Source organism: Ovis aries, chromosome 3, assembly GCF_016772045.2.
Source record: "Ovis aries strain OAR_USU_Benz2616 breed Rambouillet chromosome 3, ARS-UI_Ramb_v3.0, whole genome shotgun sequence".
NCBI classification, from domain to species: Eukaryota; Metazoa; Chordata; class Mammalia; order Artiodactyla; family Bovidae; genus Ovis; species Ovis aries.
In genome coordinates this window covers 140128955-140180938 of record NC_056056.1, presented here as the reverse complement: position 1 = coordinate 140180938, position 51984 = coordinate 140128955, and the positions used below count along the sequence as shown (strand labels likewise).

General features: G+C 41.3%; 1 protein-coding gene across 2 annotated transcripts; it reads right to left on the bottom strand.

Moving 5' to 3' along the window:
* Positions 1 to 30303: 30303 nt before the first annotated feature.
* On the bottom strand, positions 30304 to 44663 carry SLC38A2 (solute carrier family 38 member 2). 2 transcript variants are annotated; one of them, XM_004006421.5, is made up of 16 exons: positions 44390 to 44663; positions 43051 to 43248; positions 42683 to 42764; positions 42419 to 42534; positions 39417 to 39490; positions 39235 to 39327; positions 39023 to 39104; positions 37544 to 37626; positions 37096 to 37154; positions 36837 to 37004; positions 36388 to 36467; positions 36173 to 36273; positions 35470 to 35594; positions 34968 to 35112; positions 34760 to 34857; positions 30304 to 33307 (listed from the first exon to the last, which is right to left on the bottom strand). In XM_004006421.5, the coding sequence occupies exons 2-16, from the start codon at positions 43164 to 43166 to the stop codon at positions 33209 to 33211; spliced, it is 1521 nt and encodes a 506-aa protein (XP_004006470.3). In that variant the 5' UTR covers positions 43167 to 43248; positions 44390 to 44663; the 3' UTR covers positions 30304 to 33208. The 2 variants fall into 2 exon arrangements, with proteins under 2 accessions (XP_004006470.3, XP_014950203.3); XM_015094717.4 differs by lacking the exons at positions 42419 to 42534; positions 44390 to 44663 and having other exon boundaries at positions 43051 to 43118.
* Between the last annotated feature and the right edge of the window lie 7321 nt (positions 44664 to 51984).

The following is a 51984-nucleotide window of genomic DNA, read 5'->3' as shown; positions in this document are numbered from 1 at the left end:
TTTTTCTCACCACCATATGGACCAGTCATGGGATGCAGACTGCCCTGGGAAGGGACTTCGGACAAATCAGCTTGCTTTCGCCAGATTCTTCCACAAGGGGGCAGATAAGTGAGGGTTTCCGTCAGCTGCAATCTTGAAGGGGGAAGGGACAGTGTCCTACGGTGTGCTCTGTGGCATAAACTTAAAAGTAGACCTCATCATTTCCTTGTTGTGAGTCAATCATCAGTGCCTACTCAGTAAGATTTGTAAAAGTAGAAAACAAATCTTGAGAGAAGTATTTTTTAAAAACACCCAGCCTAGTACACTCCATGTTATAAATGGATAAGAACTAGATAAGAAAGCGTCCTGAAGTCCTCATTGTTGTGTCTTGTCTGACTCGTCCGCACGCAAAACCAGAACGGAAGAATTTCCATTCCTTTTTTTTCTTCTCATTCCCCTCTTTAGTGAAGTAGCAAAATATAAAGAAGCCAGGAAGAAATAGGAGCAGATCAACGTACACATACATTCTTGGTCAGGGAATGTTAAGAATTGTCTGTCCATATTAACACAGAGCACTCAGTTTTATGGCCTTTCTGAAGTGGGGTTGGGGGATGGGGGGACAGGTAGAAGGGGAGAATGGAGGGCATTGCAGAGGTGGCAGCTGAGGACCAGTGCGGAGGAGGAAACGGAAAGAAAATGACCAAACCCCTACCAGTGCCCACTTTCAGGTCACCTGCTTGTGTGTTGCCTGTTGTGCCTTCACAACAGCCTCTAAGGTAGACGCTGGTACTGCTCAGTCACTCAGTTCTGTTAGAGTCTTTGAGACCCCAAGGACTGTAGCCTGCCAGGCTGCTCTGTCCATGAAATTTTCCAGGCAAGAAATACTGGAGTGGGTTGCCATTTCCTATTCCCAAGGTAGACACTATTGTGCCCAATTTTCAGAGGGAAATGTGAAAGGCAGAGAGGTACTGTAACTTAGTCGAGATTTCATAGGCAGCAGCTGAGCTGGAATTAGAACTCCCATCTGTTGGCCTTCTGCACCTGTGTTTCTTTCTGTTATATGCTGTAAATATGAGGGATAGAATAGAAGAAAACAATTAGAAGTCATCCTGCCATTCTAGTATCATTCACCTTTATCATCCATGTGGTTTAATGAATATTTATTGAGTGATTATCAGGCCCTTTAATATTTGTTGGGATTAAAAAGAGATGAGTAATATACAATTTTAGTCATAAGATGTACTGAGTTTATCAATTACTAGCATGTTGGTTGTGCTATTTTGTTCCCTATCAGTGGCAAAGTAACAAAAATGATTATCCAATTAATTTCTTCTTTAGCTTGCCTGAGTTACCAAGCTGCCTGACAAGCTAGCATTCGAAAGACATTACAAAAATAAGGTATGCCCTGACAGGTTTCCCAGGTGGTGGAGTGGTAAAGAACTGGTCTGCCAATGCAGGAGACACAGGATAAGCAGGTTGAATCCCTGGGTCAGGAAGATCCCCTGGAATAGGAAATGACAACCGACGCTAGTATTCTTGCCTGGGAAATTCCATGGGCAGAGAAGCCTTTCAGGCTACAGACCATGGGGTCTCAGAGTTGGACGCAACTGAGACTGAGGATGCACATACCTTGACACAGATTTTTGGAGATGAAAGAAGCTGCTGGCATGGACAGGGGACTCATCTTTCCAATGGAGGCAAAGTAAAAGATGTGATGTAGGGACCTCCCTGGTGGTCCAGCGGCTAAGATTCTGCACTCCCAAGACAGGGGGTCTGGGACTGATTCCTAGTCAAGGAACTAGATCCTGTGTGCCACAACTAACACCCAGTGCAGCCAAATAAATAAATATTTTTTAAAAAGAATGTGATGTAAAGGAGTGGAAAATGAGAGATGAGGAGGACATTCTTAATTGTTTGTTGGCTTCATTGAGGAACCTAAAAGAGTAAGTTAATACTGTTCATTCTTTCTCTTGGTATGGAGTCCTGGTTACAAGCAAAGGCTTTGTTACTAAATATACCCAAGTTTCCATCTGGTCCACATGCAAGATGCATATGTGGGCAAGTGACTTAACTTCCGTTACCTTGAGCGTCTCTGTACTTCTAAAACAAAGAATATTCATAGTACCCATCTCGTAGACTTGTCGTGTGGGTTACCTGAGATACAAGCTTAGATAGAGTCTGACGCTTAATGCTTTCTACTTATTAGCTCTGATTAAGAATTACTATGCTTTACTTGAACATTTATTTAACTCTGTTTTATATTTAATGTGGGAGACAGTTGGTTTAAAAAGTGGTCTCTGAAACTGGACAGCCTGAGTTCAAGCCCAAGCTCTGCCTTGTACTGACTGCACGTGTGACCTTGAGCGAGTTACTTACTCGCACTGTGCCTCAGTTCTCTTGCCTGCAAAGTGGGGATTATAACAGATCTTTCTTCAATGTTGCGAAGATCGTGAGTTCATGTACGTAAAGCCTCTAGAACAAGACCATCTTGAAGACCTATGTTTTTATAGTTACCTGCATACGTGCATGTATACGTACTCCTAAAATAAAATATTCCAAGTTCTTGATTTCAGGTGTAACATGTCCAAAATTGAATTCATCCTGTTTTTCCCAACCCAAACCCTCCATTCCTCCCATAGACCCCATCTTGGGAAACCTTCCCACTGTGGGCACAGTAGTTGAGGACACACAAGCCTTGAGACATACACACACACTGGAATGTATGCACACACACACTGGATGTACGCACACACACACACACACACATACACCAGCTCCAAATAGTCCATGTCACTACAGTCCCTTCTCTGTGCTGAATTTCCCTGGGAAAGGGACCTGACTTTTGTCCTAGAATCTAAGGGCAAGATAAGATGGCAGGAATGTGCAGCCTGTGGCACAGTGAGCCCAAGTCGGAGGCTCACCCCAGTGCCCTCTGAACCTGCCTTATCAGCCCGCTTTCCTTCCTTCCGTCATTCCCACCCACCAGTGCTCCCCTGGGGCCTCTTCCTGTGCCCAGTCCCTGGTTTCAGCCAATTTCAACAATGCGCCTTCACAAAATATGAACTCTAATTAAAGTGTTTGCTGATAACTTCAGGTAGGAAAACTCCCCGGGGGCCTTTTCATTTTTTACAAGGAGGAAAAGGCAATGCCTCCTTCACAGCTTCTGCCCCTCCAGCCCTTCCCCTTCATCCTTAATATCTGTCTGGCTTGGGAAACGCCCACAGCGGGTGGAGCAGAGGCCTATGTGGTTTTGTTCTCGGGGCTGCTCCTCTGGGGGTGCTGGGTTACAGGGCAGGGTTTGCCAGGACACAACCAACATCAGCTCTATTACTCCCTTCCCAGATGAGGGGGCAAAGCAAGGGTCCTAGTTTTGGTTTAGAAACTGTTACTACCATTACCTAGTCAGGTTCTTTGACTATCCCCCCACCCCACCGCCCCCGCCCAACCCGAGACACTTTCACATTCTTAGTTGGGAAAAAAAGGGAGACAGGGGTCATATTAAAAAGAGGAAGGAGACATAGGTTTAGGTGAGGGCCTTGACAAGTTTTCTGAATAGACTAGATGTGCCTTGGATATACCAGTGGCTAAATAAGTGCCCCACTGGATCTTGAAAGCATAATAGAAACGTAGCATTTCAAGCTGGGATGCTGGAGTTTCCTCCACAGCATCCCTGATAAGGGGCTTCTAGCCCCCTAGGACTGTTTATTTCATTTTCAGGTTATCCTCTCTCTGTCCTTCACTACCCATTCCTCTCCTCTCCTCTGTCCCATGACAAGAACTCCAGATATTCAACAAGAGCTATAGGTAGCACTACCCTCCCCCGGGGCCAGCGACGCCCCAATCTGCCTTGCCTTCTCTTTCCCAGCATAAGCACTTTTGAAATTTCAAGTATGTGATCTGTGCCCACTTTTGTTATCTGCTGTCAAACCATGTGTCCCAGATTTTGTTTGGAGAAGTTGTTACTCTAGACTCCTAGGCTACTCCAATTTCTCTCATTCTGACCCCCTGATCTTGCTATCTTTCTTTCCCTTCGACCCATTACAACTTCTTAAATGTTTCACACAGGTACTTGTAAAATCTGCTGACTTCCAAAGAACTCTAACCATGATTCTAAAGTACTGATGGACATGAAATACAGGGGTGACCAGAACATATGAGGAGAGGGTACAAATAATAACTCTCACATGATATACGGGCACAAGAGGGGAAGACAGAATGAGAGTCTAAACTTAATACAAAAGAGGAAAAGTGCATCCAATTCAGTTTATACCTGAAATCCCTTAAAACTTTGGATCATTATTTTCCTAGATCAGTATTTGTCTTTTGTAGATTATACTTGCTTCCCTATCTCTTTACAAGTTAATTTTTTCTATGGTCCTCAATTAATTGTTCAACTTTTTCCTTAAGAATATCTACTCAACCTTTAGTACTCAAAATACCAGTACCACCTGGAGAACCAATACCATCACATGGGAGCCTGTTAGAAAGGCAGAATCTCAGACCATACATTTTAAACAGATACTCAAGTGATTCCTGTGCCCACTGAAGTCTCAGAGGCACTCTATTAACCTTCACTGCTGTTGCTAAGTCACTTCAGTCGTGTCCAACTCTGTGCGAATCCATAGACGGCAGCCCACCAGGCTTCCCCGTCCCTGGGATTCTCCAGGCAAGAACACTGAAGTGGGTTGCCATTGCCTTCTCCAATGCATGAAAGTGAAAAGTGAAAGTGAAGTCGCTCAGTCATGTCTGACTCTTAGTGACCCCGTGGACTGCAGCCCACCAGGCTCCTCCGGCCATGGGATCTTCCAGGCAAGAGCACTGGAGTGGGGTGCCATTGCACCTGCAAATACTCCATGCTTCCTTGGTAGGGGCTGGAAAAATCTTAAAATTGTGTTCCAAAATTGCAGCAACACACCCTAGTCATTTATCCTTGACTGTGTGCATTGATTTTCCTCTCAAATGTGGCTATAGTTAAATTTGCTTCCCTGGTGGCTTAGATGGTCAAGAATCTGCCTGCAGTGCAGAAGATCCAGGTTCGATCCCTGGATCAAGAAGATCCCCTGGAGAAGGAAGTGGCAACCCACTCCAGTATTCTTGCCTGGAGAAGTCTATGGACAGAGGAGCCCGGTAGGCTACAGTCCATGGGGTTGCAAAGAGTCAGACATGACTGAGTGACTAACATAAAAGAATAGTTAAATTCAGGGAAATTCAAGATATGGGTGACATAAATACTCCAAGAACTAGAGATAGGGTACTTTACTGTACTTCTAGAAGAAGAAGGAGATTTAAATCATTGTCTTAGGATAAATATGGTGATGGGGAAAGAAAGAAACATGAGCAGAATCTAAAGTAATCTCAGGACTGAAGCTGAAAGGGCAGAAGATGGACTTGCAATGGCCATATTGGGTGGTAGTGAGAATGAATTTCCAGCCACTAACCCAATCCCCCCGGTTGGAAAGCGGAAGCAATGTAGGGGCAGTTAAGAGACTATCTTGTAGATACTTAGCAAAGAAATACTGTGTATAAAAAGGATGCTGTAATGTCTTAAAGAGGTTGTGAAAGGTGGACTGCGGAACTTCCCTGAGCCTCAGTTTTCGCATTTGTCAAATGGAAGGTCATTTCCAGTGTGAAGATTGTAATAAAGAATAAAAGCAAACCATGAGAAGCGTGTAGGCCAGGGTTGGCACATAAAAACGCACTGAATGGGCACAGAGGTAGCTGGAGTTATTCTGTTACCACTCTTCAGAGACTGAAAGCAGAGAACACATCTAGGAAGCTCTTCTAGTAGTAATAATAAAAACAACAGTGAAGAAATGCTCACTGTGAGCTGGGCGCTTTTCTAAAACTGCCTTACAGAAAGTAGTGGATTACTCCTGACCGCAGTCCTCTGAGACAGGTACTGTTAGCCCCATTTGTCGGTTGAAAACTGAAGGACAGGGAGGCTAGTGATTTTCATAAATTGCCACAGACAGAATTCAGATGTACGGTGTGACTTCAGATCCAGCATTCTTCACCACCAGCTATTCCAGTGTTCTACCAGCTACATGTGTTCCAGTAAAGACAAAGAAGAGAGGTTTGGAGGGGGATATAGAAAAGAAAGGGAGGAGCAAAAACCTACCAGGGAGGAAGAGATGGCAGTGAGTGAGCAAACAGCCCTGGATAAATAGCCAGAATCCAAAATAATCCTGAGCTGATGAGCAAAGCTGGGAGGAAAATGGAACTCTTGCCAGGGATGGAGGCTTGTTCGGGTTTTGGCTTGTCATGCTTGGAATGTTTAAGGTTTGAGCGAAATCTCTGGGATCATTTTAAAGCCATAAAGAATTATTTTTTAAAAATAAGATTGCTTTTGCTTTTTTGAACAAAGGACACTCAGAACCAACCATTCACCTGAAGCCTGTGTGTTTAGTGATTAGTTCTGTACACAGGTGAGCATTTCTCAAGTAGCACATATTTAAAGAGCATAAGTGGCTTTTTTTCACACCCCATTTAATTTACACTGGTTTTACCTTCCTGCACAGATGGCCTGCTTTTCCTCTTCCTGTGCTTAATTCTCACTGAGCCAGAGAATGTTAAATGCCCATGAGGATTCTAGTGGAGTGAACAGAATACAGGAAGAGGAGTCAGATGGTGCTGATATTACAACAAATCTGCAAGGAATGGTTTCTAAAGTTATGATACTATGTACAAAGCATTAAAAAGATATTTTGCTGCATCATTAAGAAGAAGATGCAAGTAATACTAACTGAAAATAAAGAAGGAAACTATATAGTATGCCCAGTATGATTCTTTCAAATGGTGAAAGCAAAATGTGTATAAATATATGTTTTTATTTATCACATATTCTTCAAAGGCCAGGAATTTATTAAAAATGTAATAGTTGTTATTTCTAGGTGATAAGATTTAAGGTGATTTTATTCATTAAATTCATTTTTATTTTTCTACACTGAGTAGTTATTTTATAATCAGAAAACTTCCATGCTTTAAAAAAAGAAAAGCAACATTTAGAGTCTCTGTTTTTCCTGTTAGGTGTTTAAATCTGAAGGAAAGCGGTAGTTTCTGCTGAATATTTTGCCTAGTGGGGGCAGTATTAGTCCCCAAGATCTCTGCAGTTGCCCTGTTATTGGGCTGTTTGGGAGAGCCTTAAGTTCAGGGAAGAAGTGAGGAGCTTGTCATCACCAGCTGTTGATTGTTTAGCGACATGAAGTAGAACTGCTCTTCCTATGAGGTGGAAAAGTCAGCCAAGAGGGACAGAAAGAGGGGGTGGAAGGAAGGAAGAACCTTCAGAAGAGCCTTCCTCTTCAGCATTTTTCAGTGATGATTACAGGGGCTCTGCCAGCTGCAGCCTGCAGCTGTGTCTCCAGCTGTGCGTGGATGGGGCTGGGTGATGCACCCGTCAAGTGCCTGCTGGTCCTTCTCCAGGGCATGGAGACTCGTCAGTGCACCAGTGGGGCTGGGGCTGCCCTGATACTCTAGGAGCAGGGCTTTCTGGACAGCCTTCAGAACACTGAAGTTCTCAGAAAGATCAAGTGAGTCCATGTACATAAAACTGAAACCTACAAAGCATTATATTGATGCATTTGTTTAGATGATTTCGGTCCTTAAGCTCTACAACTTCAATCACAGTGACTTTCATAAACGCAGCAGACAAAAATTTTTATTGTTTAACATATTTTAAAATTCTGAAAATAACATTACAGTGACCATAAAGAATGCTGTAGAGCAAGAAAATTATGATCCATCACTCAAGAACCAAATTACTTCCATTTGGGGGACTTTAAAGTGTTTATACTCATAGTATAAGAAAGTCAAATTGCATTACAGAAATTCTGAAGAAAAAAAAGTATCATCCCTCTAAAATTCCATGACCCTAGGACAACTGTCATTAATTATGTATATTATCTTATAAGTGTTTTTCTAGAGGCAACATCTTTAAACCCTGAGTTGTAGTGGATATACTAAAGTTGTAATCTGATTTCCTTTTGTTTTTCTGTTTAACACCATATTAGGTAGGAGTCAGTTTAGGATAATGATTAAAAATCCCATGCTCTGCAGTCAGGTAGGAGATTCTTTAAGGAGTTCTCCTTCCATTAAGTGGAAAAGGGAAGTCACTGAAAGAGATCATTGAAAAAGGGCAGGGGAAAAATGAAGAAGCATATTCAAAAGAGACTTCCAAGGGGGTAATACCCATTTCATAGAATTACTGTGAGACAGCTATGAAGTAATATCCGCAACATTGCAAATTTATGGCCTAGAATATAGAAAGCATATGGTACTTATTGTATCATATGTTGTTATATAGACTTTATATTAATTATTTTAATATCAATATAAAATTCCATAGATAAATATACTATAATAGCTCTATTATTGACTATTTTCTTAAAATTTTTTAGTGTTAAGTAATGCAGGACATTCCTTTTCTTACATTTTAGATGATCTCTTCTTGAGACCATACACAATTTTATGGAATTACTGTGTCAATGAATATTTTCTTGGTTCTGGATACATTTTGCTATATTTATTTCCAAACTTGTTCCAATTTACAATGCCATTATCAATATTTGAAAGCAGTAGTCTTCCTGCACCATTGCCAGGATTGAATATTAAAGTTAGCTTGTGTGTAGGCACGTGCACACACTTGTGTGCTTGTGTGTGCTCACTAATTTGGTAAAAAGCTAATGATGATGTATGAGGATTTTTGCTAAGTCAGGGCAAAGCCTCCAATAGGCTGGCATGTGGAATTAGGAAGCAATGCTCCCTAGAGGTATTCTTATGGTCTGGGCAGACTAACTTTTCTGATTATGGCAGAAAGTTCTAGGAATTTAACTCCAGTGGTATGTGCAGGACAGATGCCCAAGTGTGCCTCCTTACTTACATTGGTCCAGAAACTCAGTGGAAATTAATTAGTCTTCAGTTCATGAATGGGGGTCAGCAGGTGTAAAAAGTTTTAATGGTAAAATACAGAACCTCCAATGAAGAAAGAAAAAGGAGAAAGGAAAGAAGGAAGGAAGGAAGAAAAACTAAGATTCAGGAAGAGGCAACTGAGCTTTAGAGTAAAAATTCTCTTTGAATAAAGGCATGTTCTAATACAGGCAGGATCTGACTGCTGAAAGGAACTGGTGCTCTTCTGAGCACTTAGAAAGAGAACATGATAATAAGAAAAAGGAAAAATGTATCTCCTGGGGTACAACATCTCTGCTGTGGCAAATCTTTCTCGGAAACAACTAGCCAGGAAATGCGGACATTTCCACCCCGCCGGAGAGCGAGAAAAGTCCTCGAGTGGGCGGGCCAGGCTGTAGTCTGGGCAGCAGAGCATTAGCACCGGTGGGGCAGGGATGGCCAACATGATGGACACTGAGGCAGGGACAACTCTGCTCTGGGCACCATTCTGATAACATGTGAGGCAGAGGGCCTGCCTGTAGCTGCTTGCCATCCTCTTTCTGAATTTCTGCTTTTGATCTAGTGTCTTGGACACTAGATATCCAGTCTTATCAGAATCATCAGTGAAATAACAGTAAAAAGTCCTGGGGAGATATCAGAGTAGGAAGTACCAGAAATGTCACCCCACCTAGAAAAAAAAATTGCACTGGCAGAATCTGATTAACCTTCTCAGAATTTAGGAAATTGTCAAAGGCTTGAAACTTATAGAGGAGGGTGTGGCTGTTAAATTGCAGTTAATTTTAGTTAATTCAGCTCACTGCACAGCAGCAGCTACCCAGTACCCACTCCCCAGACCCTTGGTAGGCAGCCAGCCATGCACACATTCCAGGAGAAGCTTGTATGTAGCTTGTAAGAGTCAGAGGGGGCAATAAGGATCCTCTATTAGGCATACCCCAGATCTGTGCTCTGATTACTGCTTCTGAGCATAGAAGTACAAAGAAGTGGGTGGCAACTTTTGTTGCACTTTTCCTCTTTGTTGCAAGATCCTTCTCTTCCTGAAGTTACTTCCAGGGGATTTAAGTGCCAGTGCCCTTCTTCACAGTAAGTTTTCTTTTTCCTTCCCTTCTGAGAGCCAGATATTAAAGACTAAGACTTCAAAAGATACTGAAAAATAGGGGAGATTAGAAAGTTACTGTACATGCCCAGGGAAAGGCACAGGCTTAGGAGAGACCTGAGAAGATCTTAAGTTTACTCCTTGGCACAGAGACAGTCCACTATAATAAAAAATAAATAAATAAAGACACACAAAAAAATAAAGGAAAACAAAAACAAAACCCATCAACCCTAGGGAAGGGGAAGAATCTGACCTCCAAAGTTTCTATGTTATCAGATTCAAACGTCCAGTTTTCACCACCACCAACAAAAATCACAGGGCATACAAAAAATAGGAAAGTCAGGCTCATTCAACAGAAAAAATCAGCAAGTGAAACTGTTTCTGAAAAAGACTTTATGGCAGATCTGCTAGATAGTCTTTGAAACAAATGTCTTCAAGATGCTCAAAGCACAGCACTAAAGTACAGTAAAAGTAACGTGGATGAAAAAAAAGAAAATTAACTAAGGAAAAAGACTTCCGAAGCTGGAAAGGACAATAACAAAAATTTAAAATTCACCCAAAACGATTCAAAGTAGAATTGAACAGAGCAAGAATCGCTGAATTTGCAGATAAGACAATGGAAATGATCAAGTTCGAGGAACAGAAAGGAAAAGATTGAAGAAAAGTGAGCAGAGAAAGCCTAAAGGACTTGGAATACACTGCTGAGCAGACCAACATACACATGATGGAGTCAAGGAAGAAGAGGAGGAGGAGAGAGAATATGTAAAGAAATAATAGTAAAAATCTTTCCAAATTTGAAGGCATGACTACAAACATCAGAGAAACTCAACTGCTCCAAGTAGAATAAACTCAGTGACCCACAGCAAGATACATTTTAGTTAAACTATCAAAAGACAGACAGAATCTCGAAAGCAGCTTGAGAGAAGTGACTTGTCACAGATGAGGGATCCTCAATAAAATAATCACCAACTTTCTCATCAGAAACTTCAAAGGTTAGAAGGCAGTGGGTAGATATATTTAAAGTGCTAAAAGGAGAAAAAAAAAATCAAGAATCTTATATCCGGCAGAACTATTTGTCAAAAATGAAGGGGAAATTAAATCATTTCCAGATACACAAAATCTGAGGGAACTTGTTATTACTAGACCTGTCCTACAAAAAATACTAAAGTAAGTACTGCAGGTTGAAATAAAAGGATAATAAACAGCAACTGAAAGTTGTATGAAAAAATAAAGAGCTCAATAAAGGTAAATATATGGGCAATTATAAAATCTAGTACTATTGTAAAAGTGCTTTGTAACTCCACTTTTTGATTTCTACATGAGTTAAGAAACATACTTTTTTAGAAAAAGAATGATTGTTGTAGCTTTGGTCTATAACTCTACATCTTGCTTTCTGCATAATCCAAAAGGCTAATTTATGTTTTGAACACACAATATTTTAAAATGTAATTTTATGATAACAACTGATGAAACGGAGCAGAGATTTTGTATGTTATTATGGTTAACTGGTACATGTCCAAATTAAAGTGTTATAACTTTAGGATGTTAAAAGTAATCCCCATGGTAACCACAAAGGAAAGAACAATCCAATTCAAAAATGGGCAAATGACTTGAACAGGCATTTTTCCAACATGGCCGAGAAGCATATGAAAAGATGCTCAACATAATTAATCACTAGGGAAATGCAAATCAAAATCACAATGAGCTATTAACTCACAGTCATTAAGATGCTGTGGTTGTTCAGTCTCTAAGTCATGTCCAACTCTTTGCGACCCCATGGACTGCAACACGCCAAATTTCCCTGTCCTTCACCATCTCGCTGAGTTTGCCCAAGTTTATGTCATGAACAGTACATGTATTTAAAAAGTATGGCTACTATTTAAAAAAAACAACAACAGAAAATAGCGAGCAAACAATTGGAAAATTCGTGCACTGTTGGTGAGAATGTGAAGCAATACAGCTGATGTGGGAAATACTATGGCAGCTCCTCAAAAAATTAAAATACAATTTGAGTATGATCCAGCAAACCCCATTTCTGGGTACATACACAAAATGGAAAGCAAGATCTTGGAGAGATGTTTCTACATCCATGTTCGTAGCAGCAGTATTCACAATAGCTACAACATGGAAGCAAATCGGGGTCCATTGACAGATGAATGGAAAGGCAGAATGTGATACTACATACACCGGAATGTTACTTAGCCTTAGAAAGGAAAGAAATTCTCCAACACGTCACAACATGGAGCTAGTCACAAAAAGACAAATAATGTATGACTCCACTTACATGAGGCACTTAGAGCTGTCAAATCACGGAAGTAGAAAGTAGAATGGTTGGTGCCAGAGGTTGGGGGATAGAGGTAATGGGGCATTATGGTTTAGTAGGGATAGTGTTTCAGTCTTGTAAGATCAAAATAGTTCTGGAGATGGATGGTAGTAATGGTTACACAAAAATATGAAGGTACTAACTAGCACCAAACTTAAATGGTTAAGGCGGTAAATTTCATGTATCTCATTATGTATATTTTAACACAATTAAAAAGTCTTGGAGAGAGAACCCGAGGGATTATCCTATAAGCAGTGTGCATATATTTTAGTGTATAGGGTTTATAAAATCTGTTTTGATCACATATTGGTCCTTTTAGTTTCTTTCCCACTCTTAGCTCTGTTCTATTCAAAGAAGTTTGTCTAACAGCTGAGTTCTAAACAGGTGAGGTCCTTTGATAAGTGTTTTTATAGATTTATTTGCCCTCATCCAGGTTTATAACATATAAAGGCACTACAAAGGAGTGGATAAAAATGTAATAGACTGGAATTTAAAAAAAGTCAGAAAGACCTGGGATTAAATCTGAGCTCCAGAAGTAACTACCTATGTGACCTTGGGTAGTTATGCACCCTACATGCATATGAAATGATACGATGATGCTGCCTGGCACCAATAAGAGTTGGTGCTTGTTGACATTATACTCAGAAGCCCCAGCAGGAGCTAAGAGCATTCACTCTTTCTCATTCTGCTTGGTGTTGAGATGAATATGTCAGTGTAACACAGCCAGTTCACTTTGCCGTGAGAATTACATGCAGAGCATTGCTTAATGGACAATCAGATGACATCAACAAAATGAGGATTTGTAATGGATTTTGTAAAATATATATACGATTTTTTTCAATTAAATTTAGAAACTAGTCAAGCAGGGAAAAAAACCCTTATTTTACCTGAATTTACCTGATAATCACAAACCTGGCCTGAGTAAGCATATAGCTTCTTAGAATAAGTCTTTCAAGACCTAGTTGTGCAAACCTGGATTTCCCTAAAAGACCAGAGCTTTGACTATACTGACAAAGGTCCATTGAGTCAAAACTATGGTTTTTCCAGTAGTCATGTATGGATGTAAGAGTTGGACCATAAAGAAAGCTGAGCGCTGAAGAATTGGTGCTTTTGAACTGTGGTGTTGGAGAAGACTCTTGACAGTCCCTTGGACAGCAAGGAGATCAGTCAGTCCTAAAGGAAATTAGTCCTGAATATTCATTGAAAGGACTGATTCTGAGGCTGAAGCTCCAATAATTTGATGTGAAGAACTGAATCACTGGAAAAGACCCTGGTGCTGGGAAAGACTGAAGGCAGGAGGAGAAGGGGATGACAGAGGATGAGATGGTTGGATGCCATCACTGACTCGATGGACATGAATTTGAGCAAGCTCTGGGAGTTGGTGATGGACAGGGAAGCCTGGTGTGCTGCAGTCCATGGGGCTGCAAAGAGTCGGATATGACTGAGTGACTGAACAGAACTCAAAAGACCTGGAGATCAGATATTCAAAAGAGATACTTTTTAAAACAATGCTAATATTTGCATTTGAGACTCACCTTTCTTAATTACTTTAAAAAAGTTATTTACTTGTTTTGTTTATTTGTGTATTTATTTTGGCTGTGCTGGATCTCCATTGCTGCAGATGAGGCTATCTCCAGTTGCAGTGAGCGGAGGCTGCTTTCTAGTTGCGGTGCACGGGCTTCTCATTGCGGTGGATTCTCTTGTTGTGAAGCACAGACTCCAGGCGCATGGGCTCAGAAGCTGCGGCTCACAGGCTTAGTTGCCCTGCAGCAAGTGATATCTTTCTGCACCAGGGATCAAACCCATGTTCCCTGTATTGGTAGGTAGATTTTTAACCACTGGACCACCAGGGAAGCCTCTCAATTATTTTTTATTTTGTAAAGGCTCTGGATGAAGCCTTTACACACACACCACACAAATATACATTGATAAGCTTATGCATATGTGTAAGTGTGTGTGTGTGTGTGTATGTTTATTCTCAGTTTGCTTACTTAGTTTTTTTCACATGAAAAAGAAAAACACACACTTGGAAGATAACTATGGTGAACTTCCCACTTCATTTTGTATCAAGAAAAGAGTGTTTGGGGCTCTTGGTGACTCTCCCCTTACTTTCTCTCTTTTTGATTTAGGCTTCAGGAAAGAAAGTATGAGCGTAAATGAGCATAAGGAAAAAGCACATCAATAACCAATACAAATGTGTAGTTAAAGCATGACTGGAATTGACAATATGTGTCCAAAGACTTGTACATGAATGCTGACAGCAGTATTATTCATAATAGCCATACTGACAGGCCTAAATGTCCATCCCTTGATGAAAAGATAAGCAAAATGTATTTATGCATACAGTAGAATTAATTTATATTTCTATATAAATACATGCATATTGTATTTGGTGTATTTAACTCTATGAATATACTTAAAAGTCACAGAGATGTATACTTGCAAAGAGTGAATTCTATAATATGAATTTAATAGTATGTGAATTACGTTTCAATAAAGCTGCTTTTTAAAAAAGAAAAGTGTCAACTAGGTTCTGATGGAACTATTGTAATTTTCTTTTTATCACATCTATACATAGTTTCACCCTACAAGTTATAGCATTTTCATAAGCTGTCTGAAGGTTATTTATACAAAACCAGCTTTTTCTGAAAACATCTTCACCTTAGAAATAGAAGAGTTTTCCGGGAAAAGCAGGGAACATTAACAGCAAATTTGCTCAAACTTCTTGGAGGATTATGGAAATGTTTGCATTCTCTATTCACACTCACCAGTTGAAGCTTCTGAGGCAATGTTTGTTTTCGGAACACTGAAAGCTTCCTGGAGAGATTGAAGAATTCTTATTATTAAGAGTAATGCCAAAACAGTATTACGCATTTGACATGAAGAATTAAAGAGAATGACTAATGAAGCTCTAGCAAAGCTCCTTCTAAATTCTACCTCTGTTCTCTTCCAGTGTGTATGAGTCTTGTTTTCCTATGTCCAATTCACTTAAGCAATGAATTCTTCCAGAAATTGAGAGACTAGCAAGCAACAACAAAGTCCACTCTAAAAACAAATCTGAGCTTTTGATCGCGCTTCCATTTGATCTTCTTTAAAAATTAAAACCAACAATGCCATCAATATGCTAAAGGAAGGAATTAGTTTAAAATAATATTACAGATGTTTAAGTTATGCAATGCTTTTAATCTTATAGGTATGAAAGTGGAAGTGAAGTCGCTCAGCATGTCTGACTCTTTGAGACCCCATGGACTGTAGCCTACTAGGCTCCTCTGTCTATGGGGTTTTCCAGGCAAGAATACTGGAGTGGGTTGCCAATTCCTTCTCTGCGAGATCTTCCCAATCCAGGGATTGAACCCCTATCTCCCGCATTGTAAGCAGATGCTTTACCATCTAAGCCATCAGGGAAGTCTGGCAACTGATATTTTGGGGGCTGGGGTCACTTTTTAGTTATCTATAGGAAAATTTCTACACAGAAAAAATTACATCATGAGATTAGATTCAGAGCTTATTTGGATCATGCATTTAATTATACTTATTGAGAAAAAATAAATTTTAATCCTAATAAATTCTAAAACAGATTAGAAAAAATAACACAAATCTCCTTAGCCTGCCAACCAGTATTATTATGTTATTATCAGAAATTAGCTATAATATTCAATGAGCTAATTCACTGCTAACTCTTTAAAGAACATAGCCTTCAGAATAAAGCAAAAATAAATTAAAAGATAGAGACAGTCAGTCCTTTGCAATCTCTTTAAAGTCAAATGAGATGATTCCTTCCTGGGTCCAAATAGCCTTCTCTGCAGCTGATATCACCAAGGAATTCCCCATCCAGTGAGCCTGAAGGCTATGGTGGAAGTGAAGGGCAAAAAGATCCTTATTTCCAGGGACAGCTGCCTGTCTTTCCTAGCTAGAGACATCTGAACCCAGAACTGCCCCCCAACAAGCCTTTGGGGCACATTGGAAAACTTCAGAAGCCACTTTCGGTGGCCCCCCTCTTGACATGACCCAGTGACTAGGCAGCCACGGCATCTGGTCATTGTAGACCATGTAGAGACTATCGCACCCACTTTGGATACCTTGAGACTCACTACATTAGATTTCATTTCTCACCAGTGCCTCTCCCAAACCATTCTAACATCTACAGTTCACCAAAGTGATGCACTATTCTTCTACATAGCAACCCTATTTACTTTTATTCTCACTTTCTCTACTTTGCTTGCCAAGGCATACTTTTTCTCTTCACAGACTCAATCTCTCCAATACACATTTTGCTTATCAATTTTGGAAAAAAAAGTTCAAATCTCTCCACTAACCCACCCACCATCTGGGACTGATGGAGCATATTAACCTGGGCCTAGGAGAGTAGATCAACCTGTTGCCACACATCCTACAGACAGCTGGGCTAGCCTGAGATTGAACCACTGTGGTGTTTGTGAACAGGACACCACTTCTCCCATGGTGCATCCAGTTCCAGATCATTTTTTTCTTTCTTTTGTCTGCTATGATTTCTCTGAACTTCTCAGCATCACAATTTCTTTACTACTGGGTATTGTCTAGAAGAACCATGGATATCTCATGAGGACTTTCAGAAGAACTTCCAGTAGTCCAAACAGTACAAAGAAATGAACAACTGACTGAAAATATCCAAATGGGAGACACCACTAGATGCTGCTTCCAACACATGTATCCCCTGCTTATACCCCAAATCGGAAGACCCAAGTATAGAAGTAATCAGATTCATCACCCTCTTAAGTCAACTACTCCATTCCAGCGACCCTGACTCTAACCCCTCTGATACATTTACCCCATGAAGACACTCTCTTCATGTCATATCTCAGAGCCTGACTCTATGATATGATCATAGAAAACCAAGTACCTTATCAAAAAGATACTAGAAGAATGGTGATCATCAAAAACATGGATAACACAAAGCCTTGTTGAGGATATGGAGACATTTGAACTGTGCTACTGGAAACGTAAAATGGTGTAGCCACTTTGGAAAACAGCTTAGTGCTTCCTCAAAGAGTAAAAAATAGAATTGCCATATAACCTGACAATTCCACTTCCAGATATATACTCCAAAGAACTGAAAACATATGGCCCAACAAAAACTTTTTTACAGCAGCATTATTCTCAATAGCCAAAAGCTGGAAACAACTCAGATGTCCATCAGCTGGTGAATGGATGAACAAAATATGATATAACCCATACAATGGGATATTATTCAGTCACCAAAACGAATGAAGGACCAAGGTAAACTACACTGTGGATGGACTTTGAAAGCATTATGTTAAGTGAAAGAATCCAGTCACAAAAGATCATATATTGTAGGGTTCCATTTATATGAAATACCTAGAACAGGCAAATTCGTAGAGACAAGAACTATGTCAGTAACTCCCCAGGACTGGGGCTGGCAGGGGAGGGAGGAATGACAAGTGACTGAGGATGAACTTGGAGTTTCTTGGCTCTGAATAGGCTTTACATTTCCCTCCCTTTGCCTTTCCAGACAAGCAGTGGTAATGGCTCTGTGCTATTGCTTGTCCCAGGTTCTTTATCTTCCCTTGTTATTTCCTTTAATCTTCTCCACATCCGTTTCTTGTTGGGACAATGGCTGATATCTGCCCCCTTTCTCTATGTATGTCAGAGCTTCTAACTCTGAGGCTTCTTGCTGCAACTCCAAATATCCACTTCCTTATTCTCTAGGGTTAACCACATTGATGGATCAGGAGTAGAGAAAGGACTACATTACAACTCTTCCTTTCTCTTTTATTCTATACATACTATTGAGAGGTGTCAGCTATCCAGGACACAGTGCAGTGCTGGCCTCTAGCTAGGCTGTTAGGGTCTAGGGTGTTAGACAGAAACGGGCTCAGTGGCAACCTTGCTGTGCTCCCATGGAATTTTAAGAGACAGCTTGGTACCCAAGTTGCCCTGAAGCTTTAGGATTTTAGCTATTGTTATTTGTAAACCCCATTGTTTTTGTGAGTGAGGGCTTGTGTTATACAGACTAACTGGCTCCATTTTTCCAGGAAAGGCCTAACTCATTCTCAGAAGACTTAGATAGTTTAGGGTCAAGGCAGAGCCAGACAAGAACCTATATTTATTTCATTATACAAAATACAAATCTTCCATTGTTAAATGTTTACAATGAGTTGAATGCCCTGTCAGCCCAATCAACCCCACACCGCTGAAAATAAACCCCTTATTAGGCAAAATCAAATTTATTGGCCCATGGCTATGAAAGAGATCACAAATCAGAGAAACTGTGGAGCGTCTCACTAACCAAAGCAAAAGGTAAAACTAGGATAGAAAGAATTCTGGGTAAATGCTATGGCTAGGGTTAATAAAATTTAAATAAATTAGTGTTTTTATAGTTTCCCTGGGCTCAATCTCTGGGTCAGGAAGATCTGCTGGAGAAGGGAATGGCAACTCACTCCAGTGTTCTTGCCTGGAGAATTCCATGGACAGAAGAGCCTGGCAGGCTGCTGTCCCTAGAATCGCAGTCAGACTCAACTGAGTGACTAACACTTTCACTTCATTTTCACAAGCAAAGTAAGGCAGTGTAAAATGGTCAACCTCATATTCAGAGTGCAAAGGAGAACCAGGGTCTCATTTCCTTGATAAGAAGAAAGCTAACATAGATGTGGAATAGAAACTCTTCATCTGAAGCTCTGCACCTGCTCTGTCAATCCAGACTGCTTCTCTGCATCAAAGCAACTCAGACCACTCCCCTCCCCAGACAAGAGTGCATTGTTCTTCTCTTACTGATAACAATTTAAATCAAATTACTTACATTTCTTTTTAAAATTTTTTTTAATTCAAAAGTATATTGTTTCATTTTATGCATTGGCTCCAATGTTAAAACATTATTTTCTTGAAATTGGCCACGATGGCCATATTTACACCACAGAAATAATCAAACTCTACAGATGGGGTGTTTATCCCCAAAGAACTGGTTTATCAACCCCCTACTACCTCTCTCCTAGTCCTTCAGTTCCCCTCCTGGTCAGTGACCCATTGTTATCAAATTTTTTATACCCTTCTAGAACTATTCTATGCACATATTTCACACTGAAACACACACATGCACCTTTCTTATTACCAACATTAGCATACCGTACACATCATTCTCATTTTTGTCACACTATGTTTTGGAGAATGTTTCACATTGACAAATACACATTCGCCTCAATCTTTTCAACAGGTGCATAGTATTCTGTGTATGGATGTGTCAACTTGTATTTAACCAGTGACATAAACATGAGTTAGAGAAGGAAATGGCAACCCACTGGAGTATTGTCTGAAAAATCCCAAGGACAGAGGAGCCTGGCAGGCTACAGTCCATGGGGTTGCAAAGAGTCAGACAGGACTGAGTGACTAAATAATATAAAAGGTTTTAGGTTGTTCCCATCCTTTGTCACAGCAGATAAAACCATAATGAATAATATCATATCCACTGTGCACAGAATGTTCATTTTAGTTTAACAGACAAGTTTCTGCTCTAGCAAAGGTATTGAACATTGGAGAGTAGCACATCAATCTTCCTCTGAAGCTTCCTTGAAACATCAATTTGCTTATACTTTTGACAGTCTCTGATTTCAGAGAATAGTTTCCAAGTGAGGAAGAAAGCAGTCACTTAAAGGAGAGAGGTGGTATGTCCAACTCTCAGTGCACTGTGTCCTTGGGGGAAATACTGTTTCTTGTTAACTTTGCAGCTGGCTTTATCTTTTATTCCAGTCTAAAGAATGGCAGGACAGATCTTTACAGTCCAAGCTATTTTCACCTTCTCATTGCCTTGGTGAACTGCGTTGAGTATGTAGCAATAAGCAAGAACTAAATTTCCCTAAGATTAAACTGCTGAGATTCTGGGGGTTTTGTTTTGTTGTTTTACCAGAGCATCACCTAACCTAGCCTGGATGCCATAGATTGTTCTGTTTTAATTAAATCTCCACAAAATGAGGTACTAGCTTTGGGGCTGGTAGCAGGGGACAGAAAACTATTATTGGAGGATGCATGGATGTATATCCGCATTGTCATGTTAAGTTGTTTCAGTCGTGTCCAGTTCTTTGCGACCCTAATGACTGTAGACTGCCAGGCTCCTCTGTCCGTGGGATTCTCCAGGCAAGGATACTGGAGTGGGTTGCCATGCCCTCCTCCAGGGGCTTTTCCCAACCCAGAGACTGAACCCATGTCTCATACACCTCCTGCAATGGCAGGCTGGTTCTTTAGCACTAGTGCTATCTGGGAAACCCATACCCATATTATACACTGGAAAACTTTTGGTAAAATTTTCATCTGAGGTAATTTGGAAGGCATATCAAGTTCCTAATAACTTGTAGCCTTAGAAGAAGAGATTGGCCAGTATTGGTTGTTAATGACCGATTTTGGCAAGGTATCATAAGAAACAGATGAGCTCAGAAAACAATTGAAAACAATTGGCCAGTGTGTGAGCAGTGAAGGGAACAGAGAGTATCTATACATTTGGGAAATTATAGGGTTGCAAGAGGACTCAAACAGTAAAAAGTAGCAGTGAGCAATTCTCTGATAACAAAGTCTGATTAGAATAGTCCTGGAGCAAAAATCAAATCAAGATAAAACCGTTGGGCATATTGTGAAAATTTGTGTGGGCTAATCTGGCACCAAAAGATGCTTACTCCTTGGAAGAAAAGTTATGACCAACCTAGATAGCATATTGCTGACTAAGGTCCGTCTAGTCAAGGCTATGGTTTTCCTGTGGTCACGTATGGATGTGAGAGTTGGACTGTGAAGAAAGCTGAGTGCCGAAGAACTGATGCTTTTCAACTGTGGTGTTGAAGACTCTTGAGAGTCCCTTGGACTGCAAGGAGATCCAATCAATCCATTCTGAAGGAGATCAGCCCTGGGATTTCTTTGGAAGGAACGATGCTAAAGCTGAAACTCCAGTACTTTGGCCTCCTCATGCGAAGAATTGACTCATTGGAAAAGACTCTGATGCTGGGAGGGATTGGGGGCAGGAGGAGAAGGGGACGACAGAGGATGAGATGTCTGGATGGCATCACTGACTCAATGGACGTGAGTCTGAGTGAACTCCGGGAGTTGGTGATGGACAGGGAGGCCTGGTATGCTGTAATTTATGGGGTCACAAAGAGTCGGACACGACTGAGCGACTGAACTGAACTGAATCTGGCACCTGCTATGTCTTTTCAACAGGACAAAATAGGGTTAATGAACTAAAAGTGCGGCTTTCCCACCAAAGATAGGCCCAAAGTAATTGCAATTGAGAGAGAAAGAGATAGAGAGCAATAAAGCAAAGACATAGAAAATTCAAGATGTATGAGTAAAGAAAAATCAAAACTATGTCCTTTCAAAAAGCTTGTGCATAAATGTATAAAGCAGCATTATTCATAATAGCCAAAATATGGAAATAATTCAAATGTCTATTGCTTGATGGATAAATTTAATATATCCACACAAAGAAATACTATTTATCAGCAAAAATTAAGTACAGATACATGCCACAATGTGGATGAACCTTGGAAATATTATGTTAAGGGAAAGACACCAAGCACAAAAAAACATATATTATATGATCCATTTTATACAAAATGTCCAAAATAGGCAAATCCATAGCTTCAGAAAGTAGATTTTGCCCATTGCTCAAAGAGCTTGGGTGGGAGAAAGTGGGGGAAATAATGCATGACTGCTAATTGGTATGGGGTTTCTTTTTGAGATGATGAAAATGTTCTGTAATTACTGGCAATGATTGCATAATTTGGTGAAGATACTAAGAAGCTGTGGAATCTTACATGTTAAATGGGTGAATTGTATGATATATTAATTTTATCTCAAAATAAGCTTGGATTTAAAAAAGTATATCTCACAAAGAACTGTGGGTTTGGCTATTGGTATATGAAATTGATTAAAATCAGATGAGAAAAGGACAAAATTTTTGAGAGGGTTAAAAATGCTAAAGGGACCACTAGCCTAGAAAGGAGAGATTGACTGCTTCAGATTTAAAACAGCCCTTCATCCCAACCTTCGATGAGTAGAAAATGGGCTAGAAAAATTGCCTCACACTTAAGGAAGAGCTATTCAGTAATTCCCACTAAAAGCTAAATAGGATATCATAAAGGAGAGACTCTTACAGAGGGTTCATTCAAGGGCTATGAAGACAGGAGAATTTAAGAGTTCCTTGTGAAGGTAGAATTGGAGCCTAGTTAAAAACTTATCTCATCTCAGGTGAGGAAGCCCTCCCCAGGTTGGTTCAGCAATATTTTAGAATTGCTACAGACCTGGACTTCCAGGAGTATTTGGTGCACTGACCTTACCCATGGAACAACAGACTGGTTCCAAATAGGAAAAGGAGTATGTCAAGGCTGTATATTGTCACCCTGCTTATTTAACTTATATGCAGAGTACATCATGAGAAACGCTGGACTGGAAGAAACACAAGCTGGAATCAAGATTGCCGGGAGAAACATCAATAACCTCAGATATGCAGATGACACCACCCTTATGGCAGAAAGTGAAGAGGAGCTAAAAAGCCTCTTGATGAAAGTGAAAGAGGAGAGCGAAAAAGTTGGCTTAAAGCTCAACATTCAGAAAACGAAGATCATGGCATCCGGTCCCATCACTTCATGGGAAATAGATGGGAAACAGTAGAAACAGTGTCAGACTTTATTTTGGGGGGCTCCAGAATCACTGCAGATGGTGATTGCAGCCATGAAATTAAAAGACGCTTACTCCTTGGAAGAAAAGTTATGACCAACCTAGATAGTATATTCCAAAGCAGAGACATTACTTTGCCGACTAAGGTCCGTCTAGTCAAGGCTATGGTTTTCCAGTGGTCATGTATGGATGTGAGAGTTGGACTGTGAAGAAAGCTGAGCGCCGAAGAATTGATGCTTTTGAACTGTGGTGTTGGAGAAGACTCTTGAGAGTCCCTTGGACTGCAAGGAGATCCAACCAGTCCATTCTGAAGGAGGTCAACCCTGGGATTTCTTTGGAAGGACTGATGCTAAAGCTGAAGCTCCAGTACTTTGGCCACCTCATGCGAAGAGTTGACCCATTAGAAAAGACTCTGATGCTGGGAGGGATTGGGGTCAGGAGGAGAACGGGACGACCGAGGATGAGATGGCTGGATGGCATCACTGACTCGATGGACGTGAGTCTGAGTGAACTCCGGGAGTTGGTGATGGACAGGGAGGCCTGGCGTGCTGCGATTCATGGGGTTGCAAAGAGTCGGACACGGCTGAGTGACTGAACTGAACTGAACAGACCTGGACTTCCAGGAGTATTTGGTGCACTGACCTTACCTATGATCCTTAGTGTATAGTGTATTGAGGGGCTGATATCTTTTTAGTTCCTAGGAATTTCAGCAAGAAGAATCACATCTAGACCTAATATAGACACAATAAGGTAGCAGCCCAATGAAGGGAATGCTATTCTTCGCCCAGAAGTCCTGGACTTGAAGGTTGATGCTGTGGATGACTTTTGCCTCAACTCCCTCAGGACCGCCTGTAGGATTCCCCTCAGCACAGTAGCTGGCATGTGCTAAGCACTAACTGATGGCGATTATGCTAAACTGTATTAGAAAGGAAGCCAGCTGGGTCATGGACATACATAACCTTAAGGAACTTGCTGGAGATCACACAGCTAGTAATGACAAATCAGATCTTGAACAAGTTTTGCAAAACCACAAGGTCCTGCTTTTCCCCCAGACTTCCCATAAACCGTGGCAGAGTGACGATTAGCTGGAAAGATTCCTGGCATTGCTGATTATTCAGTTTTCTTCAACAAGTATTGTGAAATTTGCGGTGCCCTTTTAATTTAATTATTGCTTACATGTAATGTGTGTGTGTGTGTGTGTGTGTGTGTGTGTCTGTGTGTGTGTGTGTGTGAAGAGTCTTGTTTCAATAGCTTCTACTCCATTAGTAAGAAGAAATGTTCACTTGCTTGCTTCGCTGCCTCCAATGCAGGCAGTAAGTACTAAATATTTCTTTTTGGAGCAGTTTATGAGAGAAGAATGTTTTCAAATTTATGAGGCTTTCGTGCATTTTCAGAAGAGATTCTCATATTTCACATATTTCCTTCTTTGGATCTTTCTATTTAGAGATCAGTTTAAAAATACAACCCATCTATCTGGAGCAGAAGGGTTGTGAACCATGAGTTCCACATCTCTGGAGACTTTGAGTCACTTTAAAGGCAAAATATGAAGAAAGTAAAAGGAAATTAAAAAGATATATAGCTTAGTTTTGGCCTAGAATGCAGCATGATTCCATGATAGGTTACAGTAGATTGGAGATACTGAAAGAAAATGCATCATTTACCAAAACCTGAGGGATATTTTTCCCCCCAAGAGAAACAAACAGCTGCTTGTTAGAATTGTGTCCTTATAGTAGGCATCCTCAATATATCTGGTTCCTTTCCTGCCTATTTAGACCAGATACTTTACTCTTAAAAATTATACTGTTGTATGATTTTGCCACATTTTCGGTAAGCATGTATAACTTTGGGAGTTTAAAGTTATACACTTAGGACCTAGGATTATTTCCCCAAATCTTTAAGAAGCAGATGGTTCAGAAGATCAGTTTATGATCACTTGTCCTTTGAAAAGTAAAGGCCTCCAGAACTAAATCTAAGTGATGGTCACCACGATTTTAAGGTTTCTTGCCCTACCTATTCGGAAAGGCTACAATTTCAGCAACCTGAAGGCAGCATTTGGCAATGGCGCTGTTGTTGAGTAGGGAAAGGAGATGGGTTATTTGACATTATGTCTCTTTTCCACTTTGATTTCTTCACTTCTCCACCTTAGATATATCTGGAAGGACTTGCTTATCTCCTCAGCAACACATTCACCATCAAGGAGACTTGACCTCTGTGTGAACTTCGTGTTCATCTTGAGGCTATTGGGTTGTATTGAGGTAAAGAAGACTGAATTGTAGACAGGAAGCCAAGGCCACCATTCTGCCAGTAAGGCAAGAAACAGGGGACGCGGCAGCTGAGCTTCTGGCTGGCAGGATTCTTGTTACCTTGGGGTCTCATTCTCCTGAAGGAACTTCAAGCCATGTGTTTCAAACCCCATTGCATAGAGCCCTAGGTTAAGGCTGCACCTTATGAACCATTGTGGCGGGATGAAGCAGGTGCAAAAAATTGGGAGGCTGAGTCCTTAGAATCTAGACTTCACCTCTGACAGTTTCAATCAGCACAGCTCTGTTTTTATCTACTGTACAGGTTGGGCCCTACCTCACATTAAATAATAATAATAATAATCAGATGAAAAAGTTGAACTTACCAGAACTCCTTTCAGGGAAAGTACTGTAAGTGGTTAGAAGGAATACTAAGGTCAGACATTTAGGAAGGGTGGGAGCAGAAGTGATATCTTTAAGAGCAGAGTGGAAATAAAAAGATATGACAAGTAAACTGCCATCTCAGGAGAGTGGGTACTGATGACGCCAAGCTTTTGTTTTTCCTGAGATGAATTGGCTGATTTGAGGACAGAGTTGAACTATTCATGAGAAGAGGGGACATGGTGTGCAAGGAAGGGTGGACAGAGAAAATCTCCAGTTTATAGGACAGCCAGGCTGACCTGGGGGAAGAATATATCAAGTGGGATTTTATGAAACTGCACACAGTGGCATGTGCAAGGTAAACAGTCCCTTTACTATGTAATCCTCTGACATCCACACCCAGGTAATACTTAGTAAAACTTGCTTTGGGTCTTTCAGCCAGAGAAGGCAAATAATGCTGAAGTTTGCAGCTTGATGGTTTAGAGAAAAAAAGACACTGTAAGTGTTTCATTTGGTGATTCACTAGAAGGACTCGTAAGACTCAGTAGCAGGTATTACTCACTGCTAAGGCCTTCCTTGGTGGCTCAGATGGTAAAGAATCTGCCTGCAATGCAGGAGACCCAGGTCAATCTCTGGGTCAGGAAGATCCCCTGGAATGGCTACCCACGCCAGTATTCTTGCTTGGAGAATTCCATGGACAAAGGAGCCTGGGGGGCTGCAGTCCACGGGGTCGAAAAAAGTTGGACGTGACTTAGCAACTAACACACACACAAGGGTTGTTACCAGAAAGGATATAGAGCAAATGCAACAGGAAAGAGAGACACAGCAGGGGATACCAGCGAGGCCTGTCGTGGGCTTCCAAGACCTTTTTTGTCCAAGGTCACACAAGAATGCTTTTTGTTGTTGTTAGCACTTAACTCTAGGGGCGTGTGTGGAATGTCTGTCTGGGGAAGTCTGAATGAGCCTCAAGTTCCAAGGATTTTATGGAGGCTAGTCACATAGGCCTACCCTGCTCTGCAACCAGGCCCAGCTATCAAAACTCAGAATTCCAATAATGATATCAGGCACACGTCATAAATCTTGGTGTTTATAATGCAACCTGAAAAGCCAATGTAGGATGATCTGTTGCTTCAAGGGTTTGTAACAAAATCATCGATCATCACATAAAGAACATTCTGAGGGTAGCATTCCCAGGAGTTGGCCAAGGGTCACTCAGGGTTCCCTCGAATCAGGCTTGCTTCGTGAATGTTTTCTTCACAACACGTTGGGGACAACCAAATTTGACTAGGATTTGGAAAAGGATGTCATAGCCAGACTCACGTTGTAGAGGTTAAAGATGGCTTCTGCCACCCGGAGGCAGATCATAGACTAGGCAAGAAAGCCTTCCAATTGGAGGCCTCTTGTGTGTTTTTTTTATGTTTATTTTTAAATTTTTAAAAAGCTTTTATCAGAATTTAGTTGCTTTACCATGTTTTTGTTTCTGATGTACAGCAAAATGAATCAGCTTTATATATACATATATCCCCTCCCTCCCACCCTCATCCCACTCCCCTAGGTCATCACAGAGCCTGGAGCTGAGCAACCTGTGCTATCTAGCAGCTTCCTGCTAGCTAGCTATTTTAGATACGGTAGGGTATATATGGAGACCTCTTGTTAAAGATGACTGAACTCTATTTTTTAAGTCTAAGTGTTTAATTTCATGATACTAGCTATATTTATTTGGCAAGCATTTAGTAAAATTTTGAGCCTCACCTCAACTATGCTGCACAGGGCATATTTATTCATTCAACAATTATTTTCAGAATGTGTGTACTATTTGCTAGACATTGTTGTATGGGGGTAAATTAGTGAAAACTCAGATGTCTGTTTTTATGAAGTGTACAAGTCTTGTGGGGGGAAATCAGAACAGATGTGATTTGAGGAAGCTATAATCTACTGAGTTTGGAGAAAAGTCATAAGAGAAGGCAGGTGTACTACCTGGAAGTCTAGAAAACAGAAATCCAAAGAAACTGGCTATTGGTGTCTGTTGGCTATTTTACTAGATCAGCCATTCTAATTTGTCTGGAACTGAGATGTTTCCCAGGATGCAGGACTCTTTCTGTGAAAACTGTTCTCTCAGCCGTGGGGCTGGGTCCTGCAGCCATGGCTCTGCTGTATCACCTGTCCACCTGACTAGAAATTAGGACCCATTATTAGCCAGTGTTTATCTCCAGAAGTTGGCCGGAGAAGTTGCTATGAATCTAACTGTAGAGCCCCATCATGAAGTCTGCACACCTGTCATTGAAATCTCTAGAATAAATCTAGCCTGTTTAACTTTTTATTTTGCAAGTTTTTTTTTTATTTTAATTGGAAGCTAATTACTTTACAATATTCTGCTGGTTTTTGCCATACATTCACATGAATCAGCCATGGGTGTACATGTGTTCCCCATCCTGAACCTCCCTCCCACCTCTCTCCCCATCTCATCCCTCAGGGTCATCCCAGTGCACCAGGCCTGAACACTCTGTCTCATGCATCAAACCTGGATTGATGATCTGTTTCACATATGATAATATACATGTTCCAATGCTATTCTCTCAAATCATTCCACTCTCGCCTTCTCCCACAGAGTCCAAAAGTCTGTTCTTTACATCTGTGTCTCTTTTGCTGTCTTGCATATAGGGTCATCGTTACCATCTTTCTAAATTCCATATATATGCGTTAATATACTGTATTGGTGTTTTTCTTTCTGGCTTACTTCACTCTGTATAATAGGCTCCAGTTTCATCCATCTCATTAGAATTTATTCAAATGCATTTTCTGATGGCTGAGTAATACTCCATTGTGTATATGTACCACAGCTTTCTTATCCATTTGTCTGTCGATGGACATCTAGGTTGTTTCCATGTCCTGCCTATTGTAAACAGTGCTGTGGTGAACATTGGGGGTACATGTGTCTCTTTCAATTCTGGTTTCCTTGGTGTGTGTGCCCAGCAGTGGGATTGCTAGGTTGTATTAGCCTGTTTAACTTTTAATTTTCTGAGGTACCCCAGTCTCCTTCTAAGAAGCTCACTGCCATTTTCTTTTTCAAGAAAGACAATGACTTCAAAATGAAGGGACAAAAGAGTCTTTGCTGGATGTGTTAGTGTTTCCATAGCTAAACTACTATTTTGATGCAGTCCAATGCAAATACCAAATGGACATTTTAATGTTATTTTAGAAAGTGATAAAAATGTGTTTCATATGAACCTCATAAAAGTTTCTAGAGGTCCAGTGGTGTGGGCCGGAGAAGGCAATGGCAACCCACTCCAGTGTTCTCGTCTGGAGAATCCCAGGGACTGCAGAGCCTGGTGGGCTGCCGTCTATGGGGTCTCACAGAGTCAGCACGACTGAAGCAACTTAGCAGCAGCAGCAGCAGCAGCAGCAGTGGTGTGGGCATGTCAAGCTCTTTCTTTTATAGCCATAACAGAACGGCCCCTTCTTCCCATTCCTGGCAGACTGACTCCATCAGGTTGTTCTTAACAAGGCCACTCACTGCTCCAGTAGACAGCTGGTTTCCCACCTTTGACAGGAAGTCTCTGCCATCATTCTTGCTTATGTTAATTAAGTGGATCTTCTTTACTTTGTTGTCAGAAACTGAACTAAAACGAATTCTCTAGGTAAGAGTATTTCCAAGATGATAAACAACTCTGGATTTTTCTGTTCCTTGGCTGTTCAAGCTTACTGCAAATATCTGCCTCTCTGTAGAGCTGAAATTTGATCTCAAGGGACCCACCCACCAAATATATTTCAAATTTCAGATCAATAAACTGGCATCCCGAGTTTAGTATTTCTTAAAATCATTTCACTAGATTTTAAAAATGGTGATTGAAAACTATGGATTCTGTGAAAACCTGAGTCTGACGCATTACCCCAGCCTCTTCCCATGGGCATGTTACTTGCACACAGTAGGTGTTCCATTAAAGCTTCTCAGATGACTAGAAACTCTGCTAGTCCTTTGTTCTTGAGATGCAAATTCTGCTGTACTTTCTAAACATAAACTATGTCCTTCCCTCTTGCACAATGTTAGTAACTGGATATAAATCTTACATTTAAGGTTCCCTTTGTCTTTGGAACCGCTCCCTGGCACACCTGTTGTGGATATTTCACTTTCTAAGGCTCAAGCTTTCAACCAAGCAGCAGGCCACACCTGAGCAACCCTGTGTATGTCAGTAACCTTCCTCAGTGTCCATCCCTCAAGTAACCTTCAACTGGCCCAATCTCTCTCCAGCCATAGCCCTTCCTCTCACAAGGGCTGAACTCACCTGACTTCTTCCCAGGCCTATTTCAGCACCCCTTATTTTACTTATGCATCAGAAATCACTTGGATACTTTTCTGGGGAAACAAACAAAACTTCCCAGGCTGCCCTCCAGACCCATGGGATCAGCCTACATGGGTACACGCTCCAGAAAATTGAATTCCATTCAGGACCCTAGTTCTCGGACCTGGAGTCCCCAGATAGTGGCACATTAAAAAGCTCCCCAGGTGTGATTATGGTGCACTATATTTACTTACAGCAGGTCTAAGACTTGGTCCTCCAGATTAAAAAAATTTTTTTTCCATTCCTCCAAATACTTGGTATGCAAATGTTTTTGATGACCATTTTTTCTTCATCATAATCACTAACACTATATGAACCCCTACTAAGTGCTACCTTACTGTGCTTACAAAACACACCAGACACGACTTATCACTGCTTTGAATAAAACACTGCTACTCAGGATTAAGCATGTATTTATTTTAGTTCAGTTAAAACAAACATACAATGTTTCATTGAAACGTGTAGCACTCTTTGCCAACAAGTCTTACGGGAATTGTTGGCCTCTATAACAGTACAGTGAGGATATTTACATTATATACAGAAAGCTTACCACAATCAGGTTCTCAAAGGTCTTCCACCACATTAGAGCATATTTGATTTCATTACACTAGATCATGTTTTAATAGCTACTACATTTTGAGAATTTAGACCTTATTTAAAATTTTAGAGTTCTGAACCTGCACCAAGTTTTCATGAAAAAAATGTGTTGTTCACGTAGTCTGCTTATTGCAAATATAATTTTAACAGTATTTTAAATTTTTAGTGTTTACACAATTTGTCAATTTACTGAAATCTCTGTACAGGTACTTTTGGGACAATTCTTATAGATACATAATGTGAATTCATCAAAATGCAGTTAAGAAACTTGTAAGGAGGATATATACATTTCAACCCAAGACCCAAACCTGACATTATATACAACCTATTTACAAATACATATGGACAGACACTGTATGTACATAAGATTATCATAAATATTGAAAAATAGGTTAGCTTTAATGGATTAATGCTGTTCTATAAATAACATTAGTTATAACTGAAACATCCACGGAAGACAGTAATGCAAAATGAGGTGACAAGACAGTGGTTTTAATACTGAAGACTGCTCATTACTGGGAATTCACTGTTTAGGAACCTCCAGGTAGACAAAGATAGCTCCAAGAAAATCATGCAATGAAATTTACCCTTGGCAGTTGATCTGGAACCTCAAACAGCCAGGGCACTGGAGGAACCTTCCACATCGATTTTTTTTTTTTTTTCATTTCTTCCTGGTTGCCTCGGTATTTTCTCCCAAATAAAAGGATGTAAACTGTAGAGGTATTCCCAGGCAAGTCTTAAGTTACAAAACCAGCGATTCTTTCCAGGAATTCAAGCAGAAGTGCCAATTCTTGGTCTGAGCTAGAGGTGAGGTTCTGGATTCGAATGGAGTGCCAAAAGCCCAATTGAATGAAAGCAGTGCTGTAGAATCCGTCTTCTCACTGCCTTTCGAGATGGTCCCCACTTTCATTTTTGTAGAAACAAACAAAAATGGACCATTGGTTTCACCCAATGGAGCACTACAAGACGTCTTCCAGTTCAGTTCCACAAGGGTCTCTGACTACAGACACATCTTGTCTGCAACTGAGTCACATATAATACAAGAATGCGTAACAAAAATCATGTCTGCCACATTTCTGGCCCTTGCCTAAAACTAAAAATGTTAAGTTCAAGAGAACAACCTTACAGTCAGGTGACCAATTGATGATTCCATTATTTGCTTCCCTCAACCACTAATGGAATTATGTGTATTAGATTTTAGACATTATGCCTGATGAGCAAAGTACCACATTATTTAATAACATATTCACCATACACCATGACGTACAATAAATGCGCTCTTAAAGCCAAGTAATTTTTTCACGTCTAACTGGGATTGAAATGGAAGGGTGATCATGCAGTCGGACCAATAGTTACACTCAGGTTGCACTGTTTTCCCTAGCTAACCATTTGTTGGATGTAAACAAGTAATTCTACGTTGTACAAGAATGAGATGACAATGCAGTGCACGTGAGTTTTTTTAAAAAGCTTACTGCATGAGAAACCCAGTGGCCTATATGAAGAGAACTTATACCAAATATAGGTGTAACCTATGATTAGACCTCTACTGTAGACAAAACATGAACACAACTAAACCACACATTGTCAAGTAATTCACACTTCCATAGCAGATGAGCCATATGAAAAGTTGTACTGTACTCTCTGGATAGAACAGTTTTGGCCTACAGCCATCAAATGCCCATTTTCCACTTCTGGAAGCAATGCCAAAAAAGGGCTGGCCCAAAAAAATCCAGAGCTGTCAACCCAACTCTGGAGACAGATGCAACTGAATAAACCCTGTTTTACCCAATTGCACTATTTGGTACCTCAAAATTAGTTATTTTATTTCCCACAGAAATACCTGCATTATCTTCCATTCTAATAGACTGAAGCCATAAATATTTCAGAGTCTAAATGAACAAAAATATTTGGGGACAGAGAAGAAAAGTGATGAACAGAGTTCACCTGATTTGGTGTAGCCACAATCAATCAGTTGTCCTTTAAAGGTAAAGTCTGAATGGAAAATGCTCCTAATTACAGTGTAATTTTTCATTATATCATTTTCTCTAAAAATTATTTTGGATAAAAAAAAAGTATTTGGCTTAGTATGCCTACAAAAAGGCAAATCATTTCATAATACTAGTAGTAATTGTTTTTAAATAACAATGATTTTTTTTTTCATGGAATTCACTGACAACTGCTTTTGGATAAAGTTCAAAAAAAGCAATTTTTAAAAAATAAAAGAGTGCTTCTGAGGTCTTCGAATATTTTTGGTACAAAAAAATAATAAGTGTTTTTCTCAATGGTTATTTCAATACTTTGCTGTAAATTAAAAAGAATTATTTCTCACATCGAATGGTTCCATTAGGCACATTCAAGTAAAATAATAAAATATCCAAGTTAAACAATGACACAGCCAAACATGTGGCTTGATTAAAGTTAAGAGTTCGTCCATTCTCTGGAATGGAATAAAATTGTCACTTCCGTTAACCCGAGACTCGTGGTTTGGTGTTAATATCCATTTCTACCATACAGAATAGTTTCTTTAAGAACGAAACAAAACAAAACAAGAGTTCACTTATTCTGCACTCCGAAGAACCAGCGAGGAATCTGCACTTCAAAAGGAAGTGAAACTGAAAACATCAGGTGAAATTTCATAGTAGTTGAGAGCTGTAGACTCAACACTGGCATCAAATGGACTATTGTGGAGTTTTCAAGGTGGTGGTTAATGGCCACCTCCCGGGGCATTGTGGACCCAATCCAACACAATCAAAGCCATGCTTCCGGTCATCACCACTATGCCACTTAGCAGGAACAACAGAGCCTGCAGTGAGCACAGAGAAAATGGATTAGCAAGCAACAAAACATGTATGCTAAATATTCTTCTACTTTTAAAAACTAGGCTCATAATTTCTAAAGGGCCTCCCAGGTGATGCTAGTGGTAAAGAACCCACCTGCCAATTCAGGAGACACAAGAAATGTGGGTTTGATTCCTGGGTTGGGAAGATCCCCTAGAGTAGGAAACGGCAACCCACTGTAGTACTCTTGCCTGGTGAAATCCGCGGGAACAGGATTTGCACTGGTGAGCAATAGTCAGTGGGTCCCCAAGAGTTGGACAGGACTGAGTGAATTAGCACATACAATAAATTTCTAAAAGTGTGTCCGTATTATTTCACAGAGCTACAGTTTAGCTCATTAAACTGTCTTGAATGATCAAAGTTAAGTAAGGAAAGTCGCTCAGCCGTGTCCAGCTCTTTTTGACCCCATGGACTGTAGCCTTCCAAGCTCCTCCGTTCATGGGATTTTCCAGGCAAGAATACTGGAGTGGGTTGCCATTTCCTTCTCCAGGGTATCTTCCTGACCCAGGGATCAAACCCAGGTCTCCTGCATTGCAGGAAGACTCTCTATGATCTGAGCCACAAGGGAAGCCACTGAATGATCAAGGGGTTATCCATAGAATACTAAGTTACTGTATCTTTAAAATCTTCTCAAAATTTCCCTTCTCATTCCTTTGCTCAAAAGAAAAAGTAAATAATCTTCTTTACTAAATAAACTGTTGCACGCAACAAAACTGGACTTATATTTTTGCATTTTTGAAAGGGAAAAATCTTAACTTTTAAAATCAAATCTATCTTAAAAATGCAGCCTGAGATGAAGCTGGAGGTTTTTCTAAGAGACACGAGTAGGTCTACTCTAATTCTACTCTTCAATTACTACACCAGATATTCTGAGTAAAACAAGGTAACTGTTGTTGATTCATAAGCATTTCTAGTACTTTAGTCAGACAACAGTTGTGGAGAAAATGGACTGAAATGCAGTCTTTAAGTATTCCCACCAGGATCATTTGTGGTTAACATATCATAATCTTTGTAAAATTAGTTGTTATAGTTTATAGTGTAATAACCCCCTGACCCCACTTGAGCTTTGCTTTGAAAATGGTTAGTTTCATTTGACTAAATACTCCATTTTTTTCTCTTTTATACACTCCAGGCCTATTTAAGTGCCTGTCACACAGCCGGTGGTCAAGGTTATACTTTTAACCTCTATTCCTATTTCTAAAGTATCTAGTAACTTTCTCGCAATAAACTTAAGAATACATATCAGAAGGCAAACCATCTCTCCCCTCCTCCCCCATTCTTCGATCTGTGAAGTTATAGGTATATTTATTAGAAACTTAAAATGAAACTACAATAAATGACATTTAGGAGACTGAAGTTACAATCAGTTGAGGAACTTTGGCATTACAGTATTCTTCTGGTCATGAACTCTCACTCACCCCAATCTTTTGTACAGACTTCATAGGTTCTTTCTTCACTAACTTGATATAGAACGCAGACGGAAGAATAAAAATCAACATAGCAGCTGCAGATGCACCTGTAAAAACAGCATTGACTATTTCTTAACAATTCAATGAATCACCTGCTATTTCTTTAACTTTGAAACTTCTGATATTTCAATCAACTGTGATACTTCCATAAACTTACCAATGAAACCAAAGATATCCCTAATATTTGGTACAAAGATGACAAGCAAATTGGTAAACACCAAGATAGATACTGTAATGACACTATGACGCCACCAACTGAACTCCTTTGATGCACACAGCAAATGAGTTACGGAACTCCGGATCTGCAAAAAAATAAGTGAGTAAATAAAAATTGCAGCTTTAATCAATGAAAAAGAGCTACAAACAATAGGAAACAAGTAGCTATTTAAATACTCAAAGCGTACCCCTCCTCTACTGCTCTTTTCCTACACATCAAAGCATTAGAAAGATCATTATATCCTGAATTACGGGGAAAAGATCCCAAGATGTATTTTAAAGCTGGACAAAACATTAAAAAAAAAAACAAACAACCCTTTCAAAAACCAAAAACCTTTGATACTGCTGTAGTAATGGTTTTCTTCTTACAGAACATGAAAATCTCACAAATCTTCATGCCTAACAACTCATTCCTACTGGAGAGAGAGCAGGTGATCACTTACTGGGAAAATGACGACAGGTACTGTCAGGGTGACAGCCACCAACACAGCCAAACGGACAATGAGAAGCAGAATATCAGTTTCCATGACGCAAGTGTAGGTATGAAGCAATTCTGACTCAACGTGTTCTATAAAGAAAAAGAAGAAAAAATGCTTCTTGTGTGTTGTTCTCTCTGGAGACTAGTTAGAAAATCTAACTTACAGCTATTATCTGCACCAAAGTTATTAGCTACTCACAAAACAACCATAAACTAAGAGGCTAATAAGATTAATTTGGAATTAGGGTTAATGCAATTAAAATAACATTGAAGGAAAATTTTTCTAAATACCTAGGAGAGATTTAGCCACATGACCCCCATTAAAAACAACAGGAGCTAAATAGCTAAATCCCAGGGTTTGGCTTACAGTCTGCATGTGTGTTGTATAATCTGAAGGGAACAGGAGAGGAGAGTCAGGATGAACCTCGATGCAAGCACATCACATATAAAAATGCCACCATATGGCTAACGGTGGATTTTGGAGCCTGTACTCTAGAAATTACTGATTCAATATACACTACAGGGAATTCTAAACTTTAGGTTCAATTGCTCATCACCAATAGGAAACATACTGAAACAGACTGAGCATTTAAAGTGACAGAACTATACATACAAAGTACGAACTTCATTTCACTAAGTGTCCTGTTTGTAAACTGGACATTATTTACCGTAAAACGTCAGGTATCCAAAGAGGGCAGCAAGCAGGTACATGAGAAACATAGCAAAAAAGGAAATCTTGGACACATTCATCATTCTTCTACGGCTGCGGCTGCACAAATTCAAAGGAAAATACACATACATATTATAGCGGTAGTTAGAGCAGTAATCTAGTATTTTCCCAGCTTTTCCAATTAATTTATATAAAAGTTGCTAAAGCACTCACCCTTTAAGCTCTTCATAAATAGGAAGAATAGCAGGATGGCAGACAAATGAAAAGGTCAGAATTGGCACAGCATAGACAGTCTGCAAAAAAATGTAAAAACCTTCTTAACATCCTGAGGTAACAAACTCATGTGATATCATAGTTCTGCAACTTACATTTTATACTCATTAATCTTAGAAATCAAAGCTTAAATTGTTTTCTTGCCTAATTAGCTCTTCTAATTTGTTCACTAGGTGTGAGCAATATTCTCACTTCTGAATGTGGCAGTTACAAGATACAAACCAACACTTTCTTCTCAGTCCTCAATAATGAGCTAATAACCATGTTTCCTAAACAGGAAGCTATTACCTCATCTCCCTTTACCTTGGGAGTGTTAAAACTTCCAGTGGGTTATTTTCCCTATTTTCTTCCCTAAAATCTTTCTTTGAAAACAAAATGATTATAGTTACCTGTGAGTTGAAGATAAAATAACGTGGTTGGCAAGAATCACTTTCAGTCCTATTAAAACCCACATCAGGTACAAAAGTTGCTGGGTGTGTTAAGCTGCCGTTTACTGTTTCATTAACTAGAAAAGCAATTTCTGCAGGACAAGGAATCTGAAACTTCTTGCAAATCACCTGAAAATATATTATTTTGCATTTGTTAGAATGAATAATGTGACAGGGCTTAGAAAAAGAATCTTTAGCTTTAAAGAAAATTTATACCTACCACAATCAGAAAGAACATCATACACAGCAAGGAAAGGCCACTGGTGTATCCCAAATATCCTATAAGGAGGAAAAAACATGGGATTCATTTACTTAATCAGGTTTAGGGCAAATATGACTCAATTCTGTAAGACTTCAGTGTGGACACATGAAATTTCTAATTCTTATACAGCAAGACAGAGAATTACTTAAAAATACTTGTTAATAACTAAATCGGTAACAACTATCCCTTTTGCATTTTTTTTTATAAAGCACAAGATGTTCTAAATGGCAACCAAGTGCTTGGGCCTTTCGGTAGAGAATTTCTTGAAGACTGGCAAGTTACGAATGCAATTCTCAAAGGTATGTTTTTGGGGTTCTTTAACTCAGCTCTCATTAATTTCTATTAAGAGAAAGCCAACTAGTTGGTGGGGCTCATTTCGATTCTCTTTAGAGATGGATTTGCTCACCTAAATTCCTCAGCAGTGACAAGGGAAGAATGAGCACCAGTGATACCAGCAGAACCAAATAGTCACCATTCAGATACCACAATCTGAATGAAAGAGAAGAAAACCAAGGTCACAACCAGTCACAAATATCCTCAGAATAACATATATTTCTTCTCACAGCACTCGTTTTATACTTAAAAAAATAAAACTGAGACACAGACAGGTTAGAAAGAATTATCACTTATTCAAAAAGCCCACATAGGCAGGAACAGCTTTCTAACTTAGTGGGCACAGTGAATATTCACTCAGGTTAGAAATGGGGTCTGAAACAGTATCATTTTTGTCCCACTGTTTGCTCTGGGAAGGCTGCCAGCTGCTTCATAACATAAAATGCTTCTTAAAGGCTTGATACTAATGTAGGGAACAAAGCGGCACTGTTAAGCCAGTTAATCTTATCTTTAAGCATTTTTAGAAAATTGTACACCAACTTTGTCATAGCTTTAGCACACACTGTTTTAATGCTGGAAACAAGGAAATTTTAAAACAAGTTTCTATCAGACATTTGTTAGCAAATGTACTTACTAAACATTTCAACAAGGAAATTTTTTCACAGTTCTATAAAATACATAGGCAAAAAACAAATAACAAAACCCAGTCCCCTCCAAACAAGAGCTTATTTCAGGCTGTCAAGAGTATGTTGTGACACCTTGACCCACCTTGACTCCAACAGTAAAAAGATCCCTTCTGAACTCAGAGAAAATGTTATGCACCTCTCTAAAAGTTTTAGCAATGCTTTTTCCTTTTTAGGTAATCAACTACACCTTGCTTTAAATCACTGACTTTCAAATTCTAATTGCCCTGTCAATTCTAACTCTGCTCACTTTAGCAATAAAGACCCCCCACAGAGAGCTAACATTTAAAGACCAGCTTATTAGGTTTCAAATGCTGCAGAGATAACCACACTTTTCTGTTTTGAGATAATGAGCTGCATGTAAGCAGGGAAGTACATTATCCTTCCTCATGTTTACTTTAGATAAGAACCTGTTAGTCTGAGTAACTCTTCGAGAAGGACAAGGTTTCTATAGCATGGCCATATATTTTCTGGTATTCTGCTATTTTCAACAGATTTTCCAATTCACAAAAATCAGACAGGGATTGATTTTTAATGTAATTCAAAATGTTAGTCCTAACTTAGGTTGGGGTATAAGTTATTCAACTATATATTCTGGGGACAGTAAAGAGAAAAGGTAAGTAGTTTCAGAAAACCTGTTTACATACATATATTTGAAATTTTTTATTCAGTTAACTATCTAGCTTCTATCTTGGCCTTTCCTTTGCTGAAGTTCAAATCAGTTTCTGGGGGACTTCTTGGTCAGTTTCAACATGAATATTAACAAAAAATAATTTACTGATAATCATTTTGTATCCAACTTTGATAAAATGTATCTAATCATTTTAGACTGCAATTGTTTCTTATGAGTAACCTTACTTAGCACCTACCCATTTGTATCTTCAATGTTCATTAATGCCTGGATCACCAAAGGTAACTCATATTTCACTATGAAGAGGTAGCTTGACATAGCTGGAGGAAAACAAAATTATACCATTACAAGTGCAAAATGTTGCATGTGACACCAAAAGTAGCGTGTCACCACTCTCTGCTACATAAAGAGCAAAAAACTATACCCAAATCATCTTTCAAACACTCTTACCTCCAATGTTCTGCATTGTAATGGATCCAGATGCTGTGAGCTTCCCAACCATTCCAAATGCTTTATGTCCCAGCTGTTCATATAATAAAGACCCTATAATTTAAAGAACACAGACGCATGAAGGGAGAGAAAGAAAATCATGATAGGCATAATTGTTTTAGAAATATAGAGTGCTACCATACCTCCTTCATTGGCAGTCTTCAAAAGGAGATGAACAGAATACAGGGAAAATATCGACACAAATGTCAACAGAATTCTGATGAGAGAAGAAAAAGGTATAGGGTTATACGTAAGCACGTCTATACCTAAAAGACAATTCCTTTTGACTTTATTTAAACATTAAACACAAAACTTGTCCTAATATTTTTGCTAGACAGAATGACCCCAATGATGTGTGTTCACTCTTTTGGCTAGAGTGTCAACAAGCTCTCTTACCTCCCTAAACATGACTGCATCATGTCTCAGGTGATAGCTCTACAGTCCTGGTTATGAACAGGGTCCACCCACTGAACCAAAGGTGCCGGGAGACACTGGAAAGACTATAACTTTCCAGTGTAAGAGTTATAAGACTTATACTTTGATTCTGCTACAGGGGTAATTAGTTATGTACTTGCTACTTCTTTGTGTTGTAATAGTTTCTATACCTATAAAATGGTTTTAACACTTGCCAGTTACCTGGGAAATCCAACTGAGACAAGTTCAGGAAAGGTCTGGAATTCCCTTGAACCATATAAGTAAGCATAGGAATGGGACTATATGAAGGAAGGAGAGATGATATACGCTAAGTGTCAGGGTCAGCTTTACAAAAACTGTCATCAGTTATTTGTAAAACTGATGGGTATCATCAGCACACATCAGAGGAGTAACTACTGTGACGATATACTATATTGCGCCCCATAGTATGGAAGACAAACCCAGCATTGTCACAAAGTTAAACAATGTCTGTGTGAGAACAAGCAATCTATCAGTGAGACTGGGCTGTCTCCTCCCTCAGTCCTTTCACTTGGATGGAAGAGGAGGAAAAAAAGAAACGAAGAGAGGAGAACTAAAGGTTCTCTACTTGGTCACTAAGTTTTCCTTTAGGGCACACATTCTCTCTCATTCCAGCTTTCCTTTCCTCCCCACCAGGCAAGCTGAGAAAAACAAATTTCTTTTTATTAAAATGAGCCAACAACAAAAACAAAAAATCAAAATCAGGGAAGCTCATGGAAGACTCTGCAAACAAGATGACAGTCATTTTCCAAATTCTGAAATGGCAAACTGATTAAAGTACCATATAAGGTCTGGCAAAGAAATAGATGTCTGTTAGTTAAACATAGACGGTGGCATTAAGCTGCCGTTCCAATGCCAAAAGTTTAATGGTGTCTAATCTGTAGTAGCAATGACACCATCAGCCTCATCGCTAACTGAACAAAGCATGGCTTAATCAAAAACAATGTCGAAAGTGTGCTAACAAACTCAGTCCCTCTTTTACATAGAGAAGACAATGAGGAATGAACAGACTCCATAACCTTTGAGGTCACTTTCAATGTCAATACTGGGTCTACTTTATAGGGTAAGCTACAGAGTCGTTTAACCAGATGAGGGCAGCCATGAGGCTTTTGGACCATTTACCTTTATACCTCTACATAAACCATGTAAAACAGTGATGGATTTCAAACTCACTTTAGCGTTTGTGATATTATTTAGCCATTTACTGAATAATCAAACATTCAAACACTATTAAAGTATAAATAATTTCAAAAGTGCAAGGGTAACATAGCAGAATTCTGAGTTCTTTTATGAAACAAAGGTAGCATTTTACCTCATGTAAATTCTGCACCACAACCACACTGGAAGCATTTAAAAATTGCCTCTGGTTTTCACATGAAGAGTTAGGAAGGGTTTCAAACATTTAACAATGATGCCATTCAAATACCCCACTAAAAACTTTGAAACTCCAGGGTTCTTTCTATGTAAATTCCTGGCTCTTAGTCTTAGACCTCAAAAAGCCTCATGGTTCATGAAGCAGGGTGAGTGAATCCTAGCTTCCAGTGCTCAAAGCCACACTTAACACATGTGGAATTTCACCACAAAGCAGAGTTTTGCAAAGGTTTGCTTTTCTTTTCAGAACATTCTCTTCTGCTAGAAAAAAATAACTTGAGTAGAAGGCACCAGTCAGCTAACTAAAATAAGACGGTAGCAAAGAGAGAATTCCATGTTCTGTGTATATGTGGTTTCTTCATCTGCACAGTAAATCACCCTAAAAAGAAAGTGCCTTAGCCAGGAGTCCACTGTAGCCCAATCTTAGTAGCTATGATACAAACAACGCTGAAACATATCCTCAAAATCACAGGTATTTTTCTTTTATGCCTTTTTCCTGGAAATAAGGTCCATAGTTTTATATTCTCCAAGAGTCAGTGACCCTAAAATGGTTAAAAAACACTGTTTGAAAGTCTTCTCCTGCTCCAAAATCCTATTCTAGGTATTCACGTGGGAAAGCACAGGGAGTAACTAATTCTAACTAGACAACTAAGGAAAAAAAAAAAAAGGCAATTCAAAGTAGGTTTTCTTTAAAGTAGTCATATTTTGTTGTGGTAATCACACAGACATGGATTAAAAATAAAAACCACCCCAAAAATTGAGACCAAAAAAAAAAAAAAAAAAAAAATCACATATGGGTTGTTTTTTCGTGTCCAGAAAATTGACTCACTTTTCTTAAATGTGTTCTAGGTTAGACAAATACCATCACACCCTATATATTAAAAAAAACAAGTTGTTTTCCTTATGTACATAAGAGGCCACAGGTCCTTGGGGAGACTGTCAATTTAGGAAACGGAGTTGAAGGTACCATGCTTTTAAAATGTTTCTTGCTTGAAAGTTCGCCAGACTAAAAATTTTACCCTGGATTCATCCACAGTTCTTTATAAATACCAAATCCCTATTCAACTTTATTCCCTCCAACTCAAAGACTTTTGGATTATTAGTTTTAAGAGTCCTAATTTTCCCTACCTAATTGACTTTTTTGATATCATGCAGTTATGTAGCAGAATAAAGTGATTTTTGGATTTCTCACATTTTAAATTTTAAGCAAATGACTAAGTCAATTACTGCAACTGTAAATTCAGTCTCTGGAGCCAAAATATATGCTGTATCATCATATTAACTGCCCTGCGTGGCAGACTCACTACTTACACATACTTACATAAAAAGAGCAATTCCAGTATTAGCCATGGCATAAGAAAGCCCAAGGATTCCACTGCCCACAATCGCATTGCTCAGATTAAATACTGACATTCCAAAGGAAGTAGTACCTGGATGCTACATAGAGGGAAAAGGATAACCAAACATATAACAATAATTAAATGGAGAAAACCAGCTTTGGGCAAGTTAGACTTGAAATCTAAAAATAAAACTATTCTTTTACTCCATAAAGTCACAGAAACACAAATGATTATTTTTAACTTACAAAGTCAGTTTCATACTTCTTCTTCCCCAAATTCGATTCAAGTAAAAAGTTCTGGTTTTCAGGATCTACATCGGCATAATGGCTACAAAACAGAAAAACAAAAAAAAATCCTAAATTGGTTGAGATACACAAAAGGAATGCTTCAACACAAAACGCCCCCGCGTTTAGCTGTCACACATTTTAATTTCAATGCATATTAAGTAGTAGTCGACTTTCACACGACCTGAAGGCGTGTTCCCATACAACCAGATAATGTTCCAGAGATTACGCGCTCTCTCCAAATGCTACAATAATTTTAAGCAACAGAATTCTACGTAAAGAACTTCCGATGCACACAAGCCGTTTTTAAAAACGCACACATCTCCCACCTTTTCAGAGCAGCTTGTTTAGTGGGGTAGGAGTAGTTGAAGTCGCTGTTGGAACTATAGCTGCTGCTGTCCTCATCTGGGGAAATATTGAACCTTCCCATTTCAGCTTTCTTCATGTTGGGCAGCGGGAGGAATCGGACGCTGAGAGTAGTGCTGGGTTCCTTTTGTCCTTGGAGACGCACGAGCCCGCGCGGCTGCCTGTGAAGGTAGAGGCGGCGCGTCAGGACTGCAGAGCCCGCCCTGGTCACGTGACACCGCCGGGAGGCGCAGCGCGGCTGATTCATCCCCCGCCAGGCGAGTGGAAAAGTACCAGCCGAGCGCGAGGGGCGGGGGCGCGCGCCGAGGGGCGGAAAAGTACAGACCGCGGAGCCGCCGAGAACAAAGATGGTCCCACCGCAACGCTGCGCCCGCTGAGACTCGCGCCCCCCCGGGACCCTAAGGACCCTCTCCCGCGCAATTTAACGTTTTGCCCTCTCTGTTAGCCCAAGTTTTACGAAAGGGGCGTGGGGGGAGCTCTGTATCGCTTTTCCCGCAGCCTCCTTGGTCGTGCACAGGCACGCAGGGCACACATCCCACCCAGGTATTTGGCTAGGTGTGCGCTGCATGTACCCCAGGCACACAGCTCCCCTTTTCCAGCATTTACAATAGCAATGCCGCGTAATCCTTTCACGCCGGGAGCCCCCAGATGGGAAAATGCCTCTGCGGCAGACAGACTCGAAGGGGGCGTTAGGGCGGACACTAGTTTTCTCCCGAGAAGAGGAGCAGAGGGGGCGCAGAGCGCCGAGGGTTTGTTTACACGCGCACGCCCGTGCCCTCGAGCACACCCGTCCACTGGCATTTGACTCGCAAGCTCTTCGCCCGGCCGGCCCCTCCTATGCCCGGAAAGGAAACTGATGCAATATCGATCGCCGATTGTCAAACGTTCCCGGTATGTCTTCCCCAATCGTGGCCTCTGCTACATTAAAAGCTCGAACCCACATCCGCCCTCCCCCAAATTCCAAGACCCATGGATTTAATTATTTTTATTAACTCAAATCAGTCACCAGACTTGTCGCAGTGGAACCGCGAGCCTGGCTGGCTTCCCCTCCCCCTAACGGGAAGATGCGGCTCCGATCTTGGCGGGCACACGGCCCCCGCGCCGCGCCCCTCCCCCGCCCATAAGAAGACAGTGACCCCCGCTGCAGGCCGGGATAGAAGTCTGGCCAGCAAACCGAAAACGCCCTCCCCGGGAAGAAACGACATCCTCAGCTGCCTTCCCGCCGCGGCCCCTCCCGGAGGCCCCTCCCCCACTCCCGCCCGGTCCCCGCGGCTTTTGCACAGACGCCCCCGCGCGTGTTACCTTGGTGGTCTGGGCTCCTGTATCCCGGAAACAACACGCAAAAGACTTCGGTGAGTTTTTCTCAGTCAACAAAAATCATAAAAACAGAACAAAACGAAAACCCCAACAAGAAGCAGGAAAATAATTTTAATTAAACAAGGAAATGGCAAGTTGCCGCCCCAATCGTCCGGCGTCCGCCGTCTGAAGGGAAAGGCGCGAGTGTGCGGAGCGCGTGGTCGGGCTGCTGGCGGCGGTGCGAGAAAAGCGCTCCGGGACGGCAGCGACGCGCGGCTCTGGAGCAGCGGGGCGAGCGGTGGGTTTTAGCGGGAGGACGCGTCAATGGGCGGGGCCCCAGCCTCCGGAGCTTGCTTTTTTGTATATCAACACCACCTGGGCTCCGCCCCCGGCCAGCCTGGGCCCGCGAGGCCCCGCCCCGCCCCCGCCCCGCCCCCTGCCCCTCTGCCTCCTTGCCCCCCCGCGCCCCTCCCCGGTGGCTGAATTAGGCAGCCCAGCCCCGCCTGCTTCCTCCCCCGCTCCTTCCAGGCTAACTCCACTCTGCCGACTCTGGTCAGCCTGAAAGAGCCCCTCCTCTCGCCCGTGCTTTCCCCTATCTGTCCCTTTCAGCTCAGACTGGTGCCAAATATGCTCTTTCTCCAAATATGCTGGTGTCCGAGTTACCAGCAGGCTTTCCTTTCTCCTCTAGGCTCTTTGGGGACACATCCCGCCCATCCAATGCTTTTCTGCATGCTATTTTTATGATTTACAGGGGGATTGTCTCCCGCACTCTTGGGCCAACGGAGCAACGTAGTCTCCATGGTTAGGTTTTTGTTCTCGTTCTTTCTTCTCGTTCCTAGACCTGCTTTCAATCTTCAGAACTAGCCTGATTAGGTCGGTTGGCAGCTCCATATCGGGATATCCTTTTAGTACGGACACGGAACACCCTATGAAGTGTAAAGCGACATCCTGCCCAGCAAGCCAGACTCTTTGCAAGGGTCCCCAGTGGGGGACTCGGCTCCTCCGAGGGGATGTAGGATCCCATTTTTCCTTCCTGGTCACGTTTCGCTCATTCCACCACCCCGAATGAAGAGCTCTCCTCGCCCTCCTCGCCTTTCTCTCCTATTTACAGAGGCACTGCCTCCGTTGGAATGCCGGTGCTCCCCTTCCAGTGTGGAGGTGTTCTTGCTGAGCCAGGCAACTAGGGGGACCCTTCGCTGTGGAATACTCGGTGCTGCCGGAAAGGCTGGAAACAAAGGCCTCTTAGGAGAGAGAATTGTTGGTTGAATGAATGAATAAACAAACGACCTGACCTACTGCTCTCTTCCTTTTGGAGACGTGGGAGAGACAGAGCAGGGTTGGGTGTGATCACAATTTTTGCTTTCAATGTTTTCCTGAGGAAATCTGTACACAACTGTCTGTTTCCATGACACGTGAGGCTGCGGGTGCCCTTGGCCTGCACCAGTGTGATTGACATGGGAGGACCCGATTCCACTTTACACTCCTTTCTTCCCAACCCCTTCAACTGGTCAGACCAGTCTCACCTAAACAATACTCTTGCTTTAGTACCCAACTTCCCATCGCCATCACTCAGGGCTTAGTCACTGAGCCTCAGGAAGGCTTCCTTCCTTAGTCCTCTTATTGCAAGGGCTGTTTTCTAAACCGTGTGGTGAAAACGTTTTAGAACCTATGCTGTCTTGTACCCAAAATTGTTCACGTTTGTGGTCTTGTCCTACCAGGGAGACTGTGAGCACGCCAGGGCAAGTTTGGCATTTGATACACAATTGTGACTTTCACACAAATTCCCCGATAACACTGATCAACTCTTCTAGACTGGACACCAATCTTAATAGTGGGTTAGGGAGGACTCCTTGAAAGTTCCTTACTGTCAAGTTTCAACTGATGAAAATCAAAAGGTCTTCAGTCACTTCTTCATCCAGTTTAGTCCCCTGCATAGTCTGAAGTGACTGTGGTTGGCAAGTCCTACTCTCAGACTAGTTCTCTTGTTAGTTGAATTTTTTGGTGGTATGTACTATAGTGCATGGGCTTCCTTTGGTGGCTCAAACAGTAAAGAGATGGCTCAAAAGGTAAAGAGGGGGCTCAAAAGGGCTCCAATGCAGGAGACCCGGGGTTCAATCCCTGGGTCGGAAGATCCCCTGGAGAGGGAAATGGCCATCCTCTCCAGTATTCTTGCCTGGAGAATTTGATGGACAGAGGAGCCTGGTAAGCTACAGTCCATGGGACTGCGGAGTAGAACATGACTGAGTGACTAATTTTCACTTCCATTATAGTGCATGCTTAAGGGAACCTTTAAATTTGACGTGTGTGTGTGTGTGTGTGTGTGTGTGTTGGGGGAGGGCTGTAATGTTGTTTTGATTTCTCTATGACAAGAACCTGAACAGTAAATGACAAAAAAGAGGTGGAGGTGCTGAAACATCGATTTTTCCATTGGCAAGTTTGATTCATGTTTTCAAAGGCCAGTCTGAAGCATATCTGATCAGTCAAGTGGCTTCCAAGTGAGGCCTCATGTGTTTGAGATTTTGCCCTTACACTCTGGGCTAGAGTGCATGAGACATAGTACCCTGACCCAATTTCTGGGAAACTAAACTGCCAAATTCTTGTTGGTCAGAAGTGCTACGATTTTGCTCTGTTCCTAAGCGAATGTTTAGCAGAACAGTGCCTTTCAAACTGCAGAGTGGGTCCCAGGAGTCGATAGTGATCCACTCAGTGGATTACTACACTTTTTTCCCCTTTAATTCAATAGTACAAAATAGAATTTAAAATTTCAGTATGCCATACATGGAAACGCTAAGTACTAATCTATAAAACTTTACTTTTGATTATGTATAAATATGTATATATCCTGAGTTACGATGTAAAATCTGTTTCATACTGTGAACTGGGATCAAAGAATTTTGAAAGCTAGTGAGAGTAAAGACAGGGACATAATCAGAAATATAAGTGGTCAACTCTGGATTTTCAGAAATGCACTACATTGTCAAGATAGTTTGGTAGCAGTTTTTAAGGAGGGTGGATAGCTTTCTTCTGTAGAATTATTTGACCTTAATCACCTGATAAAAATAGAGCGGGTCTGTTTCTAAGGGTTCTAGTGAATTGTTTCCTAACCTGTGGTTGAACAAGATCATATTTAGGATGGTCCTCAAAATTTTATTCATCCAGCATTTCAGTTTGCTTGAAGTGGGCTCAAACATTATATTGGTTCTCTCTACCCTTTATGGGACTTCCCAGGTGGCACACTGCTAAAGAATCAGTCTGCCAAAGCAGGAGACACAAGAGATGTGGGTTTGATTCCTTGGTCTGGAAGAGCCCTGGAGTAGGAAATGGCAACCCACTTTAGTCTTCTTGCCTGGAGAATTCCATGGACAGAGGAGCCTAGCAGGCTACAGTCCATGGGTTCGCAAAGAGTTGGACACAACTGAGCGTGCTGGCACGCATCCCTCGTGTCCAGCCGTTCTCAGGTTGGCTTTCACGGCTCTCTCTGATGGGGCACTAGTCTGTGGCCTGCGTGCATGCTCAGTTGCTTCAGTCGTGTCCAACTCTTTGCGACCCCGAGGGCTGTAGCCCACAAGGCTCCTCTGTCCGTGGGATTCTCCAGGCAAGAAGACTGGAGTGGGTTGCCATGCCCTTCTCCAGGGGATCTTCCTGTCCTGGGGACTGAACCAGCATCTCCTGTGTCTCCTGCATTGTAGCTGGATTCTTAACCCATCAAGCCATCTGGAAAGTCTGGCACTAGCCTTTATTTTCACCCTGATCCCCTACTATTTCTTGTTGTAGGTAGCTTCTGAGATGGACCTCAATGAACCTCACTTGATATTCATACTTATTTGTAACCCCCTTTCCTTGAATGTGGATTGGACCTAGTGATGTGCTTCTATTCAGCAAAGCAATGGTATGTTACTTCTAAGATTAGGTTACAAAGAGTTCTGGCTTCCATCTTGTTCTCTCTTGCTCTCTCCCTCATTTGCTTTGAGGGAAACCAGGTGCCATCTTGTGAACTGTCCTATAGAGATGCCCTAGGGCAAGGAAGTAAGTCTCTGGCAACAGCCCAGGGAGGCCTGCCAAGTCACAAGAGTAAGCATGGAAGCTGATCCTGCCCAGTTGAACCCTGAGATGACTGCAGCCCCAGCTAATACATTCATGAGAGGACCCAACTAAGCCCAGCCTGGATTCCTGACTCACGGAATTAAGCAATAATAAATGTGTATCATTTAACACCACTAAGTTTTGCTATAGTTTATTACTGGTCATAGGTAACTAATACATTTCCCTTCTTATACCTTATGCTTTTGCCACTGTTCTCACTAGAAACCGATTCTCATTTAAGTGATACCCACTGCTTGGAATATTCTTATACCTCCTTGTCCCTGCTGTTACTATGTATCTAAACTTTTTCCTTTGAGACCCACCTTAAATCAGTTTTTCTTTGATACTCCCATTTGAAAGTGGTCTCATTCTATTTTGAACATTGTACTTTTAAAATATCTTTTTGTGGCACTTATTTTTGTGTTGTCCATTTACTTGATTTTATGTTAGTTCTTTCCAGGGTTGTTTTTAAGACAGCTCCTAAGCCCCCCAAAATAGTATTAACTCTGAGCACCCTGGTGACTTTGGCACGTTTTTCTGGTATCGAAGGGTACTCTACCAGGTAGTAATTGCTGTGGAACAAATTATTGCAAAACTCAGTGGCTGAAACTTTCAAACTTTGTATGAATCAGAAATTTGAGAGCAACTCAATTGTGTGTCTTAGCTTGGAATCTCTTATGAGGTTGTAGTAATCTGATAACTATATGTATAGTTATCTGATGGCCTGACTAGGGCTGAAAGATCTGTTTCTAAGGTCATACACTCACATGCTGGCAAGTTGGTACTGGCCAGTTGACTCTTCTCCAAGAAAGCTTCTTCACAAGCCCGACTGGTGTCCTCATGACATTGTAGCTGGCTGATTCCAGAGCAAGTTATCCAAGAGTGATCAAGGCAGAAGTTGCAATGTCTTTATAAAGCAGACTTGGAAGTCACACTTTATATTTCCACCATATTCTCCCAGTCACAAAAGCAAGCCTGGATTCAATGTAGAAGGGGATTATACAGAGACATGAATACCAGGAGGTAAGGATCATTGGAGGAGGCTTTCTGGAGGCTAGGTACCACCCAGAGAGGTTGTCAGTTGCAGAAAACTGTTACTGTAAGAAACACAATATGCAATTAGAAGTGGCTTAAATAATGACACTTAGTATCTCATATAATAGAAAGTCTACAGATAGAGCAGTCCTAGAATTAATTCTTGGCCTTTTAATCTCCTCAAAGACTGAGAGGTCACCATCTTTTCATTCTGTCATCTTCAGCATACAGAGATATCTCCTGGCATGGGCACATGTTGGCTGCAGTGGTTTCAGAGCTCCTGGGCAGATGGGGCCACGTCCACTGAAAAAGAAGTGTCAATTCTGTGAATCATTTATATTAAGAGAGAGAATATTTCCTGAAAGTACTGCTGTGGATATCTCTGATCCTATTAGCCAGAATTAGGTAATATAGTCCTGCAAAAGAACAACTTTATATTGTGAATCTGTATGTTTGCAGGCATTATGTTTTGCAAGTACACACCTTCTCATCCAGAAAAGGAAAATTATGGTGCCCACAGAAATTCAAGCTTAAAAAAATTTTTAGAAATATTTAGTTTTACAGACCTGTTAGTATAAGCATACTTAATTATGTCAGGACTGTAGAACAACTACCCAGAGTGTCAGTACTCTGTTTATCTCATTTCCTCCCCAAATAAAAGGGGAAGGAATGACTTGATTAAAGATCTTTTTGTAGTATTTACACAGTGGCCTTTTCCTGAGACCCTGGAAGAGTCCATTTCGGTAGACGTGGTATATACTAATGAACAAAAACAGTGTCAGAAAGATGACAGATGTTTTAACTGACAGTTCTTTCACTCGGAGAAGGCAATGGCAACCCACTCTAGTACTCCTGCCTGGAAAATCCCATGGATGGAGAAGCCTGGTAGGCTACAGTCCATGGGGTCGCTAGGAGTCAGACACGACTGAGCAACTTCACTTTCACTTTTCACTTTCATGCATTGGAGAAGGAAATGGCAACCCGCTCCAGTGTTCTTGCCTGGAGAATCACAGGGATGGGGGAGCCTGGTGGGCTGCCGTCTCTGGAGTCGCCCAGAGTTGGACACGACTAAAGCGATTTAGCAGCAGCAGCAGTTCTTTGGGTAAGTTAACATCTGCTAATTAGTAGTAAGTGACTTAAAAATTTCACTCATAATTTTCCATAATAAATTATTTTAAAATACTTTTATTTTTAGTTTTTAATTGTTAGCAGTCTGCTTTCTTGTCCAGAGAAAAAGGACAGCGACTGAGTGATGTATGCCTGCGAGTTCAGTGGTATCTAACTCTTGGTGACCCCATGACTGTAGCCCACTAGGCTACTCTGTTCATGAACTTCTTCAAGCAAGAATACTGCAGTGGGTTGCCATTTCCTACTCCAGGGGATCTTCCCCACCCAGGGATCAAACCCATGTCTCTTCTGTCTCCTGAATTGGGAGGCAGATTCTTTTCCGCTCAGCCATTTGGGGCCGTGATGGATATTTATTCCCGGTCTTCAGTTTCCCGCTCTTTCTTTGCCCAGGGCTATAAGATACTGAAATAAGGTTTTATGAGAATTAACACATGTACAATTCTGGTTCTTAGATGAAAAGCATTTTAATATCTGGGCTTGGTTCTGGAATCTTTACTCAGGTAAAACTACTGTTTTGACTGAAATATTTGGCACCACGTGTCAGATTAAGGTGCCTGGGTCCACCTCCAAGTAACCTCTTCATGGGATACGTGGTGTACCAACGCCACTTCTCAACCCCTCTCCCCATTCAGCGACACCCATTCGCAAGAATAGTCCAGGGCCCACCAGTCCCCGAAATTGTTAAATTTTGTTTGCCATCTTGAAGTGAACCATGCACATAACACATCCCTTTCGAGTACCCTTTGTCAGCCCTGGGTGGGTGAAGTCAACAAACTCCCCGAAGTTGCTGTCTCGGGAATACATCTTATTCGTGGCTGGGGAAACGAAGTGGGGAATGTCAGGGACAGAGGAAACAACTTGTTTTCCAGGTGGTGAGCGGGATAAGGGAACTACAATAGAGCTGACGACACGCTGGGTCTGAACGACGACGCAGTTGCAGGGCGTTAAATGAGTGAAAGCCAAGACGCCCATCGGAACCGTGTCCTCCCTTTGTCTATCCTTCCCCTGAAAGGTGTGGGGGGACCCGTACCACGCGGATCGGAGGTGGCGGGGCTGTGGGGGCTGCGGCGCCCCAGAGGCGAAGGCGGAGGCGCCAAGACGCCGCTCCTTGCCTTTCAGGATGCCAGCGGGGTACAAGCAAGGTCGCGGGCAAGGCCGCACGGCGGCTCGGAGCTCCAAGGTGGGGCGCGAAGGAAGTGAAGACTGCCGGCCGGAGGGCCAAGGCGCGGGCGGCGCCAGCCTGGGGGGCTGCGGCGGGCGGGGCGCGCGGAGCGCTGCTCCCGGGGGAGAAAGGAACCTCTGCAGAGGCGGCTCGGGCAGCCGCCGGAAGGCTGGGGGCCGGGGTCGGTGCGGGG

Coding starts and splice junctions, on each gene's coding strand:
- SLC38A2 (XM_004006421.5), bottom strand. CDS start 43,166: ATGAAGAAAGCTGAAATGGGAAGGTTCAATATTTCCCCAGATGAGGAC. Junction 42,765..43,050: donor AAACAAGCTGCTCTGAAAAG/GTGGGAGATGTG, acceptor TCTGTTTTGTAG/CCATTATGCCGATGTAGATC. Junction 37,155..37,543: donor GTCACTGCTGAGGAATTTAG/GTGAGCAAATCC, acceptor TCCTCCTTATAG/GATATTTGGGATACACCAGT.